The sequence below is a fragment of the Xenopus laevis genome, chromosome 9_10L (genome assembly GCF_017654675.1).
Source record: "Xenopus laevis strain J_2021 chromosome 9_10L, Xenopus_laevis_v10.1, whole genome shotgun sequence".
NCBI classification, from domain to species: Eukaryota; Metazoa; Chordata; class Amphibia; order Anura; family Pipidae; genus Xenopus; species Xenopus laevis.
This window is the reverse complement of record NC_054387.1, coordinates 129,987,812-130,059,900: the sequence shown is the minus strand read 5'-3', so window position 1 is coordinate 130,059,900 and position 72,089 is coordinate 129,987,812. Positions and strand designations below refer to the sequence as shown.

The following is a 72,089-nucleotide window of genomic DNA, read 5'->3' as shown; positions in this document are numbered from 1 at the left end:
AGTTACATAGTTAAATTGGGTTGAAAAAAGACAAAGTCCATCAAGTTCAACCCCTCCAAATGAAAACCCAGCATCCATACACACACCCCTCCCTACTTTTAATTAAAATTCTATATACCCATACCTATATTAACTATAGAGTTTAATATCACAATAGCCTTTAATATTATGTCTGTCCAAAAAATCATCCAAGCCATTCTTAAAGGCATTAACTGAATCAGCCATCACAACATCACCCGGCAGTGCATTCCACAACCTCACTGTCCTGACTGTGAAGAACCCTCTACGTTGCTTCAAATGAAAGTTCTTTTCTTCTAGTCTAAAGGGGAGGCCTCTGGTACGGTGATCCACTTTATGGGTAAAAAGGTCCCCTGCCATTTGTCTATAATGTCCTCTAATGTACTTGTAAGTGTAATCATGTCCCCTCGCAAGCGCCTTTTTTCCAGAGAAAACAACCCCAACCTTGACAGTCTAGCCTCATAATTTAAGTCTTCCGTCCCTCTAACCAATTTAGTTGCACGTCTCTGCACTCTCTCCAGCTCATTTATATCCCTCTTAAGGACTGGAGTCCAAAACTGAACTGCATACTCCAGATGAGGCCTTACCAGGGACCTATAAAGAGGCATAATTATGTTTTCATCCCTTGAGTTAATGCCCTTTTTTATGCAAGACAGAACTTTATTTGCTTTAGTAGCCACAGAATGACACTGCCCAGAATTAGACAACGTGTTATCTACAAAGACCCCTAGATCCTTTTCATTTAAGGAAACTCCCAACACATTGCCATTTAGTGTATAACTTGCATTTATATTATTTTTGCCAAAGTGCATAACCTTGCATTTATCAACATTGAACCTCATTTTCCAGTTTGCTGCCCAGTTTTCCAGTTTAGACAGATCACTTTGCAAAGTGGCAGCATCCTGCATGGAACCTATAGTTCTGCACAATTTAGTATCATCTGCAAAAATAGAAACAGTACTTTCAATGCCCACCTCCAGGTCATTAATAAACAAGTTGAAAAGCAAGGGACCTAGTACAGAGCCCTGCGGTACTCCACTAACAACACTGGTCCAATTAGAAAATGTTCCATTTACCACCACTCTTTGTAGTCTATCTTTTAGCCAGTTCGCTATCCAGGTACAAATACTATGTTCCAGGCCAACATTCCTTAATTTAACCAGTAACCTTTTGTGTGGCACTGTATCAAATGCTTTAGCAAAGTCTAAGTAAATCACATCCACTGCCATCCCAGAATCGAGGTCTCTACTTACATTCTCGTAAAAAGAAATTAAGTTAGTCTGGCAAGATCTATTACGTATAAAACCATGCTGGCACAAACTCATAGTATTATGATTTGATATGAAGTCCAGTATCTTATCCTTTATTAACCCTTCGAAAAGCTTTCCTAATACTGACGTCAGACTAACTGGCCTATAGTTTTGAGGCTGAGAACGGGATCCTTTTTTGAATAGAGGCACCACATTAGCAATTCGCCAGTCTCTTGGCACAATACCAGATCTCAATGAATCCTGAAAAATTAAGTAAAGAGGTTTGGCAATCACAGAGCTAAACTCGCTAATTACCCTGGGATGAATACCATCTGGCCCTGGACCTTTGTTAATCTTAACCTGTTCAAGTCTCTTTTGAATTTCTTCTTGTGTGAACCATGCATCATTAGTTGTATTACTAGAATTGGGAGTGTTAAGAAGGAAACCTTCACTTACTGGTTCTTCATTTGTGTAAACAGATGAAAAATACGAGTTCAGAATCTGCGCTTTTATTTTGTTTTCATCAACCAGCTGATCCCCCTCTGATAGTAAGGGTCCCACCCCTTCCTGCTTCATTTTTTTACTATTGACATATTTAAAAAATAATTTGGGATTTTTTTTACTGCTTGCTGCAATATCCTTTTCTATAGCAATTTTAGCTTGCCTTATAGCTTCTTTGCATGATTTATTGGCCTCCTTGTACCTTATAAATGTTTCGGCTGTACCAGCTAACTTGAAAGCCTTAAAAGCACGTCTTTTCTTACCCACCTCAACAGCAACGCTTCTATTGAACCAAAAAGGTTTTGCTTTGCAACGACGTTCCTTGCTTACAAGTGGAATATACTGACAAGTATATTTATTAAGCAGTATTTTAAAGACTTCCCATTTTTGTTCTGTGTTTAACCCTGTGAAAAGCATTTCCCACTTAATATGTTGCAGAGATGCCCTTATACTGTCAAAGTTTGCACGTCTGAAATTTAGTGTTTTAGTTACTCCCTTATAGAATTGCTTCTGCAACAGAATCTCAAAGGAGACCATGTTATGATCACTATTCCCTAAATGCTCACCCACACAAATGTTAGAGATGAGTTCAGTATTGTTAGTTATTACAAGGTCCAAAAGAGAGTTATTCCTAGTAGGTTCTTGAACGAGCTGGAATAAAAAGTTGTCATTCAGCATATTTACAAACCTACTAGCTTTTTCTGTCTTAGCAACCCCATTACCCCAGTCAATGTCTGGATAATTGAAGTCACCCATAGCAACAACTTGACCCAGCTGTGAAGCCGCTTGTATCTGCAAGAGTAGCTGGGCTTCATACTCGACACTTATACGAGGTGGTTTATAGCATACACCAATGATAATTCTTTTTGATACCTTTTGCCCAGTCGAAATCTCTACCCAGAGTGATTCTACACCCTCACCAGTGCCAGCTATTTTTATTTCTTTTTATTATAGGAACATAATGGAGCTGTGTGTGGTCCATGTTGTCCTTTAGAGATCTTCTGGTTACCAAGTAAAATTCATGACCGTGATGGCAAATATCATTTTAAGATGTGTGGAGTGAGGTGGTTTATAGATACAGTAATTGCGAACATTTCCACTTTATGGACCTGCTGTAGATAAAATAAGGAATAACAACAATAGACATGGATGTTGCCCCATCACCCACATGATATCTACCTTTCTCCACATCACGTTTTCCAGTCTTGACTGTCAGAGTCCAGAGTGACTGGAACTCAACACAATGGGGTTATGTGTTGCACACATAGAATGACAGTCACACACGAAGAGCTCCTCCTCCTCTGATACTGGGAGGATAGAACATCAGGCAATGTCCAGGTCCTGACTTCTTGAATTGATCTAGCAGGGACTTGGAAACTTCACAATGGATAATTACAAAAAAGCCAACCCATTCTCAGTATCAGTAATGCTTGATTCTCACTATTGTCCTCCCCACTTTCCTAAAAAGTTTTTTTCTGTTAAGGTTTGGTGATGAGTTGAGCACCACTACAAGGGTCGAGTTATTTGTTATGTAAAGAACCTACTGTAGGTCACAGTGAGGAGGAGGAGGAATGAGATGCTGAGACACATTCAGGCTCATTTATCAAAACTGGGCAGATTTGCCCATGGGCAGTTACCTATAGCAACCAATCAGTGATTAGCTTTTTAAAGCCAGCTGCAAGTATAACAATGAAAGCAGCAATCTGATTGGTTGCCATGGGTTATTGCCCATGGGCAAATTTGCCCAGTGTTGATAAATGACCCTCATTGTGTGCTACTGGGTCCCACAGGGTTACAGCCAGGCACCAGCAACTGTTACACACACAAAAACAAATAAATAAGGTTGGTTCTAGGGTATGAGCCAAAAGGCAGATGGAGAAAATGGAAAAAAACAAATGTATAATAAATACATTGGCATGTGGCTCCTTCCATACCTTTATTCACCAAGTTTATAACCCTACAACATTGGCAAAATGTTCATTTATTAGGTATGAACTGATGTGAATGCCAGTGTTGGTGCCAGTGCCAAATAATACAGCCATTGATCTGATGCCCCACAGTGACTGATATGTGGCAACCTTTCAGATAGAATGGCAAGTCAAGAGGAACAACCGTACAAGCTCTATACTGTAGATATGGTCTAAAGATATAACTCACCCGTTGGAGCTGGGACATATGGTCAAATGAAGGTAAATCTTGCATAGGGTCCAATACATTATGGGTAGGGAGAAAGTTAGTAATAAGGGAGAACATAATATGTTGCAAGATGTTAGAGGCTGCTGGTAGAAGATAGATTGAACAGTAGTTAGAGAGTGAGGTCAAATGAAGTCTTAGTTCAGAAGTGGTTAGACATACAGTAGGCTTGTTTGGCTCTGAAGCTACTGAAGAACTGAATACATGGGTAAGGGTTGGAGAAAGATCAGCAGCACAGTATTTAGGTAAAGAAGCAAGTCTAGGGTGGAAGGAAGAAGTTAACAGAGATGACAGGGGTAACTCAATTCACAGGATCAAAACAATAAAGGCAGGAAGAATGGGACTTGAGATGGAGGAAACAGTTTATGGGCAGAATTAAATTTGTTTGGTGAGGAAGCAGCAAGGTCCCGTGGAGAGTGTAGAAGGTGGGGCGATTGGTGAGGGATATAGAAGGGTACGGAGTATGGAGAACAAGCATCATGAATTTAATGTAGTTTATAAGTGTGCTACAGTAATTTTGCTTGGCCTTCGAGAGGCTCAACTGGAGGCATGGCATCAGAAAAGTATAGTGGATAAGCCAACCTATACACAGGATTTTTTTTACAAATACTCTCTGCAAATTGTGTATTGTGAATTTTGTTTGTACATTTAACCAGAGGTTTTGACCTTGAGCATTAGTGATGTCTGCTGTATTATACTAATTAGAGGAGAATATTAACCCACATGTCAGAATGATATAAAGGGATAAGGCTGGCTAGTAAATCCCATTCTCTGAAAAAAGCACAGGGCGAGTGACCGTCTCCTCACAGGTCTACAAATGTGGCTCCATCAGCCTTATCTGACCCACCAACTGGGTGCTGGAATTGGGCAAAGATCTCTTCAAACTCTGAAAAACAAGAGGATCTTCCATTGTCTGGTCAGCATAAGTCTCCTTATGTCTTTTACTCTCCTTGTTAAATTATCCATAGACTTCCAAGCAGCAATGTAGCAAATGTTAACCATATTTTCAGGTAAAGGGTTGACCCAACTTTGTCCTGCAGCTACTGTTAAAGGGATCCTGTCATCGGAAAACATGTTTTTTTCAAAACGCATCAGTTAATAGTGCTACTCCAGCAGAATTCTGCACTGAAATCCATTTCTCAAAAGAGCAAACAGATTTTTTTATATTCAATTTTGAAATCTGACATGGGGCTAGACATTTTGTCAATTTCCCAGGTGCTCCTGGTCATGTGACTGCACTTTAGGAGAGAAATGCTTTCTGGCAGGCTGCTGTTTTTCCTTCTCAATGTAACTGAATGTGTCTCAGTGGGACATGGGGTTTTTTTTTACTATTGAGAGCTGTTCTACCAGGCAGCTGTTATCTTGTGTTAGGGAGCTGCTATCTGGTTACCTTCCCATTGTTCTTTTGTTTGGCTGCTGGGGGGGAAAAGGGAGGGGGGTGATATCACTCCAACTTGCAGTACAGCAGTAAAGAGTGATTGAAGTTTATCAGAGCACAAGTCACATGACTCGGGGCAGCTGGGAAATTGACAATATGTCTAGCCCCATGTCAGACTTCAAAATTGACTATAAAAAAATCTGTTTGCTCTTTTGAGAAATGGATTTCAGCGCAAAATTCTGCTGGAACAGCACTATTAACCGATTCATTTTGAAAAAAATGTTTTTTTTCCCATGACAGTATCCCTTTAAAGGAGAAGGAAAGACTAAAACTAAGTAAGCCTTATCAGAAAGGTCTATATAAATACACCAGTAAACCATCAAAGTAATGCTGCTTTGAGTCCTCTGTCAAAAGAAACAGCATTTCTTTCCTTCTATTGTGTACTCATGGGCTTCTGTATCAGACTTCCTGTTTTCATCTTAAACCTCCTTGCCCCGGGCATGAGCATGCTCAGTTTGCTCCTCTCTCCCTCCCCCCTTCTCTGCTGTAATCTGAGCCCAGAGTTATGAGTGAGCAGGGACTCAGGCAGGAAGTGATGTCACACCAAGCAAATATGGCAGCTGCTATCCTAAACAAACAGAGAGAGTTTCTAGAGCTGTTACTCAGGTATGGTAAAGCATTCTGCAGAATAAATATAGTGTTTAGGTTGCACTATTGTGGCTAATCTATTGGCAATAAACTGCTTCGGTAGCTTTCCTTCTCCTTTAACTGATCAATCAATACTCCTAGTTTTTTTAGTTGTGTTAAAATATACCTGTGAATAATGTTACCCTACCCACATCTCTGTACGTTTTTATTCATAAGATCATTTTCCCAAAATTCTGATCTGAACTCTCCATGTGTATTTATGTAGAGCAAAGCCGAGGGAAGAGATGGCGAACTGGTATCACAGCCCCTGCTGGAGTGTTCATGCATTGCACAGGTCGGTATCACAGCCCCTGCTGGAGTGTTCATGCATTGCACAGGTCATTATCACAGCCCCTGCTGGAGTGTTCATGCATTGCACAGGTCATTATCACAGCCCCTGCTGGATTGTTCATGCATTGCACAGGTCATTATCACAGCCCCTGCTGGAGTGTTCATGCATTGCACAGGTCATTATCACAGCCCCTGCTGGAGTGTTCATGCATTGCACAGGTCATTATCACAGCCCCTGCTGGAGTGTTCATGCATTGCACAGGTCGGTATCACAGCCCCTGCTGGAGTGTTCATGCATTGCACAGGTCATTATCACAGCCCTGCTGGAGTGTTCATGCATTGCACAGGTCGGTATCACAGCCCCTGCTGGAGTGTTCATGCATTGCACAGGTCGGTATCACAGCCCCTGCTGGAGTGTTCATGCATTGCACAGGTCATTATCACAGCCCCTGCTGGAGTGTTCATGCATTGCACAGGTCATTATCACAGCCCCTGCTGGAGTGTTCATGCATTGCACAGGTCATTATCACAGCCCCTGCTGGAGTGTTCATGCATTGCACAGGTCGGTATCACAGCCCCTGCTGGAGTGTTCATGCATTGCACAGGTCATTATCACAGCCCCTGCTGGAGTGTTCATGCATTGCACAGGTCGGTATCACAGCCCCTGCTGGAGTGTTCATGCATTGCACAGGTCATTATCACAGCCCCTGCTGGAGTGTTCATGCATTGCACAGGTCATTATCACAGCCCCTGCTGGAGTGTTCATGCATTGCACAGGTCGGTATCACAGCCCCTGCTGGAGTGTTCATGCATTGCACAGGTCGGTATCACAGCCCCTGCTGGAGTGTTCATGCATTGCACAGGTCATTATCACAGCCCCTGCTGGAGTGTTCATGCATTGCACAGGTCATTATCACAGCCCCTGCTGGAGTGTTCATGCATTGCACAGGTCATTATCACAGCCCCTGCTGGAGTGTTCATGCATTGCACAGGTCGGTATCACAGCCCCTGCTGGAGTGTTCATGCATTGCACAGGTCATTATCACAGCCCCTGCTGGAGTGTTCATGCATTGCACAGGTCGGTATCACAGCCCCTGCTGGAGTGTTCATGCATTGCACAGGTCATTATCACAGCCCCTGCTGGAGTGTTCATGCATTGCACAGGTCGGTATCACAGCCCCTGCTGGAGTGTTCATGCATTGCACAGGTCATTATCACAGCCCCTGCTGGAGTGTTCATGCATTGCACAGGTCGGTATCACAGCCCCTGCTGGAGTGTTCATGCATTGCACAGGTCATTATCACAGCCCCTGCTGGAGTGTTCATGCATTGCACAGGTCATTATCACAGCCCCTGCTGGAGTGTTCATGCATTGCACAGGTCATTATCACAGCCCCTGCTGGAGTGTTCATGCATTGCACAGGTCGGTATCACAGCCCCTGCTGGAGTGTTCATGCATTGCACAGGTCATTATCACAGCCCCTGCTGGAGTGTTCATGCATTGCACAGGTCGGTATCACAGCCCCTGCTGGAGTGTTCATGCATTGCACAGGTCATTATCACAGCCCCTGCTGGAGTGTTCATGCATTGCACAGGTCGGTATCACAGCCCCTGCTGGAGTGTTCATGCATTGCACAGGCCGGTATCACAGCATACGAGTCGATTACATCCCTGATACTTGTTTCTCAATTCTTCACACTCATTATAAGTCACACAGCCTTTGTAGACATTGGCTTGGAAGGTAAAATACACATTTAATCATTAAGGACAGTTGTTTTAATTCATTTTAATCTCTTTAACACACAATACAGTACAACGGGTTCTGAGTTCTGGAAGTGGAATAAAGGAGTCAAAAATCTCTCCAAAGTAAGCCTATTAGAACATTATGTTTGGCTCCAACATGCCCTGAGCTGGGATTGAAAACAGGCCGTGGTATTTCAAGTACACAGAGACCAAAACAGCTCCCCACTAGCCCAATAAATAGTGAGTGTCTATGGCATCTTACAGCAGCCCCTCTCATTTGCCAGAACCCACAGATTGCCAGTCCACTTGAGGCACACAGGGCTTTCCAAATCTGCTGTATTTGTGTATATTTAATAAATCGCAATTCTAGTTTCTGATATTTTGTCTACATTATGAAAAATGCACATGATACAGATTGTCCCCCTATACACACACTCACAACAAAGGAATGTTATGGGAAAAGCCACTTGATATTTTTTGAACTCAGTAGTGTGGCTTTGTCTAACTTACCTCTATGTACCCTGGACACTACACAGTGAGTTGTTGTGCTGCTACAGGATGGGATTAATTCCAAAGAAACAACCATAGCCAGGAAAGCTGGAATAACAATTTAAGGCACTACCTGAATGAGAAAAGGCACAAATTCATGATTGATGGCAGGCTTGGTAAAGTACTAATACAGGCTAAAGTACAATGAGATTCCATAAAACTATGGCAGCATAGGTATTTCCCTGTACTAAGCACAATTCAGCAGAAACAGCCCCATAAGTTTGCTCATAGTCTGTACAGAGAGATCCCATAAAACTATGGCAGCATAGGTATTCCCTGTACTAAGCACAATTCAGCAGGAACAGTCCCCTAAGTTTGCTCATAGTCTGTACAGAGAGATCCCATAAAACTATGGCAGCATAGGTATTCCCCTGTACTAAGCACAATTCAGCAGGAACAGTCCCCTAAGTTTGCTCATAGTCTGTACAGAGAGATCCCATAAACTATGGCAGCATAGGTATTCCCCTGTACTAAGCACAATTCAGCAGGAACAGCCCCCTAAGTTTGCCCATAGTCTGTACAGAGAGATCCCATAAAACTATGGCAGCATAGGTATTCCCCTGTACTAAGCACAATTCAGCAGGAACAGTCCCCTAAGTTTGCTCATAGTCTGTACAGAGAGATCCCATAAAACTATGGCAGCATAGGTATTCCCTGTACTAAGCACAATTCAGCAGGAACAGTCCCCTAAGTTTGCTCATAGTCTGTACAGAGAGATCCCATAAAACTATGGCAGCATAGGTATTCCCTGTACTAAGCACAATCCAGAATGAACAGCCCCTAAGTTTGCTCATAGTCTGTACAGAGAGATCTCCTTAAACGTGCTTGTGTTACCAGGGACATTTACCCTTACCATGTGTTGTGGAGTTAAACTGATGGACCTTATATTGCGCCAACTCTGTGCCCTTTTGTAGCAGAGCGAACATGTTTTAACCACACCCATTTTTGGCCACATCCATTAAATATCATGTCCATTTTACAAAACTTGGCAGATTATAGAAAGTTTAAACAAGTAGCCTTTCTCTCACAAGTACTAATCCATGCCCTTATCCCATTTAGACTATTACAACTAATCTGTTCAGTCCCTGGTACAATCCCTATAAAGGCTGCATGCCAAGCAAAGGATAGCATATAAACTCCTTCTGCTAATATTCAATGTCCTTAACTCTTCTGTTCCTTACTGTATTTCTTCTCTTGTCTCACTGTATGTCTCTGCCCATCTCCTCCGCTCCTCTCACAGTGTCCTTCTCCCACCCTTCTCACCATTTCCAACTCCCCTCTCGAACCATTCTATCTCTCGTCTCCTTCCCTCTGAGATTCCATCCCTTAATTCCTTCCTCCATAGCAAATACTCTATCAGTCTCTTCAGAAAGAAACACTAGAACATTCAGTGCCGGGTCGATTTGGCCGGGCGCCCTAGGCAACCCCGGCCGACTACGTCGCCCCTCACTGTTCAACGCATGCGCAGAAGAGCAGAAGCGGCGAGGCCGCGCTAGTGCGAACGCACGCAAGCGGCAAAGCCGCGCAACTGCGCATGCTCGGAAGCAGCAATGCCGCGCCAGTGCGCATGCACGCTAGAGGGTATATGCCATTTCAAAATGCCAGCCAGTGCGCATGCGTGGAAGGGCGCGCACGCATTAAAAAACAACTAAGCTGCAGCCACAGCTTAAAGACACACGGGTCCGGACTAGGGGAAGGGCTCAGAAGAGGTACGTGCTTGGCGCCCCTCTGCCTTTGCGCCCTAGGCACTTGCCTCTTCTGCCTACCCCTAGTTCCGGCCCTGCGAACATTATCTAGTCCAGTCTTGGCACAATGTCCAAAACCTTCTAGTTATGTCAGTTTCCACTGACATATAAACTTACACACATAGTTGTCTGCCTGAATGACTACCGCCCTGTTGCACTAACCCCGGTCATCATGAAATGCTTCGAGAGACTTGTGATGGCACACATCAACAGCACCCTCCCCCTCTCACTGGACCCACTACAATTTGCATATCGGCCAAACAGGCCAACGGAGGATGCCATATCTTCTGTACTCCACCTCTCACTAACTCATCTGGACAAGAAAGACAGTTATGTGAGAATGCTGTTTATAGACTTTAGCTCAGCATTCAATACCATCATCCCTCAAAAGCTGAGTGGGAAACTAAGAGAGCTGGGATTGAGTACCTCTTTGTGCAATTGGATCTTGGACTGTCTGTCAGAGTGGCCTCAGTCTGTTCGTATCGGCGACAAGGTTTCCAGCACCATCAGATTGAGCACAAGAGCTCCTCAAGGATGTGTTCTCAGACTGTTGTTTCACACATTGCTGACACATGACTGCATAGCGAGACACAGCTCAAACCACATCATCAAGTTCGCCGATGGCACAACTGTTGTGGGGCTCATCAACCACAACGACAAGTGGGCGTACAGAGATGAGGTTCAGCAGCTGGCGGTCTGGTGCAGTGAGAACAACCTGTCACTGAATGTGGATAAAACGAAAGAGATGATCGTCGACTTCAGGAGAACTCTCCCTGCTCACACACCACTCGACATCAACGGCTCCACAGTAGAGACAGTAAAGAACACCAAATTCCTGGGAGTCCTCACCTGGACCACCAACACCGCCTCCATCACCAAAAAGGCTCAGCAGCGTCTTCACTTCCTAAGACGACTGAAACAGGCCAGCCTTCCGCCTCCCACCCTCACCGTGTTCTACAGGGGCACCATAGAGAGCGTCCTGACGAGCTGCATCTCCATCTGGTACAGTAGTGCCAGCTCTGCTGACCGGAAAAGTCTACAGCGGACTGTCAGAGCAGCGGAGCGGCTCTTCCATCACTGCAGGACATGTTCCACAAGCACTGTGTAAGAAAGGCCTCCTGCATTGCACTGGACTCCACACACCCCTCACCCGGACTGTTCACGCTGCTCCCATCCGGCAGACACTTTCGCAGTATTAAAGCCCGAACAACCAGGCTGCACGAAAGCTTTTTTCCGCAAGCGATCAGACTCCTCAACTCACTGCCTGCCCTCCCACTCCATTCCAGACACACCTGAACTGTGAACTTAACATTGTGAACTGTTAATTTATTTGCACAATTCTAAAGGTTTACACATGCATATATCCAATTACTGCCGATATATTGCACATTTCATGTTTACATATTTATTGTGTATTTTTAAGTGCCTTTTTGTGAAATGTATTAGCTGGAGCCACGTTGTCTCGTCTCACTGTATATTCGTATACTGCTGAGATGACAATAAAGTTTACTTTGACTTTGACTTTTGACTAAAGTGTTGGGCCCAATTGGATTAATCCATTGTATTTGGCCAAACTCAGATATCCTTCAGAGAAGTCATTGCTTTGACCCCATAGACAAGCCCTTCCAATACAACCAGGTTAGAGATGGCCAAGTACTATCAGGCACAATAGCATGTATGACTCTACTGGACTTTCCCAATACAGCAGAGTGGTAGACAAGCATTAAACCTTTTCAAGCAATTGCTGCAGGTCAGAGTGAGAAGGAGGAGTAGGAAGGCGATGCCAAAATCCATTGTGTTCTACTGGGTCCCACAGGGTTACGTAGAGGCACCGGCAACTGAAAAACAGAAAACCATTTCAGTTGCTTTGGGTTTATTGTATGAGCCAAGAGACATAAGGTCACGGAGGAAAACAATGATGGACTTTAATTGGAAAAAACAAAGGTATAAATGTGTAAATGAGAAGGGGAATAACTCACCTCTTTGTACAGGGACCAACCATCTTGTGTGTCTGTTGTATTTTCTACTGATCTTTTATAATTACAATTAAATCAACATCTTATTAAAGGGGAAATAATTCCAAATTCTTTATTATCATGTTTGCTGAGCAAAATAAACGTTACTTACACTATATGTATTGTTTCAATTTTGTTTCCTTCAGTCTTAGAATTAAGGTGCCCATACACCGAGAGATCCGCTCGTTTGGCGATGTTGTCAAACAAGCGGATCTCTCCCCGATATGCCCATCTTGAGGTGGGCAATATCGGACTGATCCGAACGTGGGCCCTAGGGCCCAACGATCGGATCCTAACGAATACCAATGGGCGCTCGGATCGCGGGACAGCATCAACGAATAGATGCGGCCGCGATCCGACGGGATTTTTTGTCCCATCCGATCGAGATCTGCCCGACTTTCGGCCAGATCTCGATCGGTGAAGCCCGTCAGGGGGCCCCATACACAGGCCAATAAGCTGCCAACACGGTCTGTCGGCAGCTTTTATCGGCCCGTGTATGGCCACCTTTATACTATAACAGCAAGCAGGTAGGAGCCTTTTTGTGGTCACTGTTATCAAGATAAATTTTGTATCACCCCAAAATCTTGTGTATGCACCAGAATGGGGAATGTAATGCCCATGCACAGTCAGTGTCGGACTGGGACACCAGGGGCCCACCCAAAAACTTAAGACCAGGGGCCCACCAAAAACCTTAGACCAGGGGCCCACTCTTAGTACTATTATTCTTTCTCTCCTCACTCAACCTCTATTCTCCTTGTCTCTTTTCTTTACATACTATAATCTATTATTTCATTTATTTAGCCTCTTTTTTCTCATAAAAATAGGGAATGGCCATGAAATAGGCCAAATGTTTAGTAGCATGAGGGACCACTGACGCATGGGCCCACCCTGAGATTTCCTGGTATCCCAGTGGGCCAGTCCAACACTGTGCACAGTGTCCTACATAATTATAGAGCATGAGGAGGGAAGGGGCAATGTGAGAGGCAAAGAGGTGGGGCATACAATATATGATTGACAGCTCAAATATTTTAATACCTTTATAACAGGTATGGATGTTTTAATGAAAAAAATAATTTGCGTTTTATGTTTAATTTGCAAAGGACTTTCATTGTGCAACTTTTTATGTGTAGGTGACAGGTTCACTTTAATAGTAGGATACAATGGTGGGAAATGTAGTTGGCAGCTTTATCGGATGTGAGAATACACTTCTGGGAACACAACCCCCGACAGATACAGTAGTGGATATATCTACACTAGCAGAAGGCACTTATTGTTAAGAGTATTGCTGGTAACTAAATGGACAGGAGCCAAAGTGTAACTAACTAAGAATAAACTAGTACAGACCTCTGCAGATGAGGGCAGGCAGTAAAACAAGTCCGTGAAACAGGCTGATGGTTAAGGGCAGGCAGTAGGCGAACATCATCCAAACAGTCGGAAGTTCAGGGCAGGCAGAAAACTAGCGGGGTGAGGAAACAGGCCAAGGTAAAACCGGAGAGTAAGAACCAGAGGGAATAGGGACAGGACAGGAACAGGGTCACCGGAACAGGATCAGGAAACAAGGACTTCAGGAACTTAGGCTTGAATTTGGCAGAATGGCCAATGAACCAGCATCGTGGGGATGGGAAACTAACTTAAATAGGCCTTTAATGGCCAATTGCCCCCAGCTGGACAGGGGTGTGGATCATGAAAGTCTGACATGGAGGCAGACTCAGAGATGATATGTCAAGTTACACTGACACACACTGTCTCCTGTAGCTCCAGCACGAGGAGCAGAGATAGAAATACCACATGTCCCTGCTTCAAACCCAGGGAGTTTCTGACACTTATCAAATATACATATCAGTAAATATTGCCCTTTTTCCACCATTTTGTGATATTTTCTGCAGCCCCCACTGATCAGCTGACATCAAATAATCTGAACAGGAAAAAGTAAAATACACAGTTTTGTCCATTTGGCTGATGTGACCCAGCATGTGTGTGTTTTCCTTTGGTTTGTGGGTGAGCCCAACGCTTCAGTGCAGTCATATGAAAAAGGTTTAATTTGTAGTTTTATTTATCATTGGCTGAGCTTTCAAAGATTGAAACAGTAGTATTTCAGCAGTGACATAAAGTTTATTGGATTAACAGAAAATATACAATATGCATCATAACAAAATTAGACAGGTGCATAAATTTGGACACCCAACAGAGATATTGAATCAATACTTAGTTGAGCTTCTTTTGCAAATGTAACAGTCTCTAGACGCCTCCTATAGCCTTTGATGAGTGTCTGGATTCTGGATGTGGCTATTTTTGACCATTCGTCCATACAAAATCTCTCCAGTTCAGTTAAATTTGATGGCTGCCGAGCATGGACAGTCTGCTTCAACTCATCCCATAGATTTTTCATGATATTCAAGTCTGGGAGACTGTGATGGCCATTCCAGAATATTGTACTTCTCCCTCTGCATAAATGTCTTTGTAGATTTCCAAGTGTGTGTAGGGTCATTCCCCCATATGTAATAAAAGGCAGTAAGTTTGCCCAGGAGCAGTAACCCATTACAACCAATAAGATGTCTGCTTTTAAACAGGTGACCACTTATTGGTACCTGCTGATTGGTTGCTATGAGTAACTGCTTGTGGGCAAATTTAGTGCCTTTTATTACATAATCCCTATTGTCTTATTGGAATATCTAAACCCTGCGTAAATTCAACTTTGTGACTGATGCTTGAACATTATCCTGAAGAATTTGTTGATATTGGGTTCAATTCATTCAACCCTCGACTTTAACAAGGACCCCAGTCCCTGAACTAGCCCCACAGCCCCACAGCATGGTGGAACCTCCACCAAATTTGACAATAGGTAGCAGGTACAAATACCTCAAATATCAAGCTGGCACTATTCCGGAAGCCCAAAAAAGTCTGATTTCTTCCACGAAGCAAAGTGCTTTTTGTTATGACCAAATAACTAAATTTTTGTCTCATCAGTCCAAAGCACATGTTCCAAAATGACTGTGTCTTGTCTAAATGAGCTTTTGCATACAACAAGCGACTGTGTTTGTGTGAGTTCAGAAAGGGCTTCTTTCTCACCCCCCTGCCATACACATGTTCTTTGTGCAAATTGCAAATTGTAGAACGATGTACAGATACACCATCCGCAGCAAGATATTCTTGGAGGTGATCTTTGGGTTGTCTGTAACCATTCTCACAATCCTCCGCATATGCTGCTCCTGTATTTTTCTTGGCCTGCCAAACCTGGGTTTTACAGCAACTGTGCCTGTGGCCTTCCATTTCCTGATTCCATTCCTTACAGTTGAAACTGACAGTTTGAACCTCTGAGGTAACTTTTTGTAGCCTTCCCCTAAACCATGATACTGAACAATCCTTGTTTTCAGATCTTTTGAGAGTTGCTTTGAGGATCCCATGCTGTCACTCTTCAGAGGAGAGTCAATCCAACCAATTTGATGTTGCCAGTAATCAGTATTGAGCAGTTACATTCATTCAAATTAGAAAAATTACAAGGTACCCAAATTTTGGCACAGCCAGTTTTACACATTTGATTTAATTTCATACAGCTGAATACTGCTTCACTAAAAATATTTGTTCAGAAAACACCTCAGTACCTCAGATGTTCCTGGGAAAGACATACAACTGTTATCTTTTTTGTTGAAAGTGGATTCAATTATTATGCAGGCTGAGAGGGGTTCCCAAACTTTTTCATATGACTGTTTAATGGCAGTTTTTCTTTTTGGGATAATCCATTGACAGTTACTAATAGAGACGTAGAGTAGTCATGAACAGGCATTATTTATATGACCCCTGACAATTATACTCAGGATGTTTTATCTTTTATCTAAAATGGAAGGATATATTAGATTCAAGATTTAAGAGACTTTGGTAGAAGAGCGGTTGACAGTAGTTAGAGAGGCATATTTATCAAAGAGTGAAGTTAATAGTGAAGTTCCGCCTCTAGAGTGAAATTCCGCCACTCTCCATTCATTTCTATGGGATTTTTATAGGCGTATTTATCAAAGGGTGAACTTTCACTTTCACTTCGCTTTATATAGCGAAACAACGCTAGCGCAACTTCGTATACTTACGATAACCCTGTGCGCAACTTCGCATTTTAGTGAATTTGCGGAGCGCTGGCGAAAATTCGCCTGGCGAAGTGCGGCGAAGAGCGGCGAAGTTGCGCCTGGCGCAACTTCGATTCTTAGTGAATTTGCCCCATAGTATGTTCCAGGATTTTAGGGACTAATGGTAAAAGGGAGATGAAATGGTAGTTAGATTGACATACAGTACAGTAGTAGCTTGTTTGAATGAAGAGGGGGACATTCCAGAATCTGGAGAAGAGTTGAATATATGGGTAAAAACTGGAGGAAATTCATCAGCACTGTAGTCATAGGATCAGAGAAAGAAGTGGACTTGAGAAGGAGGAAAGAGTTTGTAGATTGAATTTACTTTTTTGAGGAAGCCTGCAAGGCCATGTGGAGAGTCTAGATAGGGATATAGAATGGTACTGAGTATAAAAAACATTGTTAACAGTGTGCTACAGTAATTTTGCTTGGCCACAACTCAGACATGAGACACTCCAAAAAAATACAGTATATAAAAGTAAATTAATTGGCTACTGATAATATTGTCCCATCTGTGTGTGAATATGACAGAGACCTCAGATTGTAATCCCCACTGGGGACTATGTGGACTCACAGCCTACAGGGGGTTCTGTTTGGCAGTACAGTGGTTTTTATGCAAACAAAACTTGCTCCTACTTTGAGGCCACTGGGAGTAACATCTAGGGGGTTGGTAAGTAACGTTGCTTAAGAGCCACTGGTTTGGAATCACTGGTCTAGAGAGATGTGCAATATGTGGTATCATGCAAATATTTGGGATAGGCTGACACAGACCGGACCACACTCCATTAATATATGCAGTTAAAAAAGTATTTCTTTAGACAAAAAACATCTTAAAAAAATACACCTTACACGTTTCATAATCATAGGATAATCAACATATGTATTGAAAAAAATACTTCATACTTAAATGAAAAAAAGACCAATGAGAAGCACTTCCCAAGCAGCCAATTCCAAAGTGGACAATTAAGAAGAACCAATTGGAATTATGCTTAGGACAGTGAGCAACACAAGCATGAAACATGGTCCTGGGTGGTACAAAATTATTGTGATAGTCTATTTGGTAGTCCCTATGTGGACTGGCAGCCTGCAGGAGGTGTATATACAACCAAAACTTGCCTCCAAGCCTGGAATCCGTATATAAGCACCTGCTTTGAGGCCACTGGGAACAACATCTAGGGGTTGGTGAGTAACTTGTTGCTCAAGAGCCACTGGTTGGGCATCACTGGTCTTGAGAGATGACCAATATATGGTATGTCTTGATTTGAGCGCTCAATTTCCCGTAGGTTGGGTGGCCAGCATGGCAGGTAGCCCCAATGGGGTATGACATCGGGTTTATTACAAGCATTCCTAAGTGGGCCATTGTTAATGGATTCATTCAAAAGTTGTTTGCACAAATATGGTTTGCATATATTAATAAAGCTTTGGCCTTTAAATCTCATACAGTCTTTGTCCTTAATCATGGGGTATTTTGGGGTGTTTAAGTGCTGTGAGATCAAGTATGGAGAGTCGTGATGGGGGAATAAATTCGCCTGGCACTAATTCGCGGCAAATTCCCACAAATAAATTTGCAAATCTCCCGCGAAAATTCACCGGTGAAAATTCGCCGGCGGCAATTTCCGATTTTCAGGATTTTTTCGTGAAAAGGTTCGAATTGCTCGATTTTTTCATGAAAAGGTTCTAATTGCTTGATTTTTTTGTGAAAACATTCGAATTGCTAGACTTTTTAGTGAAAACGTTTCGAATTGCTCTATTTTTTCTGGAAAACGTTTGAATTTCATGAATTTTTTGTGAACTCTCCGATTTCACGAATTTTCGCCGTTTTGCGGGAAATTCGCAAAGAGATTCGCCCATCACTAATGAAGAGTACAATGTCCCCCCTTGCCAAAATCAACTTTACACCATTCACAGAAATCTGCTCTCCTTGTTCTATCTGCAGTAGACTGAACTGGTTTTCCTTTTTTGGGATTTTTCTTTTTTGTGCAGGGCAACCGAAGCTTTCTCAATCTACCTTGGATTTCTGGTGATATTTATGAATGGAATTGCACCTGTGCCATCCTACTATGAATTCTGAGGGTATTTATACATGGAATTTCGCCTGTGCCATCCTACTATCAATTCTGGGGGTATTTATACATGAAATTGCCAATGTGTCATCTTGATATAGGTTCTGGGGGTGTTTATACATTGAATTGCCATTCTGCTATAAATTCTGGGGGTATTTATAAGTGAAGTTGCAGTTATGCTGTGAATTCTGGGGGATTTATAAATTAAGTTGCCATTCTGCTCTGAGTTCTAGGGGTATTTATACATGGAATTTCTACTGTACCATCCTGCTTTCTGTGTGGGGTATACAGAAAATACAGGGTTAAAGATCTTAATACAAAGTTAATCCAGAAAATGGTCCAATTGCATCTTGGAGTCAGGAAGAAATTTTTTGAAGCAAACTGGAGAAGCTTTGAAAGGGGCTGTTCTCCTTCCTTTGTATCAGCTAGAAGTTAGACAGGTTTTACTTAGGCCAAAAGGCTAGACGTGTCTTTTTTCAAACTAAATTACTGGTGTGCCAGTGCCCTCTGCTTCTTACTATATAATGTTCTTTATAGTGATTGTGGTGCCTTCTCTATATTATGTTCTTGGGAGATCTGTACCTACTGCTCCTTTGTTTGTCTTTTGAGTATCTCACAGTCTCTGCATATAATGTACTTTAGGTGCCAGAATCTTTGTCCCCATAATGTGCTTGTAGTGCAGCATTCACAGCTCTCAGTTAAAATTGTACATGTGGTGTTAATACCGCCTGCCTGCAGTGCCAGAATTTAAGCAAATTTTGCCCCCACTGCTATGGTTTTGCTGAAAATTCAGTGAAAGGACACAGGAAAGTGGGTGGGGTCCAAAGGGAGTGGCCAAAAGAGGGCGTAGGATATGGAGATGATTATGGAGATGGATATGGAGAAGGATATGGTGATGATTATGGAGAAGGATATGGAGATGATTATGGAGATGGAGATGATTATGGAGAAGGATATGGTGATGATTATGGAGAAGGATATGGAGATGGATATGAAGGAGAAGGATAAGGAGATAGTTATGTAGAAGGATATAGAAAAGGATTATGAAAACACTGGTTTCTGGTTTTCCAACCCCTTTAATTGTATAAATGTGAGCGCTGTTTGGGGATGGGCAGTGTTCAGTTTACTTTACTGGTCCCTTAGCGTAAAAAAGTCATTGTCCGCCCTCTTCCCCCTCCCTCTCTAACAGATTTCTTCTTTATTTCTTCCTGTTGAAGCCACACTGTGCGAAGAGGAAACCAACCCAACTGCTGTCACTGGAAAGTCACCTCAAGGCTCTCGGGAACTCGAGAGAGAAAGAGCCAAAAGAGCCCAAAGAGTCCAAGCTAAGTTTTTTCTCATGTCTCTATAGGGTTTATTCACTATTCACTGCACTCACACTTATTCAGAACAAAGCCTTTTATTTGGAGGACGGAAGGGACGACAGAGGGTTTAGCGGGTTCCACCACAAACTGTCGGACTGTTCAGGAATTGCACATGTCTTTATTGCAACACACAAATGAGCTCTGGTCCTTGATCCTCGTTCGGATCCATTCGCACAGATCAAAAATGGCGCAGCCCTTAGTGATATCTGTTTGGGACAGGAAATTTCTCTTTAAATAAATATGGACATTATGGCAACGACACACGGAGCTAATTCAAACACTTTAAGGGGAATGTCAACCCAAAAAATACTTTTTTGCCTAATGAAAGAAAACATAATTCCTTGAATATACATTCATTATAAAAGTTATATTGTATATGTATTGAAAGCAGTGTCTGTCTTTCTATTCTCTGCACTGGTGGTTCAGACTGTTGGTACAATGAAAGACAAGGCAGTCAATGAACAGACCTGTCTTTGCTGCTAGGCGACTAAGACTTTTGCAAGGCTATAATAAATTGAGTGGTCTCATTACCCTAACTGGTAGCTATACCCCTATCATATACTCCGGATGAGACCTTAATCTTCAGGGGTTGAGCATGTAAAGGTAGCGTGTTGTGCAACTGTAACTCAATACAAGGCACAATAATGGATGCCAGTGGTTCTTGAACAATAACTGAACAGATTTATTAGAACATTCTATATCGCACAGCGATATAGAAGGCAGCCATGTTGAAACAGTCAATACATACTCACAATGCAGACCAATGCTTCCCGTTAGTGGTGCTTGAGAGGGGAATTTCAGTCTACCCAGAGTTTCTCCTGTTTCCTCTGGTGACACCTCTTATGGGAAACCCAGGGGGTCTATCCAGGGTTGGACTGGGCTAACAGGACACTGGGTAAAAACCTGGTGGGCCCTGGCTCTCGTGGGGCCTGTCAGCTCAGACCTTTCTCCCTGTCACCATTGCCCTGAACCTTTTCATGGCCTGGTCACGAGCTAGCGAAGGGGCTTTGCGGTATGGGCAGGAGGTCGGTGGGGCTGCTGCAGGGGCCCACCACCGACCCCCGGCCCATACCGCAAAGTCCCTCTGCTCGTTCATGACCAGGCCATAAGAAGGTGCAGGGCAGTGGTGACCCTGGATCTATCTAAGTCTCTATACCCTGTCTCTGGTTCCCTGACTAGGCAACAATGCCTTGAGATCTAATCCCTTCTATCACTCCTCGGTGGAGCCAAAGCTGCTGAATATAGGTAGCCCTAGAGAGACTTTTACAGGACCCTTTACTGGTGCTGACTAGTGATGACATCCACCAGTGGCTCTAATCCACTTAGGAGAGGTTCAGGCAAACAACCCTGGCTAAAGCCCCCTGGGCCCACATGGCTTAGGCAATATATATTATAGCACAGCTCCACCTAGCGGCCAAGCCTGGGATAGCTAGAGGTCAGGAAATGGGGCATTACTCCTTCCCTAAAGGTGGCCATACACGTAGAGATCAGCTTGTTTTGCACTCTCTCCCCGATATGCCCACATTGAGGTGGGCCATATAAGGCTGATCCAATAGTGGGCCCTAGGTCCCAGTGATTGAATCATAATGTAACCAATATGGGCGAACAGATTGCGGGACTGCATCAACGAATAGTTGCGGCCACACTCCGACGGGATTTTTAACCCTGCCCGATATCGGTCAGGGAAGCACGACGGACGACCCCATGCACGGGCCGATAAACTGCCGACTCGGTCTGGCTTTAGACTATGGCCAGCTTTAGACTAGGAGTCCTTCTTGTGCCCAACCTGTTGGGCAATACAAAGGAAGTGGGGATACAAACTGACAATATGTCTAGCCCCATGTCAGATTTCAAAATTAAATATAAAAAAATCTGATTGCTCTTTTGAGAAATAGATTTCAGTGCAGAATTCTGCTGGAGCAGCTTTATTAAAAACATTTTTGAAAAAAACTTGTTTTCCCATGACAGTATCCCTTTAAAGTTGACCAGACCCATTTATTTGTCAAATGGCTAAATGCCATCAAATGTTGCAGATTTTAGGTCAATGATCAAATCAGAGAGGGATCACTGCAGATCTATCAATGGCCTGATACAATCCTTGCACAATTGGATGAATCCATTACATCTGGCCAAGCTGATAAATCCTTCAGGGAAGTCATTGTTCTGACCCCATAGTCAAGCCAGTTCAATACCGACCAGGTTAGATACAGCCAAGTAATGTCAGGCACCATAGAATATGGTGCTCCATGTTTAGTTGTTTTTGATGTTTTAATATGATGGAATAAAAATATTTTTAACTAAAAAGTCTGCTTATGAAAGTTTTTGAGAAGTTTGATATACCTCGGTTTGGTCACTAGAGGTCTATAGCACGCCACAAATTGACATACATAGCTCTGTATCCAAGGTCTTTGTATGTACCATAGAATATATGACCCTATTGTACTTTTTCTACTGCAGCAGGAAAATGGACAAGCATTAAACCTTTTTATATGGTAGGGGTCCCCAACCTTTTTTTATCCATGAGCCATGTTCAAATATAAAGAGTTGGGGGGCAACACAAGCATGAAAGAAATCCCTGGGGTGCAAAATAAGGTTGTGATTGGCAATTTGGTAGCCCCTATGTGGACTGGCAGCCTACAAGAGGTTCTGTTTGGCAGTACAACTGTTTTTATGCAAACAAAACTTGCCAAAAATAAACACCTGCTTTGAGGCCAAGAGACACAAGGTCACGGAGGAAAACAATGATGAAATCAGTGGTACAGGCTGATACATTAGATAGGTATAAGAAGGGTTTGGGTGGTGTTTAGCAAGTGAGGGAATACAGGGATATGGGAAATAGCTCATAGTACAAGTTGATCCAGGGACTGGTCCCATTGCCATTTTGGAGTCAGGAAGGAATTTTTTCCCCTCTGAGGCTTCAAATTGGTTTTTTTGCCTTCTTCTGTGTCAACTAGCAGTGACCATATACAGCCAATAAAAGAAGCCCACAGATGATGTCAGCAGCTTATTGACCAATGTATGGAACCCTCCAAGGGGCCTCCATGACCGATATCTAGGGAAGGTTTAAAAATACAGTTGGAGCAAGAAATGCATTGGCTCATTAATGTGGTCCTCGCCCTGACAGCCTGTCTGCACTGCACTCTGATCTGGACCAAAGGCCAAACAATTGGATCAGCCCAATATATCCCATCCTAGGCTTTTCTTCCACCTCCCAGCCAATTGGATTGCTCCACTGCCTGTAACTGGACTGATGATGTCACAGGCTGGCAGAGTCAAACTGGGGTACCCCAGGCTCCCCCACACCCCTCTGGGACCCCATGCTGCCTGCTCACCCAACACCAGGTCTTCCCCCATGCACACAACTTAAACTTACTTTTACCATGCTCAGGGGAGAGAGAGCAGTAGGGGAGTGATGGTGGATTGGGTCTGGGTTGGCTTTATTCCTGGTGTCCCAGTCTGACCCTGCAGGCCAAGGCAGCTCAGGCACAGTAGCTGGATAGTCTGAAGTAAATGCAGGCAGAACAGGGGGAGAGTTCTTGGACCCCCCTACAGAATGTATATTGGAAAGTTGCTTAGAATTATATTTTTTATGCAAAAAACTATTTTTGGGTGGTCGACCCATTTAATATAAGGGGCCTCACAGGGGCCTGTGCCTCATAGTTGCTGAGAAAAGTGAGGCCTCTATTATGTATCTCTGCTCATTACTATTCAGATATGCAGCAAATGGATGTCAAATATCTCCTGTATTGTAGAGGGAATCCTATAGAATACTATTTAGGGGTTCCACCTTGTCTTTTTTAGACTGTGGTTCCAAGAAAGACAGAGATCAGTGGTTGATGGTAGAGATGGTTGCCCCAACCTGAAACTGCATATGTTAAAGACAAATGTCATCAATATCTATCTATATATATATATATATATGCTGCTCCTAGTTTCCCAAGGCAGTGGTGTGGTTGTTACATGATGACTTTCCCTTACCGTTGCAGTTGGATCCATGATAAAGCCTTGCAATCTCTTTTTCATGAACACAAAGTATGTCCCTTCCTGTGCCGACTACTACAACTTCATACCACCTTGTCTCCCAACATCTCACCTGCATCTAAACCTCTCTCTCCTCTCTTGCTGAAGTCTCTCTCCTGGCACCCGGTCAAATAGCCAAATGGAGCACAAACTACAAATTGTCATCCAGTGAGTCAAAGCCCTAAATTCCTCTGTTCCTTCCACCATATCTGCCCTCATGTCTCGCACCACCCTCCATACTGTCTATTCAGTTCACCAGAAGACATGGTGCTCATTTCTAAAATCATTCTCCCTTAACCAAACTTTACTCAGTTGTTGCTGGACAACAGATCCCAGAATAATGTAACATATAATGAAGGTCGAGGCATGCTGGGAGCTGTAGTCCACCAGAACCAGGCGCTGTTATGTACACAAGGAAAGTGTCACTGCTGGGCTCACAACAAATATAACCTTAGACTGTCACCTCTTAATAATTACCATTTTTACCACTTTATGACCAGAATTGGTTATTATGAAATAAGAAAAATTATAAAAAAAAACACAAACAAATATAATAATGAATCCTTCAATATATGTCCTCTGTGTATATAATAATATACAAGAACTTAGAGCAGCTTCACACTGGGGCCCACCGGCCGCTGCCTTAGGGGCCCCCACACCACCAGGCCTGGATTTGTGGGAGGCCACGAAGGCCTGGGACTAGGCCAGCAAATTTTTAGGGGCGCCATGCCACCCAGCTTTAACCTAAGGAGCACTTGGGATATGAACTCCTGTATGCGTAATACCCAGTGTTCTGGTGCACCTGCTCGGGGGAGGGTTTCTCTTGCGAGGGTGCCAGGCGCTAGGACCCAGTGGCCTAGGGGTGCCCAAGCCTGAAATCTGGGCCTGCACACCACCCCCTGGGCCCCCCAGCCACAAAGTACCATCTGGCCTCCCAGCCGCAACCTCCCTCTGGTCCCCCCATCACAGCCGTAAATCCCCTCTGGCCCCCCTGTGCTTACCTATTGCTTCACACACCAAAAACCAGGGCCAGGGAGTGAGGTAGGGAGAGTGGATCTAGGCCGTCAGCCCAGTCCAACCCTGACTGCCACTTTTTCCACAGGCACAGACACCCCAGAACCCTTCACAATAGCATTTCAATAAATTCCAATAAAGGTGTAAAGTTTCTCCACAGGACAAAGAATCTGGGGCCCTTAAAGGGCTCAAACTGATCAATAGGTGATAGAGGAGAAGGGACTTTTGCTGGAAAGGGATTAACAGATTTTACTTCCATCTCAAAAATATTTACACTTAACTCTAAAACTGAAAATCTTTACTGAATATGTAATGGAAAGTTGCTTGGAATTATATTTTTGGGTGGTTGACTTCTTAATTATAGGGGGCCCCAAAGTGAACCATGTCAGACTCTGCTTGATGAGTGACAGCTGCTGAAGTGACCTTCAGGATGGGGGCGGTGATGGTGTCAGAGCAGAGGCAGGCCTGTTCTTTTGAGGGGAACTGGGCAACAGAGTGGGAAGGGAGGAATTTATAGGGTATTATAAATTCACCAGCAAGTACATTGCCAGAACAACTGGCCCTAGTTGTTAATTTACTGGTAAATTTAGGGCCAGTCAGATATATCAGTGCAGGAGGCAGGCCAAAGGCTGGACATTCCAGGGATCACATGACACAAGCTGGGAATGATGGGAACTACAACATTAAGCCATCCACAGTTCATCTATATTCTGAGTGGACACCACAGGGTCACCTGACAGAAACTAGGCATGATGGGAACTCCAATAAGGACCTGTTCACTGCTGTTATATAAACTAATAGTGATTGGATGCCACAGGGGTCACATGACAAACATTGGGAATGATGAGAGGGCTTAGCCAAAACCCATGGGACCTGCTGCATTATCCATCATTTTGGTGAGTTTGTTCTAACACATGTTAGAGGCCCAATAGCACTGTGTAATGAGTGAAGCAGCTGATGGTGTGTTGCCTGTAATGTGACTGTATCCTGCTTTGAATAAGATGTTTATAACATTGGGATGATACAAAAAAGTAAATATGAGCGGAGAGAAAATCCCTCAGACACACAAGATCCCTTGTTATTTGTGTTTCACCTCAAGTAGGTAAGTTGTTCCTCTCCTCCATATTTACTGCTTGCTGCTGCCTCAGCTCTACCTCTAGCCCTGCTTCTTCTTTATAAAGGCCACATATCACTCACTTTGGGGCATATTGATCTAAGGCTGGAAATTCTGGGGTCAACTTCAACATTGGAGTCCACTGGGCTTTGGAAATAGGGGGTCAAGAGGGTGACTTCTCCTATTCTCTTTGTTCCCTTGTTTTACCTTTTTATTTAAAGTTCTCTCCCTCCTTTCCCTGCTGCCTCTGGGCTCATCCCCTATACCCAAGGTAATTCATTTGTGTTTGTGTAACAGTTGCCGGTGCCTGACTGTAACCCTGGGGACCCAGTAGCACACAATGCGTCTCAGCATCACCTTCATCCTCCTCCTCGTCCTAACTGTGACCTGCAGTAAGTTCCTTGCATTACTAAAGGCTGAGTCACTCTTAACAGGGTATAAAAGACAAGGCAAATTGGAGAGGCTTCAGATGGGGGTTTTGCCTTCCTCTGGATCAACTGGCAGTTAGGCAGGTTAAAATAGTTGAAAGGTTGAACTTGATGGACTTTTTTCAACCTAACTTACTATGTTCCTATGAAATCCAGCTGACCAGGAATCCTTTAAGTTTGGGCTTAGTTCTATAACATGCAGAGCCAGGGCTCACGCTGGGCAGGAGAAGCTGGAGAAAGATGGCAGCTGCCCACCTTCTGTAGAACTTCCCCATGTGCTTTTTAAAGAAAGGGAGTGCAGCCCAGGGCAAAAGAGATAAGCAATTAAGGTCACTGAGGGGCATCTGAGAAACTGCCTTACCCTGTGACTGAGCCTTTTCTTGACCTTGAGTTTCTATTCCATCATGCCATGAGGGCAGTTCTTCAACCTAACTCTTGTAGTTATAGAGGCAACATTAACTTCAGTCTTCATGTCTAGTGGGATTCAGCCCTTTCTTTCCAAGCTCAGGTTATATATAATAATGATCTAACAAAAGCCAGTCAATAGCTCCAGCGCAATTACCACCTCATATATTTAGACTTAATTCTGTCGTACCTTCCAATATATATATATGATTTTGCTTGAAAAACCACCATTCGATTGCTAGTGGGTGACCCATATAACATGTAGGGGCCCATAGGGGTTAATCTGTCCCTATGGCTTTAAGGCCCCTCCCTTTTCTTAATGTAATTGGCCAAGAGGTGTAATGACAACTTCCTGCCACACTGCTATATAGTGTGTGTAAGGAGTGGCCTCTTCCTCTTTGGCCTCCAGATGGTGATCCAGCTGGATGTGCCATGGGGGGCCTGGGTACAGCAAGGCCCAGAAAGGCCCATGTGCTTTGGAGAAGAAGTCAGGGACCAGGAAACCCCGTGAATGAGGATTAGCGAGAACAGGGTAGATTTGTAATAGTCTCTCTAGGAGAGAAAGGCAGAGAGGCAAAAGAGAAAGAGCAGTTGAAGCTCCAACAAGGATTTGCAGCGGGAGCAGCTTCCCAGAGACTCTGTGTTGCCTCCAGTGCAGGGACCTCAGTGAGGAGGGATATTAGGTAGCAGGTGGCTACCTCATCTGTATACATGAGTAAACCTGGGGACATTGTCTTTGACTAATAAACAGTTTCTTGCACCATAAGAACCTTGTGGCGTCCAATCATTTTTATGCACAGTAGCCTGAGTGTTGTAGTTGCAATACACCTTAAAGGAATAGCAGCTTCTACTTAGCGAAGGCCCCAATCCTGAGTCCAAATGTAACCATGATCTGCTCACTAGCTGGAAAGCTGTGGTCTGGATAGCCCAGATTGGTGTTACAAACATAATAAGTGAGCTCAGGCTTCATCCCACCATATAATATTTATAGTAAATATGAGACAGACCTATAGCCCCTATAATAATAACTAAGGATCTACATGTACCCTGCACCCCTAATATCTCTATTCCAAATAGTGAAATACTACAACATAGTTATAAAATTGTTGTACCTTTCATGACCCTGCAAATTGGACCCTGTAAACAAAGGAGAACAGATCTGAATAATTCCTGAAATCATTTGCCTCTTACTATAAATGTTATCCAAAATATTATCCAAAAGAATAATGTGCATTATGCAGTCTTATCTGTAGTCTCTATACCGTGCCCTTCACCGTTTTCTTATTGAAAGCTCTTCTTTCTCATTCAGGCAGTGCCCTGCGGTGTCATCATGAGGCTTTTGGATTGAGAAAGCCCACAGCTTGTCCTGAAAGTCAAAGTAACTGCTTGTCCTATGAGTTTAATAAAGGTAAGGTCATAAAATAATAAAAATACTGTTTATTAATCCATATTAAAAAGTATCAAAAAGTCCCCACATGGCCTAACGCATTTCATGCTTACCTAGCACTTAGTCATAGGCAATTTCCAATATGTCACATCCTTTCTAGTGCTTAAATACCATCCTTAATAGACCCTCCCAACATTAAAACCAATCACTATCTAACACATATGTTGTAAATAACATCAATTAGAGCCTGGGCCATTGGCTCATTCACTTAGAAACACTTGGTGGCACATTTACTAAGGGTCGAAGTGAATTTTCGAATAAAGTTCTGTCTTGTATAAAAAAGGGCATTAACTCAAGGGATGAAAACATAATTCTGCCTCTTTATAGGTCCCTGGTGAGGCCTCATCTGGAGTATGGGGGCAGTTTTGGACTCCAGTCCTTAAGAAGGATATAAATGAGCTGGAGAGAGTGCAGAGACTAAGTGCAACTAAACTGGTTAGAGTTAAATTTTATGAGGGGGATCTGTTTTCTCATAAAATGGATCAATGCACAAGAGGCCAACCCTTCAGACTAGAAGAAAAGAACTTTCATTTAAAGGAACAGAGTAGGGGGTTCTTCACAGTCAGGACAGTGAGAGTGGGGAATGCACTGCCGGGTGATGTTGTGATGGCTGATTCAGTTAATGACTATTAGAGGGGCTTGGATGATTTCTTGAACAAGGCTACTGTTATCTTAAGATCTACAGTTAGTTAGTAAGTTGTTGGTATATCTTGTTGTATATGTGGGTGTATGGATAGGTGGGTTAAAGTGTGTGCGTATATATGTGCACTAGAGTTCACTTGGAGGGGTTGTAGTCTATGTAGTTGGTTCTAATGGTTGTGTAACCCTAAGGGGTTACACAACCTGTGTAAAATAGTCCATGGCAGGTGGCAATGCTACAGTGTTCCTGGTCTATGACACTGGTCTAGAGGGAATACGCCTATACGAAAACTCAGTAATGATGTACCTGGAACTTCCACCACTCTGTCTCTGCAGGAGGTGACTAGATAGATGAATACTGACATCTTCAGGGTCCTTAATAAGTTCTTCGTAATAACGCTCCTGTTGACTGATGAATTCTATGACTGGCATACTTTGTGAGTGGTGTTCTCTATGACTGCTATACTCTATGGCTGGTATACGCTATGACTGGTAAACTCTATGACTAGTGTATTCTATGTCTGGTGTACTCTATGACTAGTATACTCTATGACTGGTATACTCTATGACTGGTATAGTCTATAACTAGTATACTCTATGACTGGTATACTCTATGACTGGTATACTCTATGAGTGGCATAGTCTATAACTAGTATATGCTATGACTGGTATACTCTATGACTTGTATACTCTATGACTGGTATACTCTATGAATAGTATACTCTATGACTGGTATACTCTATGACTGGTATACTCTATGACTGGTATAGTCTATAACTAGTATACGCTTTGACTGGTATACTCTATGACTTGTATACTCTATGACTGGTATACTCTATGACTTGTATACTCTATGACTGGTATACTCTATGACTTGTATACTCTATGACTGGAATATTCTAATACCCTGTGTATTTATTATTATAACTAGCTTTAACCATTTTTTTCTCTTACAGTCGTCCCTTATATGAGGATGTTTAAAACCTTAAAAGACCCAGTAACAGATGTATGCTCATTGAAAGGTCTGTTTGCTGCCATTCTAGTACCAGTTTTTTGAATTTTAACAACTTGTACTCTGTGATTACTACACAATGCCATGGATATCAAGCCGTTTTTTTGTTGGGGTAAAGAGTAGGGCTGCACATGCTCTTGCAAAATCCTGATATCAAATATTCTGTTGACTGAATTCAATTGGTCAACCATTCGACAAATTGACAGGAGGTGTCACTGTATCAATAGTTCATGTATCTAAAACCCCCTTTCTATGGACAGTATAAAGGTTCAACATACCCTGTCTCTCAGGAAAATACGGGGTCTTCCATAGTTTAAGATTAAATGAGTACTGCCTCTTGGGGTTACTACAGGTGGCCATTGGGAGACAATTAAAGACCCCAGGGGAATCCACTCTTAAATCTTAGCTAGGATTAGCCAGCTTGTGTTATAGGTGTGGGTCATGGTAGCCAAGCAGCCCAAAGCTCCAACAAAAGTTTAGTGCGTTAGTTCCCTGTTATACACAGGTACTGTAGATGCCTGGCAACCCAGCATAGAGGACTCACTAATATGGAGGAGGTTTCTCTATAAAGAGGATCCCGATTCTACATAAAGTTTCCATCAATAGACTTAATTGTGTCAGACCAAAGATGCTTCACTTCTTTGTTAAAGGTTCTACTGAATTATTTCTTATTGTATTGCCCTATTATTATTTGACTCACACAACATAGTGACTTGTTACATTTCAGTTGCTGCATAAATAAATATAGCGCAAATGAATTCCTGGCGCACATTAATCTGCATCTTGTAAACACATTGATCATTTTGGTGCTCTTCTCACTTCAAACAGAGGTCCCAGATAATCCGTGCTTTATAAAGTTTAGTAAGCTGATTCTTCAAATACATTTTTTTTTTCTACTGCAAAAAAACATTTTGGCAATTTGGCACCCAAAACAGCAAACCATCTCCAGTCAGAGACACCCTCTTTATTTATCCAGTGCTACCTATATATGCAGTGCTGTTCACAAGATACTCAACAGAGCTTGCAATCTAAGTGGGTGGGCAATGTCTGGGAGCAAATATGAGGACAATTAAAATACTGTGGGGGTTATTTATTTAAGTCTGAATGCCAAAAACTAAAAAAAAAAGCATCTCAGACCGGCCGAGGTTGTATATAAGTCAATTGGAGAAGTCCCAAAGATATCCGGATCTGTGCTGGGTTTTCAGACAAAAATCCAAAAACAAATTTGTGAAAAATCCAGATTTTACAGATTTTTAGAATTTTCAGCCCGAAAACTGAAAAATGAGGATGATCCAAATTTTTCACAAAAATTTTTCCCGCAGAGGAAATTTTCGGAAAAATCTATTGATAAATAAGGGGAAATAACCCGTGAGGATTTGGTCGGAATAGATTTAACAAATAAATTAGATAAATTAGGATTTTGATAAATAACCCCCTAAGTGTGTTCCAAGGTCCTAAGAAGAGAATGAAACAGCTGGGGTTTGTTAATAAAAATACCTTCTTTTCATCCTCCAATACAGTGGCCTTTAAGGGCTGTGCTACGGATTCTATGTGTGATCAGGCCAAAAACAAGACTGAAGGTGAAGGTCCATTCCGGTGTTGCCAAACAGACTTCTGCAATGAGTGATGAGCAGTTGATGTGGTGCCTCTGCTTCTACCTCTGAATCACTTCTTTCTGAAGAAATACGAATGCAGATGTTATTTATGGACAAATTTACCAACATTTCAAATCTTAAAGAACTTTCTACCCTTCATTTACTAATTGCCCTGACTACTGTTGGGAAAGTGCTGAAACATTTATCAATGTAGATGTCGGCTCAGTAGAAAGTATTTATGCAATAAAACTTCATTCTGTGCTCAGCAGAACCATTGCACTCTAAAGTTGCCAATACTCGCACCGATATATAAGCTACCGAATCATCTCAGAGTTATTGGCCCTGTATGTAGGGTCCTCCCATATTATATACGACTGTCTGAAATATGGCTACATATTGGTTAAGCAGGTTTTGGCAAGGTTTGCGTAATCAGATTGACAGGGTTTGGGTCAAAATCATCAGACCAGCCCAAATGGCCCTAAACATGGGTGGACAAATCCAGCAAAGATCTGCTTGTTTAGCAGACGCACCAATGAGCAAACATTCATCTATTGTCATCTAAGTGAATGTAAAATAAATGAGAAAGCTATTTTAAGCACTTTTGCAATGTAATTCTTTATTTATTTTTTTCTTAGACTCCAAGACATTAAAGCAGTGATCCCCAACCAGTAGCTCGTGAGCAACATGTTGCTCCCCAATCCCTTGGATGTTGCTCCCAGTGGCTTCAAAGCAGGTGCTTATTTTTCAATTCCAGGCTTGGAGGAAAGTTTTGGTTGCATAAAAAACAGTTGCATTGCCAAATAGAGCTTTCTGTAGGCTTCTAGTTCACATAGGAGCTACCAAATAGCCAATCACAGCACTTTGTTGGCATCCTCAGGAACTATTTTCATGTTTATGTTGCTCCCCAACCCTTCTTACATTTGAATGTGGCTCACGGGTGAAAAAGGTTGGAGATCCCTGCATTAAAGGATACATGTACTGTAAATAGGAATGAATTTTGTTCCAACATAACCACCTGCTGGTCATTTTCTGACCATTCTGATCACTAAGTAGTCAAGGAAATTGTCAGGAGAAAGAAAGAGGCTGCTCTGATGTTCTTCTGTTTAGGAAAAGAATTATAAACCTTTCTCACATCTTTCCTAAGCAGAAGAACATCAGAGCAGCCTCTTTCTTTCTCCTGACAACTTCCTTGACTACTTAGTGTTTAGAAGGCTCTTAAAATGACCAGCAGGTGGTGCTGTTGGAAAAAAAATCATTCCTATTAACAGAACATGTATTCTTAAAAATCTTGGAATCTAAAACAAACAAATAATGAATGAACATTGCAAAAGGGCTTAGAATTAATTTTATATTCACTTATTTTTAAAGTATAAGTAAACCTTAAAACTGTGTGAAGTTAAAATTAAAGAAGGGACTATTTCAAGCACTTTTGCAATGTACAGTCATTGTTTATTTTGTTTTTATTAAAATATATTAAGGCACACATGTACTGTTAATATGAATTAATTTTGTTACAACAGCAGCACCTGCTGGTCAGTTTCCCACCAGTCTGACCATCAAGTAGTCAAGGAAGTTGTCAGGAGAAAGAAAGAGGCTGCTCTGATGTTCTTCTGCTTAGGAAAGATTTGAGAAAGGTTTCTATTTTTTATTCCTAAGCAGAAGAACTCAGAGCAGCCTCTTTCTCTCTCCTGACAACTTCCTTGACTACTTGGTGGTCAGACTGGTGGGAAACTGACCAGCAGGTGCTGCTGTTGTAACAAAATTAATTCATATTAACAGTACATGTATCCTTTAATATCTTAGAATCTAAAACAAATAAATAATAAATGGACATTGTAGAAGTGCTTAGAATTAATTTTATATCCACTTATTTTGAAGGTTTACTTATCGTTTAATGCCCTTTTCCAGTTGTTCATCCCCAGTTGTTTAGTGCATAAAAGAAACTTCTCAGAACCCGGGCCTGCGGGAAGTGGAGCTGAAACCATACAGCAGACCACACCCCCCCAGGTCTCCCCTTTCCCCTGCCTTCCCTTTGCCTGCAGGTGTGACTGTATGGGACTTACACCACTGAATAGAAGAAAATAGGGCAGAAGTGGGGGGAGGATGAAGAAAAATGAAGAGAGGACAAATGGGGGCATTATATGGAGATAAACATAGCAAACAGAGAAGTAATGAAGGGAGATAAAAGGGTTTCATAGAGACAAACACGTAGAGAATCCAAGAGAAAGTAGGAGAGAGAGTGGATCAGAGTGAAGGACAGTGGATGATTATGGGAGGAGCTGAGAGGAGGGGTAGAATGCAGAAATGAAAGTGTTTAGAATTATGCCGGCCACAGACGCAAAGATCCAATCATATGAATCCTCGATTCGTACGATTTTTGGACCGTGTGTGGAGAGTCCCAACACTTTGCGTCCCATGGAGATCAGCGTTTGGTCGATCGGACAGGTTAAAAGATTTCTGTCGGCTGCCGATAATATCTCTGCAGTGGGAGACTGTCACCAGCTTTGGTCGGACATAACTTTCGTACGATTGCTGTCAGGGGCAGAACATCGGCTCATCTGTTCTTTTACTACTTTATTTGATCTGAATGGTTAGTGGCAGGTCGGGACTCGGGAGATGGGGAAGTGCGATCATTCGAGGATGGAACGATCGGATCTCTGCATCTATGGCCAGCTTTAGACCCAGAAACGGTGTCACTACCAGACAATGCACTTGGAAGCCCTTAAAAGGATCACTCCACCAAAAGCCTTTTGCATTATTCTAAGCAACTTTCCATTACAAATTCATTTGCAAAGATAGTGTCTGTTGAACAGCCCTGGATTCACATGGGGCATTTATTTATATATTGAAACTGACAAACGGAGCCCATGTTTGCACAATTGAGTGATAACTTAGAGGTTTTATCTACCATCTTTGTTCTTCACTGTTGTCCAAACCTCAAAGAAGGTTGCAGCGAGGTATGGAGACTGGAATATTGTAACCTTGCTTTTCACTATCTCAAGCCCCCAACCTTATCCTTACTGAGGATTCCAAAGGAAAGATGGTAACTCTCATGTACCCCAGGGAAACACTATTCTGGTAGGTAGGTTCCATATGGGGAAACAGTGCCATCATCATTAGATAGAGGGTAGAACCTTAAACAGACTGCACCCTCAGTCTAATCATTTTGGTCACTATTCTAAAAACCTGATGAAATAAAAAATAAATAATTGGTGTTATGTTTTGGTAGCCGAGGATGAGTAGAGTATAACAGTGCTTTATTAGCAGGTTCATGCAGCCATTACACAACAGTAACTTCCAACTCTATCACATCACATCACAGCTATATAGAAAGTACTATGTATTCACAGTATAACCATTGTGTACAGTGACACCTACAGGCCATTTGTATAAACACCACAATTGGCATTTAGGAATGCAGTGCAAAGGGAACATTGTGGCTTCTCCTCCTGTTTTCTTTGTTCCCTTCATTTTCTTTTTCCATTTAAAGTTCCTTTCCCTCCTTTATCAAAGGCTGGAAATTCTGGGGTCAACTCCAACACTGGCCTCCACTGGGCTTGAGAAATAGGTGGCCAAGAAGGTGGCTTCGCTTCATGTTTTCTTTGTTCCCTTCATTATTTTTTTGCAATTAAAGTTCCTTTCCCTCCTTTATCAAAGGCTGGAAATTCTGGGGTCAACTCCAACACTGGCCTCCAGTGGACTTGTGAAAAAAGGGGCCAAAAAGGTGGCTTCTGCTCCTGTTTTCTTTGTTCCCTTTATTTTCTCTTTTCATTTATAGTTTCTTTCCCCTCCGCTATCAAAGGCTGGAAATTCTGGGGTCAACTCCAACACTGGCCTCCACTTGGCTTGAGAAATAAAGGCTCAATATGGTGGTGTCTCCTCCTGTTGTCTTTGTTGGCTGTTTCCTTATTATTCACTCACTGGAGCAATGAGGTCGGCTGAGATTGTACTGACTAGTGATATAGAAAACATGATCTGCACCTTGTGTCTCATACTCTCTTCTCTTTTAGATTATAAACTCTAATGAGCATTGCCCTCTCTACCTCAGATTGAGAAGAAACCATGATAATCTGCTCCTGGAACCATTTCCTCACTCCCCTTAGACTCACGGTGCCCTTCAACCCCTATAACGGAAATATAGCCTTGTAGGTGGTACCATTGTTTGTATTCCTCAGTAGTGAATATGAAGATTAGGGTTTGGTATGTGAATAAACATAGTGTAATGTTATTTAATGTTTTAATATACATTGACTCAACAAATATTGGTTGACATATAAAATTAAATTAAATCATTAATGATCTACATGCATTTTTTCAGAAACAATTGTAAAAGAGCCACCCTATGTTGCTTAATTCAGGTGTAAGGAAATTTAAGGTAATGAAAAAAAAACTATAAATGCTACAAGTGAAGCAGTAATCAGAAAGGCAAACATAGAATATGTGGAACTGATTGCTTCACAGGCAAAGACTAATCCCAACATTTTTCAGATGCAAAAAGTATATCGGCAGGTTAGGTTGAGAGGCAGAGGCAGGTTGAGAGTGTGGCTCCATTAAAAATGGAGCTGCTTTGGTTACAAGGAAATAAGTAAATGTGCTGCATCAGTTCTTTTCCTCATTGTATCCCATAGAGGAGTCAGAGTTACACGAACAGTTCTGTAAAGGTACAAATGGTTTAGATCACTGTCAGTGGCTGATACACTTAAGTCTCACAGGGGTGATATACGTCTGGAAGCATCAGCTTTCTAAACAAAGGTGTTTTGGTGTTGGTAATGTTGGTTCATGGGTACGTGGATAGGAAACTGGCTTAAGCATTGTGTACAGAGGGTGATTGTCAATAGTACATTCTCTTTTTTAACGTAGGGTTCTTAGTGGGGTCCCTCAAGGTTCTATATTGGGTACACTTTAATTTTCCATTAATGACTTAGGGGGGTATTTTAAGTAATGTATCTGAGTTTGTGGATGACACAAAACTATCCAGGACAATTAATTTAATACACAATGTGACATCCTTGCAGGGGGATCTGGACAATCTGGTAGACTGAGCAACTAAGTGGCAGATGCTATGCTGTTATAGTTTATGGTATCATATGTACAGACTATGCACAGACACAGCAAGAAATATCTGTTGAATTATGTTTAATACAGGGGAATATTTGTCCCTGCATTATGGTTTCTCTCTCTATTCGTATGTGCAAACTCCCAGTAATATCAGTCCAATAGTTGATGCCACTGGCTCATAATACCACCCGTCTTTGGGTTTCATGTTATTTTTACATTATTGGATGTATTATCCCCAAAACAACACAGGTACTTTAAGTTTAAGTGCCTTTAAGTGTTATTATTCGTGTGCACATGTTAGAGGTCAAACTGCACTTTGTAATGTAATGAATGAGTGAAGCAGCTGATGGTGTGTAGGATGTAATGTGACCGTATCCTGCTTTGAATAAGAACAATGGGATGATGCAGCAAAGTAAATATAAGCGGAGAGAAAATCCCTCAGACACACAAGATCCCTTGTTACTTGTGTCTCACTTCAAGCAGGTAAGTTGTTCCTCTCCTCCATATTTACTGCTTGCTGCTGCCTCAGCTCTACCTCTAGCCCTGCTTCTTTTTCATAAAGGCCACATATCACTCACTTTGGGACATATTTATCCAAGGCTGGAAATTCCGGGGTCAACTCCAACACTGGCCTCCACTGGGCTGGGAAATAGGGGTCAAGATAGGGACTTTTCCTCCTATTTTTCCTTATTTTCATTTTCCTCCCTTCCCTGCTGCCTCTTGGCTCATCCCCTAAACCCAAGGTAATTCATTATTGTGTTTGTGTGACAGTTACTAGTGCCTGGCTGTAACCCTGTGGGACCCAGTAGCACACAATGCGTCTCAGCATCACCTTCATCCTCCTCCTCCTCTTTGTGACCTCCAGTAAGTTCCTTACATTACTAAAGGTTCAGCCCCAATAACAGGGGATACGTAAAACTTAAAAATAAGTGAATGTAAAATTAATGGGGGGGCTATTCTAAGCACCTTTGCAATGTACATTCATTATTTATTTTGTTTTTATTCCAAGATATTAAGGGATACATGTATTTCCCACCAGTCTGACCAGCAAGCAGTCAAGGAAGTTGTCAGGAGAGAGAAAGAGGCTACTCTGATGTTCTACTGCTTAGGAAAGATTAGAAAGGTTTATCATTTTATTCCTAAGCAGAAGAACGTCAAATGCCAGCTTCCGACTTCCGGGTTCTTTTTTTATAGACGCTGCGCCTGCTCGCCCCGCCCCTTTTGTGACATCATCGGTGGGGCAGGGAGGGGCGGTGCGGGTCTATAAAAGGAACCAGGAAGTAGGGCTCTGGCGGGCGCAGGTGGAGGGAGGGCGAGTGGTGGGCGGGTGCGGGTCGGGGAAATCCCAACCCTCGCATCACTATTATATAGAGTGCTGTACCCATGACTGAGGGGGCCTGTTTTCTTATATAGTATAATATAGTATAGTAATATAATTTTTTTCTCAACAAACCCTGTTCAAGTACTCGATCTACGAAAATTGCCAGCAAAGCAAATAAAAACTTACAGTTAAGTGAGACTGTTTCCTTAACTTTTCACTCACTTGAGGTCAGCTGACTGGCTAGTTATGGGGTTAGAAAACAAAATATGGTCTGCGCCATTTGTCTCATATCCCATAACTCTAGATTTTAAGCTCTAATGAGAAGAAACCATGATAGTTTGCCTTTGACTTGCAGGAACCATTTCCCCACCCAACTTAGGTTGGCAGAGTCATTCAAACCCTCCCTCACTTTTCAGTCTAGTTCCTCTGCTTCTAGAGAATTTGGGCAGCACCCACCATGGAAAGCTGAGGGACCCAGAATCCAACATGGAGAGATGACTAAGCAATTAGATGACTAACCTAGGAGCTTCCCAATGAAACAAGTCACAATCAAGACAACTGCCTAACTGTAGAGCACACAAGAGGAGATTCCTAAACCGGACACAAGACAATGAGCCATATTATGTCCTTTATGCAGTAAAGGGCGAGGGTATATTATATAGTTTATTGTGCACATGGAATATAAAGTTATTAGACTGGTGTTGCTACTGAAGCATCTTCATGGGGCATGGATGAGGAATTCATAAAAAGACTTGGACCCCAGAGCGTTATTTATCCTATTTAGAATCAGCTGTAATAGACAACATATCATTTATTTTTACTGGTTTTGGGTGAAGATGAGAACACAGAATCCAAACTATGGTCTGAATCTGTTTTTTTTCTTTAAAAGAAGTAAAAGTTATGTGGTTAGACGTTTGAGGAGCAACATGTCACAGTTTAATGACAATAATTGCCAAATTAGTACACAACAAAATAGACAGGAAATACCACCTCCAATGCCCCAATATAGACTGTGGGTTGATGTCACTGCCAATGGATAATACTTGTAGTGATGGCCAATATTCCAACCAGCAGTTACTCCTGACTCTCAGCTGACAATGGTGTGACGAAGGGTGAGTGGCAATGCACAAGAAATTATCACTTGAACCTGCCAACTGCCACATTTTCCCTTGGTGGTCTTCATGGTCTTTACCGAATTGTGCTTGCAGGAGGATTCCTATCTATACTATCTCTGTACAGACAATAAGCAAACTTAGGGGCTTTTCCTGCTGAATTGTGCTTAGTACAGGGGAATACCTATGCTGTCATAGTTTTATGGGATCTCTCTGTACAGACTATGAGCAATCTTAGGGGCTGTTCCTGCTGAATTGTGCTTAGTACAGAGGAATACCTATGCTGCCATAGTTTTATGGGATCTCTCTGTACAGACTATGAGCAAACTTAGGGGCTGTTCCTACTGAATTGTGCTTTGTACAGGGAATACCTATGCTGCCATAGTTTTATGGGATCTCTCTTTACAAACTATGAGCAAACTTAGGGGACTGTTCCTGCTGAATTGTGCTTAGTACAGGGGAATAACCTTGCTGCCATAGATTTATGGGATCTCTCTGTACAGACTATGAGCAAATTTAGGGGCTGTTCCTGCTGAATTGTGCTTAGTACAGGGGAATACCTATGCTGCCATAGTTTTATGGGATCTCTCTGTACAGAATATGAGCAAACTTAGGGGCTGTTCCTGGTGAATTGTGCTTAGTACAGGGAATACCTATGCTGCCGTAGTTTTATGGGATCTCTCTGTACAGAATATGAGCAAACTTAGGGGACGGTTCCTGGTGAATTGTGCTTAGTACAGGGAATACCTATGCTGCGATAGATTTATGAGATCTCTCTGTACAGACTATGAGCAAACTTAGGGGACTGGTCCTGCTAAATTGTGCTTAGTACAGGGGAATACCTATGCTGCCATAGTTTTATGGGATATCTCTGTACAGACTATGAGCAAACTTAGGGGCTGTTCCTGCTGAATTGTGCTTAGTACAGGGGAATACCTATGCTGCCACAGTTTTATGGGATCTCTCTGTACAGGCAATGAGCAAACTAAGAGGGCTGTTCCTGCTGAATTGTGCTTAGTACAGGGAATACCTATGCTTCCATAGTTGTTGTATGTACTTCGGTTGGTGTATGTGTATATAAGAGCCCTTAGAGGCCCAGTAGTGGGTGTAATATGTACTTTATTTCTGCACTTTACTAACAGCCCTTGTGCGAATGGAAGCAGCTGATGTTGTGCCGACTGCAATGTGATTCTATAGGATGTTTATAATAATAATAAGATTAGGGAGACAGCAGGATAAATATAAGTGGTACAAAAATCCCACAGACAGACAAGATGTTATATCTGCCACATATCAAACAGGTACCGTATATACTCGAGTTTTTCAGCATCCAAAATGTGCTGAAAAAGTCTACCTCGGCTTATACTCGGGTCAGCGGGCAGTAGCTGAGATTGCAGTCACTTTTAATCATTCCTATACCAACAGTTCACTTGGGGAGAGACTGCAATATCCCACAATGCCCTCTGTTGGTTATATGAAAGAATAACAGTGACTGCAATATCGCACAGCGCCCCCTGTTGGTTATATGAAGGATTAACAGTGATGGCAATATCACACAGCACCCTCTGTTGGTTATATGAAAGATTAACAGTGATGGCAATATCAAACAGCACCCTCTGCACATGGTAGTGGGACAGTGGGACAATGCACACAGTAATCCGTTTGGCAATTCTCTGTCACCATCAACTTTGCAAAGAAGTCCGGTTGATCGCTGGGGGGGTCGCTTTGGCAGAATGTGCGCTGCTGGGAGACAGGGTTGTAGTTGTGTCTAGGCTTATACTAGAGTCAATAAGTTTTCCCAGTTTTTATAGGTAAAATCAGGTACCTCGGCTTATACTCGGGTCGGCTTATACTCGAGTATATACGGTAAGTTTTTTCTCCAGCTTTCATTGTTTCCTCTATTTTCTAACTTTAATTAAATGTTCCAGCTTTTCCCTCCTGCTCAAGGTAATTCATTTGTGTTTGTGTAACAGTTGCCAGTGCCTGACTGTAACCCTGTGGGACCCAGTAGCACACAATGCGTCTCAGCATCACCTTCATCCTCCTCCTCCTCACTGTGACCTGCAGTAAGTTCATTACATTATTCAAGGTTTGGCTCCTAGAACTGAGTTTGATCCTTTGTCACCAAGTCATTAGGTGACAGTTCTTGTACCCAACACTCGTAGCTGAAGTTATAGATGAAACATTACTTGCAGTGTGTGTCTCATGTCTGGTCACCCTTCTCCCCAAATTTACCTTTCATATGAATAATGATTATAATGGCAGCCATTGACCTCTATATGAAGAAGTTTCAGGCAGTGTCTCCTGTAAGGAACTAGGGGAACATAAGTTCTCACATTCACAGACCACTTGCACTTGTACTGTTCCTGGTTAATAAATCCCGCATGAGTCTATGACCGATGTTGCTCTCTAACGACTGTTTGGCTACGGGGAGGGGGGGCTACAATATTCCTTCCTCTCCAGTTGCCCCTCCTGAATACAGTGCTGCCAAAAATGAGTGCACAGACCTGCTGCAATTTTTTTTAAAAACATTGTGGATTGCACCCACTTTTTGCACTTTGCATCCTGATAAATTCATAACATTCACATCTCTACTTTCTTTTTCAGTCAGTGCCCTGCTTTGTTATGTTCAACAAATTGGACGGAGCATAAAGATGGAATGTAATGAGTCTGAAACCAACTGCTATTCAATTACGGAAACAGGCGGTAAGTTACACAATCCCAGTCTGTTGTATCTTCTGTACCTGTCATGGAATTAGCTGGTAGGAAAATGTCCATCTCTTTTGTATCTTCTGTACCTGTCATGGGTTTGGCTGGTGGGACAATGTCCATCTCTATTGTATCTTCTGTGTACCTGTCATGGGTTTGGCTGGTAGGACAATGTCCATCTCTATTGTAAAGCTGTTTGGTGGGGGTTGAACCCTTTTGAGCTCATCTCTCTGAGAGAGGATTTGCTAATTACAGTACATACAGTAGCCTATTGCAACCAATCCAGCTCCTTACCATAGCTTGCATGGCAACTTGAGGGCCACTTCAGTTTCAAGATGAAGTCCCCCCTCATCATTAGTTCTTCTCCAGCTGACTACACTTTTTCTAGGTGAGAGCCCAGATTTCCATTTTATTTTGGGGTGTGGCCCCAATGGTGCAGTGAAAGACCTAAGATTTAAAGTGCCACCATATTCTAGAAATATACATTGTACTGACTATTATTTTTTCCACATAGTTGTCGACAAGGGATGCGCAACTGATGATCTGTGCAACAAAGTTCTGAACTCAAAAAATTGCTGTAAGACCTACTTGTGCAACAAGTGAGCACACCAATTGGCTGCAGTGCCTCCAGCTGAAATGCATCATTCTAAAGAAAGTGCAGATATCTCCTGATCATCTCCAGATATTGTGTTCATCCTTCTATTGTACAGCACTGCAGCACATGTTGACGCTTTTTAGCATTATAATAAAATGAAAGCATAATAATACATTATTGGCAGGACTTTTCTTGGTGAGGACTTCACCAGCGCTTAGTTCAATCATTTGTGGATGTTGGATGACTCCATCGTGACAATCATGTCTGCTCCCACTAAAATAAACACAATTATGCTTATGGAACTCCATTAAACCTTGCACTTTTCTTAGAGAGTTAATTGTACCACACATCACTGAGAGGATAATATTCAGGGAAACAATAGGGTTGGGATCTCACAGAGCAGGGGTCCTGGGTTTGATTCTAACCAAAACACAATCAGAATGGGGGTTTGGGTTTTTCTCCTCCAGCCAGAAATATATTGATCAGTTCATTGGTAAATCCTGGTAAAATTGCCCTATATGCGAGTGCATGACTGCAATAAGAACTATAGATTGTGAGCTCCACTGAGTAAGGGACAGATGCAAAATATGTTCTCAGTGGGTCACCCATCCTAATGTAGCCATATACATTGAGTTGAAGAAGCTTACCTTATAACTACTGCCCACATGAGTGCGCAAGGCAGGAGTGCAGATATAGCTAAAGCTGATTGGCTGTGTAGAACCTGTTCATTTTCTGTAACAAAATCTAAGAAAAGTTAAAAGAGGATAATATCATGATACATGCCCACGGTGCTTTCCAACAAGATAACTGCAGATATTCTTGGCCTTAAAGGAGAAGGAACGGTTAAAACTAAGTAAGCTTTATCAGAAAGGTCTATATAAATACACCAGTAAACCCTCAAAATAATGCTGCTCTGAGTCCTCTGTCAAAATAAACCACATTTCTTTCCTTCTATTGTGTACTCATGGGCTTCTGTATCAGACTTCCTGTTTTCAGCTTAAACCTTCAGGGCTAGGGCTTGAGCATGCTCAGTTTGCTCCTCTCCCCTTCTCCCTCCCTCCTCCCCTCCCTGTTGTAATCTGATCTGAGAGCTATGAGTGAGCAGGGAGAAACTCAGGCAGGAAGTGATGACACATCAAGCTAATAGGGCAGCTGCTATCCTAAACAGACAAATACAGTGTCTAGCTCTGTTTACTTAGGTATGGTAAAGCATTCTAAATAATAAAAATGGCGTTCTAACTTGCACTGTTGTGGCTAATCTATTGGTAATAAACTGCCTTGGTAGCTTTCCTTCTCCTTTAAAAAAGATGTAAGAAAAAGATGTAAACCTTTCATATAACACAACTGTTGCTTGTACAACTATTGATACTTTCCCTAAATTGTGATTACAAAAAAAAATATATAGGAGCAAGAAAGAGCCTTTTTAGGCTATAATTAGAATAGTGTTTTTCACCAATGTTTTCAACAAAATGTGGATGGAATATTTTGCTGGGATTGTGGGATATGTTGTCTGTGATGGTTATGTGTCATTTCCACTATCTTAAATATATGGCAGCAATCCCTAAGGTTGTCCATGTGGATGTCTTGGGAAGTATCTAGCATGTGAGCAGTCCAAAACTGTACAGAAGTTAGCCCAAATCTAAGTGTTCAATTTACCCCTACGCTATGCAATCTATCCTTCAGCCAGTTCTATGTCCAGGTTCCGCTATAGGATCTGTTATCCGGAAACCTATTGTCCAGAAAGCTCCAAATTACGAAAAGGCCATCTCCTATAGACTCCATTTTATCCAAATAATCCAAATTTTGAAAAATGAATTCCCTTTTCTGTGTAATAATAAAACAGTTGCTTGTACTTGATCCCAACTAAGATATAATTAATCCTTATTGGAAGCAAAACCAGCCTATTGGGTTTATTTAATGTGTACATGATTTTCTAGGAGACTCTAGGTATAAAGATCCAAATTATGGCCTCCTCTGGGCTTGATAAATAGGGGGTCAAAAAGGTGGCTTATCCTCCTGTTTTCTTTGTTCCCTTTATTTTCCTTTTTCCTTTAAAATTCATTTTCCTCCTTTATCAAAGGCTGGACATTCTGGGGTCAACTCCAACACTGGCCTCCACTTTGCTTGGGAAATATGGGGTCAAGAACGTGGCTTCTCCTCCTGTTTTCTTTGTTCCCTTTATTTTCCTTTTTCATTTAAAGTTCCTTTCCCTTCATTATCAAAGGCTGGAAATTCTGGGGTCAACTCCAACACTGGCCTCCAGTGGGCTTGTGAAAAGAGGGGTCAAGAAGGTGGCTTCTCCTCCTGTTTTCTTTGTTCCCTTCATTTTCTTTATCATTAAAAGTTCTTTTACCTCTTTTATCAAAGGCTGGAAATTCTGGGGTCAAGTCCATCATTGGCCTTCACTGGGCTTGAGAAATAGGGGGTCAAGAAGGTGGCGTCTCCTCCTGTTTTCTTTGTTCCCTTTATTTTCCATTTTCATTTAAAGTTCCTTTCCCTTCTTTATCAAAGGCTGGAAATTCTGTGGTCAAGTCCAGGGGATCAAGGGGGGACTTTTCCTCCTACCATCTTTTATTCTTTTATTTTCTCTTTTTATTTAAAGTTCATGCCCCTTCACCCTCCTTTCCATGCTGCCTCTTGGCTCATCCCCTAAACCCAAAATAATTAATTTGTTTTTAACAGTTGCAGGGGGCCTGGCTGTAACATTGTGGGACCCAGTAGCACACAATGCGTCTCAGCATCACCTTCCTCCTCCTCCTCCTCCTCCTCCTCCTCACTGTGACCTGCAGTAAGTTCCTTACATTACTAAAGGCTCAGCCTCTCTAACAGTCAACAAAACATAAAAAGTGTCCAGGTTCTGTAGTTCACTCCCCTCTGCCGGTTAAAAGATCCGTTCTCCTTCGGATAAGCAATGAAAGATATGTATAGATAAACCAGCGCTGATAGCTCGGGGTAAATGAGAGACAAAAAATGAAAACAATATATAGTGTAGTATTTCCTTATTAGATATAGGACACCCTTGTGTGTACTATAGGTTAATAGTGTCTCTTCACCTGTGGGGTTAAATTACCCTACAACCATTTACCAGCATAGAATTACTCCACCGCCTCTGTTGACAAATATTTATACTCACAGACATTTGAAATTTTTGCTTGCATTAAGGATATTTGCTGCAGCTGTTCCACTCGTAGTAGCATCTGGCTCAATGTTCTATTCTTGGTGCCCTCCTCTGAGGAACTTTGTTTATTCCAGGAGTAGGTCTTCCTCACCGGGCTGATAGCAGCGTTTAGCGGCACTCACACTCCACCCTTCCCGCACACTCAGCTCTGTATAGTTCACACCCGTGACCCTACCTCGCAGCCGGAAGCGCAGCTACAGTTTCCACCTCCCTCCCGCCATTCCTGACTGACGTAGCCAGTAGCCAATGGTTAAGCGAACAGTGTTTCTCAGGCACCCCCTGCATGAGGTCAGGTTGGAATATACATATATATATATATATATATATATATATATATATATATATATATATATATATATATATAAAATGAACTGGCCAATATCACCAGCTCAATAAAGACCTTCTATCTAAAGATAAGTAGTGATATTTGGCCTGGGAACTGGGGTGAATCCCGTTAACTTTGGCTCATTTTGACAGGCGGTGAGATTATAGAGACTAGGGGGCAAATTCACTAAGATGCAAAGTTGCGGCAGGCGCAACTTCGCCGCACTTCGCCGCACTTCGCCAGGCGTAGTTTCGCCAGGGCTCCGCAAATTCACTAAAATCCGAAGTTGCGCACAGGGGTAGCGTAAGGTTGCGCTAGCGTTGATTCGCTATATAAAGCGAAGTTACGCTAGCGAAGGCTAATTTGCATACGGCGCGAAATTCAAATTTCAATGGAGGAACACGTATCTGCACTACAAATGCCTAGAAAACCTTCAAATCAGCAAATAAAAATTTTATTTTGCCCTACACATGTGCCCACTGTCTAGGTAAGTTGCCATGAGTCAGGAAATGTAGGGGAGAAGGAGGGGAGCCCCAAAAAATTTTCGATCTTTTTCAGCCTATCACCCATCATGTAGAAAACACGCCAGCGTTTTTTGGGACTTAAAAAAAAATTGACTTTTTTTGAAACAATCCCTATCTACTCTATTGCGCTTCGCCAGGTCTGAGGTGGCGAAGGAAGTCTAGCGTAAAAGGTAGCGTTCAGTACACTGCGCAAGTTAGTGAATTTGCGTAGTTACGTCGCTAGCGAAAATTCGCCTGGCGTAAGGTTGCGAAGTAACACTAGCGAAACTACGCCAGCGTTCGTTAGTGAATTTGCGCATTAGCGAAAATGCCAAACGCTAGCGGCTTAGTGAATTTGCCCCCAGGAGACTACAAGGAAATCAAACGTAACACTTAATTCTGTCTGACCAGCAGGTGGCGATGTTGGAACAAAATTCTTCTCATATTAACAGTACATGTATCCTTTAATATCTTGGAATAAAAACAAAATAAATAACGAATGTACATCGCAAAAGTGCATAGAATAGCACATTAATTTAATTTGCTTATTTTTAAGTTTTACTTATCCTTTAACTTAAAGGTGAACCACCCCCTTTAAGGCTGCTCCTATGTTCAATCAAGTTCTATTTAACAAATTTGGGATATGTAACATCATTTAGGCAAACATAGCAGTTAATTAGTTAGTAGTATTCTACTTCAGATAAACTCACATTAAAAAAAACTTAACTTTTGGCTTATTTATTAACAAATCCAGATGAAAAGTCCCTCCAAATTATGAGTTTACAAGCTCAAAAAAAAAAAAATATATATATATATATATATATATATATATATATATATATATATATATATATAACAAACAAGGGAAAGTTGTGCTCACCACTATTTTTTAAAACCATTAGGCGGGGGTGCAATGAGGCTGTGACCACAAAATACATATAGTCAAATACAAGAGTCCTCTGCACTCAACCCATTATCAATATATTTAAGACAGCGACATTTTGTGCATACTGCTACTAAAAAATGCCTTACCCTTTAAACAAAACAGGGATTGTTTGTCCATATATTGCAATATATTTAAGCTGGCCAACTACGTCATGTATAATGTATAAATGTATAATGAAGCAATAGAATTCTTAATGAATCAGATAAAATTGAGCATAGGACTGGCCAGATATGGGATGACTTTGACGTATTTAATTATTTAAATCTTTAAAATCTAAATTAGAGGGTAATTTACAGACATAAATAGGAGGCCCATTTAAATACTCTTTGTGTGTGTTCCATGGTCCTAAAACCGGATAAATAGTTGTGATCTGTTATAAAAATACCTTTTTTTTCCTCCTGTACAGTGGCCAGTGGGAGAAAAAACGCACGTCAAAAAAAATGTTGACGACCAATAGACTTTAATGCGTTTCGGCAAATTTTCGCTGGCTGCAAATGTTCGGCGAAACGAGTCAAATTCGCCCATCCCTACTGTTTATCACTTAACTCTGTTGAAGTCCATGAGAAAAAAAAAATCTCGTCCATGAGTTTTCACTTGATAAGGCAGGAGATAACTTTTTCTCAATGACTTGAACCTGGTCCAAACTTACCAAAAGTGTAAATTGCAGGGAATCTTTAAAAATTCTCCACAATTCTGATTTTAACACATTTACTAACTGCCCTGGCTTTCCCTTATTGTCAAGCAAATCAGACAATGATCTGGCAACCTCACCAGTGAGCGGATCTATTCACTTATGGCCACTTAATGCTGTTTCCAAATCGTTATCGCATATTGCAAGCGATTCAGAAATTGCTCAATCTGATATGATTGGTATTGTTTGGACAAATCTGTAATATTGTAAATTAGACATAATTAAATAAACACTGGGGAGTGAGGCTGTTTCCTTATTATTCACTCACTGGAGCAATCAGGTCGGCTGAAATTGTACTGACTAGTGATGGGCACCTTGTGTCTCTTTTCTCTTTTAGATTGTAAACTCTAATGAGCATTGCCCTCTCTACCTCAGATTGAGAAGAAACCATGATAATCTGCTCCTGGAATCATTTCCTCACTCCCCTTAGGCTCACAGTGTCATTCAACCCCTATAACGGAAATATAGCCTTGTAGATGGTACCATTGTTTGTATTCCTCAGTAGTGAATATGCAGATTAAAGTTTGGTATGTGAAGGAACATAATATGATGTTATTAAATGTTTGTAGCAAAAAGCAAACATACATTGACTCAACAAAGATTGATTGACATTTAAAATTACATTAAACCATTAACGATCTACATGTATGAAACAATTGTTAAAGAGCCACCCTATGTGGCCTAATTCAGGTGTAAGGAAATTAATAGGAATAGAAAAAAAACTATAAATGCTACAAGTGAAGCAGAAATCAGAAAGGCAAACATAGAAAATGAGGAACTGATTGCTTCACAGGCAAAGACTAATCCCAACATTTTGCAGTAGCAAAAAGTATATCGGCAGTAAAAAAAAGAGGCAGGTTGAGAGTGTGGCTCCATTAAAAATTGAGCTGCTTTGGTTACAAGGCAATAAGTAATCCTCAATGTATCCAATAGAGGAGTCAGAGTTACAGGACCAGCTCTGTAAAGGTACAAATGGTTTAGATCACTGTCAGTGGCTGATACACTTAAGTCTCACAGGGGTGATTTACGTCTGGTAAATTATCTTATATTGTACCACATTGTTGTTTTGTGGAGATAAGAAAGTTAAATCTTAGATAGGTGGCACCTTCCCACATGTCTGCATCCAGGTGTGGAATCAGCGGAGCCCACTTATCGTGTACAGTTGCGAATGGGGCAGGTAAGCATGCACTAACCATTGCATAGAGAGAATATTTTTAGGGATCCCAGAGAAAGACCTCATAGAGGAGTATACCTCTGATTTGATACACCAAATTGTGCCCTAAAGGCATGTCGTCTTTGTAGATATGTAAACATCTGGATGCCATGCTGTTGATGGTTCAAAGAAGGGAAGCAGATCCTTCATATTCCAAAACCCAATCATTGACCAATATTTAGCTGGTGTGAATCCAATGTTTAAATGGAGATCACAAGTTCAGCCTGGCAATTATGGGCCTGTGAATCTGACAGTGGGCAGGGTAACTGAAATCTAATGTTTTTTTTATAATAAAGTTAGAAAGTTGCCGTTCAGTAGATGTCATCTGTTTGGATTCTTCCAAAATGTTCGATACAATGCTGATACAAAGCATCAGCTTTCTAAACTAAGGTGTTTTAGTGTTGGAAATGTTGGTTCATGGGTACATGGATAGGAAACTGGCTAAAACATTGTACAGAGGGTGATTGTCAATAGTACATTCTCTTTTTTAACGTAGGGTTCTTAGTGGGGTATAGTGGGGTTCTATGTTGGGTACACTTTAATTTTCCATTCATGACTTGGGGGGGGTATTGTAAGTAATGTATCTGAGTTTGTGGATGACACAAAACTATCCAGGACAATTAATTTAATACACAATGTGACATCCTTGCAGGGGGATCTGGACAATCTGGTAGACTGGGCAACTAAGTGGCAGATGCCATGCTGTTATAGTTTTATGGTATCATATGTACAGACTATGCACAGACACAGCAAGAAATATCTGTTGAATTATGTTTAATACAGGGGGAATATTTGTCCCAGCATTATGGTTTCTCTCTCTGTTCGGATGTGCAAACTCCCAGTAATATCAGTCCAATAGTTGATGCCACTGGCTCATAATACCACCTGTCTTTGGGTTTCATGTTGGTCATTATTGGATGTATTATCCCCAAAACAACACAAGTACTTCTGCCTTTAAGTGTTATTATTCGTGTGCACATGTTAGAGGTCAAACTGCCCTTTGTAATGTAATGAGTGAAGCAGCTGATGGTGTGTAGGATGTAATGTGACCGTATCCTGCTTTGAATAAGAACAATGAGATGATGCAGCAAAGTAAATATAAGCGGAGAGAAAATCCCTCAGACACACAAGATCCCTTGTTACTTGTGTCTCACCTCAAGTAGGTAAGTTGTTCCTCTCCTCCATATTTACTGCTTGCTGCTGCCTCAGCTCTACCTCTAGCCCTGCTTCATCTTCATAAAGGCCACATATCACTCACTTTGGGACATATTTATCCAAGGCTGGAAATTCCAGGGTCAACTCCAACACTGGCCTCCACTGGGCTGGGAAATAGGGGTCAAGATAGGGACTTTTCCTCCTATTTTTCCTTATTTTCCTCCCTTCCCTGCTGCCTCTTGGCTCATCCCCTAAACCCAAGGTAATTCAATATTGTGTTTGTGTGACAGTTACTAGTGCCTGGCTGTAACCCTGTGGGACCCAGTAGCACACAATGCGTCTCAGCATCACCTTCATCCTCCTCCTCCTCTTTGTGACCTCCAGTAAGTTCTTTACATTACTAAAGGTTCAGCCCCAATAACAGGGGATAAAGTAAAACTTAAAAATAAGTGAATGTAAAATTAATGGGGGGGGGGGGCTATTCTAAACACCTTTGCAATGTACATTCATTATTTATTTTGTTTTTATTCCAAGATATTAAGGGATACATATACTGTTAATATGAATGAATTTTGTTACAACAGCTCCACCTGCCGGTCAGTTTCCCACCAGTCTGACCAGCAAGTAGTCAAGGAAGTTGTCAGGAGAAAGAAAGAGGCTGCTCTGATGTTCTTCTGCTTAGGAAAGATTAGAAAGGTTTATCATTTTATTCCTAAGCAGAAGAACATCAAATGCCAGCTTCCAACTTCCGGGTTCTTTTTTTATAGACGCTGCGCCTGCTCGCCCCGCCCCTTTTGTGACATCATCGGTGGGGCGGGGAGGGGCGGTGCGGGTCTATAAAAGGAAGTAGGGCTCGGGCGGGCGCAGGTGGAGGGAGGGCGAGTGGTGGGCGGGTGCGGGTCGGGGAAATCCCAACCCTCGCATCACTATTATATAGAGTGCTGTACCCATGACTGAGGGGGCCCTGTTTTCTTATATAGTATAATATAGTATAGTAATATAATTTTTTTCTCAACTAACCCTGTTCAAGTACTCCATCTACGAAAATTGCCAGCAAAGCAAATAAAAACTTACAGTTAAGTGAGACTGTTTCCTTAACTTTTCACTCACTTGAGGTCAGCTGACTGGCTAGTTATGGGGTTGGAAAACAAAAAATGATCTGCGCCATGTGTCTCATATCCCATAACTCTAGATTTTAAGCTCTAATGAGAAGAAACTATGATAGTTTGCCTTTGACTTGCAGGAACCATTTCCCCACCCACCTTAGTCTTGCAGAGTCATTCAATCCCAACCTCACTTTCAGTCTAGTTCCTCTGCTTCTAGACAATTTGGGCAGCACCCACCATGGAAAGCTGAGGGACCCAGAATCCAACATGGAGAGATGACTAAGCAATTAGATGACTAACCTAGGAGCTTCCCAATGAAACAAGTCACAATCAAGACAACTGCCTAACTGTAGAGCACACAAGAGGAGATTCCTAAACCGGACACAAGACAATGAGCCATATAATGTCCTTTATGTAAAGGGCGAGGGTATATTATATCGTTTATTGTGCACATGGAATATAAAGTTATTAGACTGGTGTTGCTACTGAAGCATCTTCATGGGGCATGGATGAGGAATTCATAAAAAGACTTGGACCCCAGAGCGTTATTTATCCTATTTAGAACCAGCTGTAATAGACAACATATCATTTATTTTTACAGGTTTTGGGTGAAGATGAGAACACAGAATCCAAACTATGGTCTGAATCAGTTTTTTTCTTTAAAAGAAGTAAAAGTTATGTGGTTAGACGTTTGAGGAGCAACATGTCACAGTTTAATGACAATAATTGCCAAATTAGTACACAACAAAATAGACAGAAAATACCACCTCCAATGCCCCAATATAGACTGTGGGTTGATGTCACTGCCAATGGATAATACTTGTAGTGATGGCCAATATTCCAACCAGCAGTTACTCCTGACTCTCAACTGACAATGGTGTGACGAAGGGTGAGTTGCAATGCACAAGAAATTATCACTTGAACCTGCCAACTGCCACATTTTCCCTTGGTGGTCTTCATGGTCTTTACAGAATTGTGCTTGCAGGAGGATTCCTATCTATACTATCTCTGTACCTATGCTGCCATAGTTTTATGGGATCTCTCTATACAGACTATGAGCAAACTTAGGGGCTGTTCCTGCTGAATTGTGCTTAGTACAGGGGAATACCTATGCTGCCATAGTTTTATGGGATCTCTCTGTACAGACTATGAGCAAACTTAGGGACTGTTCCTGCTGAATTGTGCTTAGTACAGGGGAATACCTATGCTGCCATAGTTTTATGGGATCTCTCTGTACAGACTATGAGCAAACTTAGGGGCTGTTCCTGCTGAATTGTGCTTAATACAGAGAATACCTATGCTGCCATAGTTGTTGTACGTACTTCCGTTGGTGTATGTGTATATAAGAGCCCTTAGAGGCCCAGTAGTGGGTGTAATATGTACTTTATGTCTGCACTTTACTAACAGTCCTTGTGCGAATGGAAGCAGCTGATCTTGTGCCGACTGCAATGTGATTCTATAGGATGTTTATAATAATAAGATTAGGGAGACAGCAGGATAAATATAAGTGGTACAAAAATCCCACAGACAGACAAGATCCTTTGTTATTTCTCCCACATATCAAACAGGTAAGTCATTTCTCCTGTTTTCATTGTTTCCTCTATTTTCTCACTTTAATTAAATGTTCCAGCTTTTCCCTCCTGCCTCTTGGCTCATCCCCTAAACTCAAGGTAATTCATTATTTTGTTTGTGTGACAGTTACTAGTGCCTGACTGTAACCCTGTGGGACCCAGTAGCACACAATGCGTCTCAGCATCACCTTCATCCTCCTCCTCCTCCTCACTGTGACCTGCAGTAAGTTCATTACATTATTCAAGGTTTGGCCCCTAGAACTGAGTTTGATCCTTTGTCACCCAGTCATTAGGTGACAGTTCTTGTACCCAACACTCGTAGCTGAAGTTATAGATGAAACATTACTTGCAGTGTTTGACTCATGTCTGGTCACCCTTCTCCCCAAATTTACCTTTCATATGAATAATGATTATAATGGCAGCCATTGACCTCTATATAAAGAAGTTTCAGGCAGTGTCTCCTGTAAAGAACTAGGGGAACATAAGTACTCACATTCACAGACCACTTGCACTTGTACTGTTCCTGGTTAATAAATCCAGCATGAGTCTATGACCGATGTTGCTCTCTAACATCTGTTTGGCTACGGGGAGGGGGGGCTACAATATTCCTTCCTCTCTAGTTGCCCCTCCTGGATACAGTGCTGCCAAAAATGAGTGCACAGACCTGCTGCAATTTTTTTAAAAACATTGTGGACTGCACCCACTTTTTGCACTTTGCATCCTGATAAATTCATAACATTGACATTTCTACTTTCTTTTTCAGTCAGCGCCCTACGTTGTTATCTTAAACAAAATACACAGACCACAGAGACGGAATGTACTGGGGGTGAAACCCAGTGCTTCTCAGTTACGTTGAATACCCGTAAGTTACACAATGCCAGTCTGTTGTATCTTCTGTACCTGTCATGGGTTTAGCTGGTAGGAAAATGTCCATCTATTTTGTATCTTCTGTACCTGTCATGGGTTTGGCTGGTGGGACAATGTCCATCTCTATTGTAAAGGTGTTGTGCTCATCTCTCTGAGAGAGGATTTGCTCATTAAAGCACATACAGTAGCCTATTGCAACCAATCCAGCTCCTTCCCATAGCTTGCATAGCAACTTGAGGGCCACTTCAGTTTCAAGATGAAGTCCCCCCCTCATCATCAGTGCTTCTCTAGCTACACCTTTTCTAAGTGAGAGCCCAGGTTTCCATTTTATTTTGGGGTGTGGCCCCAGTCGTGCAATTAAAGACCTAATATCTCAAGTGCCACCATATTCTAGAAATATACATTGTACTGACTATTATTTTTCCCACACAGTCTACAAGGGATGCGCAACTGATACTCGGTGTGACGAAATGCTGAGCTCGAAAATTGGCCGTGACAAATCTTGCTGTGAAACCAACTTGTGCAACAAGTGAGCACACCAATTGGCTGCAGTGCCTTGGCTGAAATGCATCATTCTAAAGAAAGTGCAGATATCTCCTGATCATCTCCAGATATTGTGTTCATCCTTCTATTGTACAGCACTGCGGCACATGTTGGGCTTTTTAGCATTATAATAAAATGAAAGCATAATAATACATTGTTGGCAGGACTTTTCTTGGTGAGGACTTCACCAGCGCTTAGTTCAATCATTTGTGGATGTTGGATGACTCCATCGTGACAATCATGGCTGCTCCAACTAAAATAAACACAATTATGCTTATGGAACTCCATTAAACCTTGCACTTTTCTTAGAGAGTTAATTCTATCACACATCACTGAGAGGATACTATTCAGGGAAACAATAGTGTTGGGATCTCACAGAGCAGGGGTCCAGGGATTGATCCTCACAAAAACACAATCAGAATGGGGGTTTGGGCTTCTTTTCTCCTCCAGCCAGAAACATATTGATCAGTTTATTGGTAAATCCTGGTAAAATTGCCCTATATGCGAGTGCATGACTGCAATAGGAACTATAGATTGTGAGCTCCACTGAGTAAGGGACAGATGCAAAATATGTTCTCGGTGGGTCACCCATCCTAATGTAGCCATTTACATTGAGTTGAAGAAGCCTACCATCATTTATAACTACTGCCCACATGAGTGCGCAAGGCAGGAGTACAGACATGGCTAAAGCTGATTGGCTGTGTAGAACCTGTTCATTTTCTGTCACAAAATCTAAGAAAAGTTAAAAGAGGATAATATCATGATACATGCCCACGGTGCTTTCCAACAAGATAACTGCAGATATTCTTGGCCTTAAAGGAGAAGGAACGGTTAAAATTAAGTAAGCTTTATCAGAAAGGTCTATATAAATACACCAGTAAACTCTCAAAGTAATTCTGCTCTGTCAAAAGAAACAGCACATTTCTTTCCTTCTATTGTGTAATCATGGGCTTCTGTATCAGACTTCCTGTTTTCAGCTTAAACCTTCAGGGCTAGGGCTTGAGCATGCTCAGTTTGTTCCTCTTCCCCCCTCCCTCCTCCCGTCCCTGTTGTAATCTGAGCTGAGAGCTATGAGTGAGCAGGGAGAAACTCAGGCAGGAAGTGATGTCACATCAAGCTAATATAGCAGCTGCTATCCTAAACAAACAAATACAGTGTCTAGAGTTGTTTACTTAGGTATGGTAAAGCATTCTAAATAATAAAAATGGCGTTCTAACTTGCACTGTTGTGGCCAATCTATTAGCAATAAACTACCTTGTTGCTTGTAGAACTACTGATACTTTCCCTAAATTGTGATTACAAAAAAAATATAGGAGCAAGAAAGAGCCTTTTTAGATTTTTTAGGTAATATTTGGATGGAATATTTTGCTAGGATTGTTTATGTTGTCTGTGATGGTTATGTGTCATTTCCACTATCTTAAATATATGGCAGCAATCCCTAAGGTTGTCCATGTGGACCTCTTGGGAAGTATGTAGCATGTGGGCGGTCCAAAACTGTACAGAAGTTAGCCCAAATCTAAGGGGCATATTTATCAAAGGTCGAAGTTCGAAGTTCAAAAAACTTCGAACTGCAAATTCAAAAAGACCAACCGAATGGAGGTCAAAGTTTTATGGAGTCGAAGTCGCTTAATTTGGCCTACTTCGAATCATACAATCGCACTTCGATCTACTTCAATGCCTCCATACAGGTTCTAGGAGGTCCCCCATAGGCTAAAGCAGCACTTTGGCAGCTTTTAGGTGGCGAATGGTCGAAGTCGAAGTTTTAAAGAGACAGTACTTAAAAAAAATGTGATCTTCGAATTTCGAAGTTTTTTCAAATTCAAATCAAAGTTGGACTATTCCCCTCAGTTCTAGTGCCCAACTTTGAAATTCAAAGTTTTTTACTTCGAAAATTCACTTTGACCTTTGATAAATCTGCCCCTAAGTGTTCCATTTACCCCTAGTCTATGCAATCTATCCTTCAGCCAGTTCTATGTCCAGGTACAGGTATGGGATCTGTTATCCGGAAACCTGTTGTCCAGAAAGCTCCAAATTACGGAAAGGCTGTCTCCCATAGACTTCATTTTATCTAAATAATCCAAATTTTAAAAAATTATTTCCTTTTTCTCTGTAATAATAAAACAGTAGCCTGTACTTGATCCCAACTAAGATATAATTAATCCTTATAGGAAGCAAAACCAGCCTATTGGGTTTATTTCATGTTTACATGATTTTCTAGTAGACTTAAGGTATGAAGATCCAAATTATTGAAAGAACCATTATCCATAAAACCCCAGGTCACGCGGATTCTTGATAACAGGTCTCATACCTGTACAAATATTTATTATTACCTTGCTGCATATGGCACTGGCCCCACTTTTAGAAGACCGTGTGTGTGAAAATGTCCTTTATTAACATAATTCCTTTGAGTACAAGGCTTACAGGCAACACTGTTCTTCCTTTGGTATTCCTAGAGGTTCTGCTGCACATACATGGTCCAACAGGACTGATATTGTCTAATGACTTATTGGCCTGCAGTATATTGACCTGGTTATAGGACTAGAAATATATGGAACCCAGAACTGATATATGAATATCAAATGACTTTGTTGGTTTGGTTATAGGACAATAAAAAAAAATGGCACCACCAACTGATATATATGGAAATCAAATGGTTTTGTTGACATGGTTATAGGATCATAATAAATATGGCACCCCAATTGAATGGCTTTGATGGCCTGGGTATAGGACCATAAAAATATGACAACACTGAGTGGTATACGGACATCAAATGGTTTTGTTGGAAAATCCCAATGGATGAGGACGGCATACTGTGGACGGGCACCTCTATTAGCAGCAGGTCTGGACTGAGAATTAAAATAGGCCCTGGCATTTCAGGTACACAGAGGCCCAATCAGCCCACATAGAGGCCCAAACAGCCCCCACCAGCCCACTAAATACTGACTTTCTATGGGACCTTATTGCAGCCCCTCTGGCATCTGCCAGAACCCACAGATTGCCAGTCCGGGCCTGATTGGCAGGTCTGCTCAGGCTCCTAATGTGATCTGGTATTTAGTGCTTAGTACAGTGTAATACCTATGCCACCATAGTTTTATGGGATCTCTCTGTACAGACTATGAGCAAACTTAGGGGACTGTTCCTGCTGAATTGTGCTTAGTACAGGGAATACCTATGCTGCCATAGTTTTATGGGATCTCTCTGTACAGACTATGAGCAAACTTAGGGGACTGTTCCTGCTGAATTGTGCTTAGTACAGAGGAATACCTATACTGCCATAGTTTTATAGGATCTCTCTGTACAGACTATGAGCAAACTTAGGGGCTGTTCCTGCTGAATTGTGCTCAGTACAGGGAATACCTATGCTGCCATAGTTTTATGGGATCTCTCTGTACAGACTGTGAACAAACTTAGGGTTTGTTCCTGCTGAATTGTGCTTAGTACAGGGAATACCTATGCTGCCATAGTTTTATGGGATCTCTCTGTACAGACTTTGAGCAAACTTAGGGGGCTGTTCCTGCTGAATTGTGCTTAGTACAGGGGAATACCTATGCTGCCATAGTTTTATGGGATCTCTCTGTACAGACTATGAGCAAACTTAGGGGTCTGTTCCTGCTGAATTGTGCTTAATACAGAGGAATACCTATGCTGCCATAGTTTTATGGGATCTCTCTGTACAGACCATGAGCAAACTTAGGGGACTGTACCTGCTGAATTGTGCTTAGTACAGTGAATACCTATGCTGCCATAGTTTTATGGGATCTCTCTGTACAGACTTTGAGCAAACTTAGGGGGCTGTTCCTGCTGAATTGTGCTTAGTACAGGGAATACCTATGCTGCCATAGTTTTATTGGATCTCTCTGTACAGACTATGAGCAAACTTAGGGACTGTTCCTGCTGAATTGTGCTTAGTACAGGGAATACCTATGCTGCCATAGTTTTATGGGATCTCTCTGTACAGACCATGAGCAAACTTAGGGGACTGTTCCTGCTGAATTGTGCTTAGTACAGTGAATACCTATGCTGCCATAGTTTTATGGGATCTCTCTGTACAGACTTTGAGCAAACTTAGGGGGCTGTTCCTGCTGAATTGTGCTTAGTACAGGGGAATACCTATGCTGCCATAGTTTTATGGGATCTCTCTGTACAGACTATGAGCAAACTTAGGGGTCTGTTCCTGCTGAATTGTGCTTAGTACAGAGGAATACCTATGCTGCCATAGATTTATGGGATCTCTCTGTACAGACTATGAGCAAACTTAGGGGACTGTTCCTGCTGAATTGTGCTTAGTACAGGGAATACCTATGCTGCCATAGTTTTATGGGATCTCTCTGTACAGACCATGAGCAAACTTAGGGGACTGTTCCTGCTGAATTGTGCTTAGTACAGTGAATACCTATGCTGCCATAGTTTTATGGGATCTCTCTGTACAGACTTTGAGCAAACTTAGGGGGCTGTTCCTGCTGAATTGTGCTTAGTACAGAGGAATACCTATGCTGCCATAGTTTTATGGGATCTCTCTGTACAGACTATGAGCAAACTTAGGGACTGTTCCTGCTGAATTGTGCTTAGTACAGGGGAATACCTATGCTGCCATAGTTTTATGGGATCTCTCTGTACAGACCATGAGCAAACTTAGGGGACTGTTCCTGCTGAATTGTGCTTAGTACAGTGAATACCTATGCTGCCATAGTTTTATGGGATCTCTCTGTACAGACTTTGAGCAAACTTAGGGGGCTGTTCCTGTTGAATTGTGCTTAGTACAGGGGAATACCTATGCTGCCATAGTTTTATGGGATCTCTCTGTACAGACTATGAGCAAACATAGGGACTGTTCCTGCTGAATTGTGCTTAGTACAGGGAATACCTATGCTGCCATAGTTTTATGGGATCTCTCTGTACAGACCATGAGCAAACTTAGGGGACTGTTCCTGCTGAATTGTGCTTAGTACAGTGAATACCTATGCTGCCATAGTTTTATGGGATCTCTCTGTACAGACTTTGAGCAAACTTAGGGGGCTGTTCCTGCTGAATTGTGCTTAGTACAGGGAATACCTATGCTGCCATAGTTTTATGGGATCTCTCTGTACAGACTTTGAGCAAACTTAGGGGGCTGTTCCTGCTGAATTGTGCTTAGTACAGGGAATACCTATGCTGCCATAGTTTTATGGGATCTCTCTGTACAGACTATGAGCAAACGTAGGGGCTGTTCCTGCTGAATTGTGCTTAGTACAGAGGAATACCTATGCTGCCATAGTTTTATGGGATCTCTCTGTACAGACTATGAGCAAACATAGGGACTGTTCCTGCTGAATTGTGCTTAGTACAGGGAATACCTATGCTGCCATAGTTTTATGGGATTTCTCTGTACAGACCATGAGCAAACTTAGGGGACTGTTCCTGCTGAATTGTGCTTAGTACAGTGAATACCTATGCTGCCATAGTTTTATGGGATCTCTCTGTACAGACTTTGAGCAAACTTAGGGGGCTGTTCCTGCTGAATTGTGCTTAGTACAGGGAATACCTATGCTGCCATAGTTTTATGGGATCTCTCTGTACAGACTTTGAGCAAACTTAGGGGGCTGTTCCTGCTGAATTGTGCTTAGTACAGGGAATACCTATGCTGCCATAGTTTTATGGGATCTCTCTGTACAGACTATGAGCAAACGTAGGGGCTGTTCCTGCTGAATTGTGCTTAGTACAGAGGAATACCTATGCTGCCATAGTTTTATGGGATCTCTCTGTACAGACTATGAGCAAACATAGGGACTGTTCCTGCTGAATTGTGCTTAGTACAGGGAATACCTATGCTGCCATAGTTTTATGGGATTTCTCTGTACAGACCATGAGCAAACTTAGGGGACTGTTCCTGCTGAATTGTGCTTAGTACAGTGAATACCTATGCTGCCATAGTTTTATGGGATCTCTCTGTACAGACTTTGAGCAAACTTAGGGGGCTGTTCCTGCTGAATTGTGCTTAGTACAGGGAATACCTATGCTGCCATAGTTTTATGGGATCTCTCTGTACAGACTTTGAGCAAACTTAGGGGGCTGTTCCTGCTGAATTGTGCTTAGTACAGGGAATACCTATGCTGCCATAGTTTTATGGGATCTCTCTGTACAGACTATGAGCAAACGTAGGGGCTGTTCCTGCTGAATTGTGCTTAGTACAGAGGAATACCTATGCTGCCATAGTTTTATGGGATCTCTCTGTACAGACTATGAGCAAACATAGGGACTGTTCCTGCTGAATTGTGCTTAGTACAGGGAATACCTATGCTGCCATAGTTTTATGGGATCTCTCTGTACAGACCATGAGCAAACTTAGGGGACTGTTCCTGCTGAATTGTGCTTAGTACAGTGAATACCTATGCTGCCATAGTTTTATGGGATCTCTCTGTACAGACTTTGAGCAAACTTAGGGGGCTGTTCCTGCTGAATTGTGCTTAGTACAGGGAATACCTATGCTGCCATAGTTTTATGGGATCTCTCTGTACAGACTTTGAGCAAACTTAGGGGGCTGTTCCTGCTGAATTGTGCTTAGTACAGGGAATACCTATGCTGCCATAGTTTTATGGGATCTCTCTGTACAGACTATGAGCAAACGTAGGGGCTGTTCCTGCTGAATTGTGCTTAGTACAGAGGAATACCTATGCTGCCATAGATTTATGGGATCTCTCTGTACAGACTATGAGCAAACTTAGGGGTCTGTTCCTGCTGAATTGTGCTTAGTACAGGGAATACCTATGCTGCCATAGTTTTATGGGATCTCTCTGTACAGACTATGAGCAAACGTAGGGGCTGTTCCTGCTGAATTGTGCTTAGTACAGAGGAATACCTATGCTGCCATAGATTTATGGGATCTCTCTGTACAGACTATGAGCAAACTTAGGGGTCTGTTCCTGCTGAATTGTGCTTAGTACAGAGGAATACCTATGCTGCCATAGATTTATGGGATCTCTCTGTACAGACTATGAGCAAACTTAGGGGACTGTTCCTGCTGAATTGTGCTTAGTACAGGGGAGTTTACCCTGTCCTGACTTATCTTTGTGGTGTCCCAGGATCTAGAAATAAAATAGGCAGCTAATTTATCGGACAAATCCACCATCTATTTTTTCCAATTTCTATTAACTACCTTATGGATTATGACTACTTGATATTTTAACCCACCCTTAACTATGGCCCTTTCTTATACTCCTTTTTAATTAGATAATAAATTATCAAGTCTATTCACCCTAATTTATTGCACTGCACTTTATCTAATAATTAATTGCAAGCAAGTTGTGAAATACCAATTGATATACAGGTATCTTAGTCTGGGTAGAAAATGAATCAATTCATATTTAATTAATTAACTCATTTTTTAATGAATTGGTGGGGTGTTGTTAATTTGGAATAAGTAGCGACAACTAAGTCTTATCGTATCTACTTACAATAATCAATTCACGTTAACGGATCACTACAAGCTTTTTAGAACAATCAGCTGATCAGAATATTAGTTGCACTAGCACTTTAGTTCAATTTGCACAGCACTTTAATTCGATTTCTAGTCCTCAAAATGTATACAGGTACCGCTCAGCACCTTATTAGTTTAGAAAGCTTTTTAGTCCTTTTTAACTTGATAACTATATATTAATAGTAATCGGTGGGGTTTCCTTCTCTGGTCAATTTGTTACAAAACTATACAGGTCAATAATTTTAATCCAGAATGTGACATCCTTGCAGGGGGCTTTGGACAAACTGGTAGACTGGGCAACCAAGTGTCAGATGTAAGGCTGCTACAGTTTTGTGGTATCTCTATGTACAGACTAAGTTTGGGTGGGCAAGCTCCCAGTATTATCAGCCCAATAGTTGGTGCCACTGGCTCATTATAACACCCCACTTTGGGTTTCATATTAGGTCATTATTGATGTATTATCTGCTTCTTCTTTATAAAGGCCACATATCACTCACTTTGGGGCATATTAATCTAAGGCTGGAAATTCCGGTGGTCAACTCCAACATTGGCCTCCACTGGGCTTTGGGGTCAAGAGAGTGACTTCTCCTCCTGTTTTCCTTGTTTCCTTATTTTCCTTTTCCTCCCTTCTCTGCTGCCTCTTGACTCATCCCCTAAACCCAAAATAATTCATTAGTGTGTTTGTGTAACAGTTGCCGGTGCCTGGCTGTAACCTTTTGGGACCCAGTAGAACACAATGCGTAAGTTTCTTATATTACTTCAGCCCTCTAACAGGCTTTAAAGGATAAGTAAACCTTAAAATAAGTGAATATAAAATGAATGAGGGCGCTATTATACTTTTGCAATGTACATTCATTATTTATTTTTATTCCAAGATATTAAAGGGGACCTGTCACCCTAAGAAATAATTCCAAATAATTTTTTATCATGCTAGTTGAGCAAAATAAAATTTACACTACATTTACTATTTAAATTGTGTTTTCTTCAGTCTTGGAATCACACAATCACAGCAAGCAGGCAGGAGCTATTTTGTGGACACTGTTATTAAGACAAGTTGTGTATCACCCAAAAATCTTGTGTATCCGCCCGAATGGGGGACCTAATGCCCATACACATTGTCCTATACAATTAGTGAGTGTGAGGCAGTAGCGTTCGTTGAGGGGGGCGAGCCCTGGTGCGTGATGCGCAGCCGGGCCCCGCCCCCCTCCGCACGGCCGCATTTGGCCGAGTTTTCAATGGCGAACGGACTGCCGGGGGGCCCTGAGGGGGTGCGGGCCCTGGCCCGCTCGCACCCCCTGCTCCCACGGTAGTTCTGCAACTGGTGTGAGGAGGGAAAGGGGGAATGTGGGGAGAGCAGTGACATGTAGGAAGTGCTGAATGGAAAGTGAAAGTAATTGTCTGCCCCACCTCTATGCCTCAGGCATAGAGACGGGGCAGGTAATATTTGATTGACAGCTCAGATATTCAAAACACCTTTATAACAGGTATGGGTGCTTTAATGAAAAAAACAATATGGGTTCCATGTTTAATTTGCAAACGATTTTTGTTATACAGTTTTTTATGTCTAGGTGACAGGTCCACTTTAAGGGATACATGTGCTGTTAATATAAATACATTTTGTTACAACAGCGCCACCTGCTGGTCATTTTCCCACCAGTCTGACCACCAAGTAGTCAAGGAAGTTGTCAGGAGAAAGAAACAGGCTGCTCTGATGTTCTTCTGCTTAGGAAAGATTTGAGAAATGTTTCTAATTTTATGTTCCTAAGCAAAAGTCATGTCAAGTCAAGTAGTTATTTATTACCATTTGTACCTGGAGTACATAGGAATTTCTTTTGCAGCACAGTGCAATGAGACACATATTGATGTTTACAATATATGTGGGATACAGAGATACAGAGTATTAGATTAATAAATAGTAAATGTAAAGTGCAGTGAGTGCAGTGTAGACCATTTCATTTGTTCAGCGCCGATTCTGGGGCTGCTGCCGCCTGAGGCAGCAGCCCAGATGCCGCCCCCCTCCTCTCCCGCTCCACGCTTAAAAATTAGCGCCGGAGCGGGTTTCAGGGGGCAGTATCGCTAGTGCATTGAGCGCTAGAGCGCTCTTTGCACTAGCGGAGCTGAATTTCCGGGCTTTTTCCGGGCTTTTTGCCGCCCCTTGTAACTGGCCGCTCGCTGCCGCCTGAGGCAAGGGTTTCACCTTGCCCCATGGCATAAGCGGCCTTGCGTTTGTTGGGTCTAGATGATTGGTTGGGATAGGTGATTCCTCAAGGTTTCTTCTTTCTTATCCGTAGGACTCATTCACAGTTAGTCTGAAAGCTCTTGGAAAGAAGCTACTGAAGAACATCAGAGCAGCCTCTTTCTTTCTCCTGACAACTTCCTTGACTACTTGCTTGTCAGACTAGTGGGAAACTGACCAGCAGGTGGCGCTGTTGTTTTTTATGTTAACAGTACGTGTCCTTTAACATCTTGGAATTTTAAAAAATTTAATAATGAAGATACATTGCAAAAGTGCATAGAATAGCAACTTCATCAATTTTACATTCAATTATTTTAAAGGTTTACTTATCCTTTAAAGGGCAAGGAAAGCCAGCTGCCCAGAAATCCCCTGCATGAGATCAGGTTGGTTCCATACTGCTCACGTGCCAAGCCTGACCTCACACAGGGCATCTATGAGAAGCTGGGGAAAGATGGGAGCGACCTACCCTGCAGAGAACTGCCCCATGCCAGTGTGTATGTGCTCTATGCAGTCTTACCTGCACTTAGTATACCGTGCCCTTCTCCAGTCCCTGACCCACTGCTCTTCTTTCTCATTCAGCCACCGCCCTGTATTGTTATCATCAGCTTTTTGGATTGAGAAGACCCGCGGCCTGTTCCGAAAGTAAAACCCACTGCTTCTCGTATGAGAATAAGATATGTAAGTGAGACAAAGACCCTGCTGGAACTTCTATGTGTACTACAACACATTTATAGGGCACATAGGTTAAAGGAGGCACTTGCACCACAGAGCTTACAATCTAAGAGGTTGGGCAACTTACAGGAACAAATTGCAAGCTGAATAAAACACTGTACCTGTTCCAAGAGTCTTAAAAACGATTAAAACGTTGTTATGTCTTACTTAAAATGTTTTTTTTCTCCTACCGTTCCCTTAAAGACTCTGTGTTAGCATTGAAGAAAGAATGCAGGAGCTTACGCTTTACTCCAGTGCTGCCAAACAGACTTCTGCAACCTGTAATGAGCGGTCGCGGCCGTGTCTCTCTGGAGGACTCTCGCTTCTACCACGAAAAACAAATACAGATTTTATTTAGGGACACATTTACCAAAAGTGCAAACTGCAGGGAATCTTAAATGATTACCCAAATTCAGATATTAGAGCATTTACTAACTGCAATTTACACAATCCATATATAAGTATTCATGCATATCAAACCACATGGCTCCACCTGTCTGCATACCTCGTGTCAGCCACTCCCTCCTGATGCGTTTCGTGCCATTGGGTGCTTCATCAGAGGAAGCACCCAATGAAGCACCCAATGGCGCGAAACGCATCAGGATTGTGTGATCTAATTGTCTCAGGTCAATTTACACAAATAAATGTTTGAAGTGAGTCATTGTGCATGTTTCTAATTTTGAGCAAATTAGCATTTTTTCGGACCCTTGCACAGTGCTCACTAGCTGATAATAATAACCCACATTTACTAACTGCCCTGACTTTTCCTTGTTTTGGACAAATTGGGCAAAGTTCTGCTTGTTTTCAGAAAATCTCACAAATGAACCTACGCATTTGTCTCTGGCCATCTAATGCCCTTTCCAGATCATTAATCCCAGATTCTGCAAGAGATTCACAAATTGTTACATCTGAAATGATTGGTATTGTTTTTACTAAGTGGTATATTATGTATAATATATATAATGTATATTATGTATAATATAAATAATGTATTATGTATATTAGACACAGCAAATAAAAACTTATGGTAAAGTAAAGCTATTTTCTTACTTATTCACTCACTGGAGCCAGTGGTGGAACTACTGGGGGTGTAGGGGGTGCGATTGCACCAGGGTCCGCACCTCCTCAGGCCCACCAGCGGTTCACGCAAAATGTTCACACTTTTTTCCTTTCCCGCCCCTAATTTACATATGCAAATGAGGATTCAGTTCAGTATTCGGGCCGAGTCTTTCACAAAGGATTCGGGGATTCGGCTAAATCCAGATAGTGGCTTCGGTGCATAGATAATATGACCATGCAGATAATACAATTGTTCATGTTTCTCAAATGGGGATTTGTATTTGTATATGGTTTGGTATTTGATGAACCACAATATTATTAACTCATTTAATGTTTTTTGCAAAAAAAAAAAAAAGCAAGCATACATTGCGTCAAAAAAGACTAAAAACAAAAATTTCAAATGTCAAGGCAAAAAATTCAAAAAAGCTAATTTGTGCCCCCCTAGGATAACTATTTCAACAGGTGAATTGGGACAGGAGGTTTGCAGATGACAGAACAAAAATAGTGGTCATTTGAAATTCTATTAAATAATCCTTAAGGAGCAAACATAAAATTGTTAAGAATTACCCTACGTGGCTTCACTAGGTATAAGGAAATGAATAGGAATGAAGACAAAGGCACTTAAATATTACCAGTCATGGGAGGGCATTTGTATCTTTTAGGACCTATAAGTACTACAATAAATGCTGTAAAGCAGAAATAAGGAAGGCAAAAATAAAAAAAAGAGGAACGGATTGCTTCACATGCAAAGACTAATCCCTAACACTGAATACGGTACTCTTAAATTATGCTTAAATATTTAAGCACAATTAATATGTACAAGGCCCCGGGTCCGGATGGAGTGTATCCTCGAGGACTTAGTTCAGTGTTAGCCAAGCCACATTTTCTGACTTTTGCTCTTTTTTGTTTTGCTTTTATTTTCACCCTAATTTAAAGTTCATGTATCTTTTCCTTCCCTTCGCTACTGCCTCTTGGCTCATCTCCTAAACCCAAGGTTATTATGTAACTACGGTTATTACATAACTAAAGGATCAGTCCCTATAAAGGACAAGGGAAGCCAGCTGCCCAGGCTTCCATGTATGAAGTCATGTTAGTTCTGTACTGCTCATGTGCCAAGCCTGGGCTTATATAGTTGTGATATGAGTGCCAGTCTCATACCCAAGTCATAACCTCATACCCTCCTAGTCCTTTTCGTTCATCCATCTAAAGAAATTTGGAGATTCTCTTTACTGGAGACTTTGCCTAAAAAACACCATCTAAATCCTAGTGACATAATAGGTGAGCCCAGGCTTCATCGCAACTGACAATATTTATAGTTAAATGGGTTGCTTAACTTTACATTAACTTTATGAATGACTAATTCTTTTGAAATGGTCTTAATTTTTTTTTATAGTTTTTTGAATTATCTGCCTTCTTTTTCTGACTCATCGGTTTTCGAATGGGGGGGTCACTGACTCTGTCTAATATCCAAAACATCTGTAAGGCTACAAATGTAATGTTACAACTGCCCAACTGTAGGGCACACAGGAGGAGATTGCACCCTGATCCCAAGAAGCATTTCACAGACACGAGACAATGAGCCATAACAAAGGGCGAGGGTATATTATATAGTTTATTGAGCACATGGAATATAAAGTTATTAGACTGGTGTTGCTACTGAAGCATCTTCATGGGGCATGGATGAGGAATTCATAAAAAGACTTGGACCCCAGAGCATTATTTATCCTATTTAAAACCAGCTGTAGTAGACTTTTTTTTTTACAGGTTTTGGGTGAAGAGGAGAACACAGAATCCAAATAATGGTCTGAATCTGTTTTTTTTCTTTCAAAGAAGTAAAAGTTATGTGGTTAGAAGTTTGAGGAGCAACATGTCACAGTTTAATGACAATAATTGCCAAATTAGTACACAACAAAATAGACAGGAAATACCACCTCCAATGCCCCAATATAGACTGTGGGTTGATGTCACTGCCAATGGATAATACTTGTAGTGATGGCCAATATTCCAACCAGCAGTTACTCCTGACTCTCAACTGACAATGGTGTGACGAAGGGTGAGTGGCAATGCATAAGAAATTATCACTTGAACCTGCCAACTGCCACATTTTCCCTTGGTGGTCTTCATGGTCTTTACCGAATTGTGCTTGCAGGAGGATTCCTATCTATACTATCTCTGTACCTATGCTGCCATAGTTTTATGGGATCTCTCTATACAGACTATGAGCAAACTTAGGGGCTGTTCCTGCTGAATTGTGCTTAGTACAGGGAATACCTATGCTGCCATTGTTTTATGGGATCTCTCTGTACAGACTATGAACAAACTTAGGGGCTGTTCCTGCTGAATTGTGCTTAGTACAGGGGAATACCTATGCTGCCATAGTTTTATGGGATCTCTCTGTACAGACTATGAGCAAACTTAGGGGCTGTTCCTGCTGAATTGTGCTTAATACAGAGAATACCTATGCTGCCATAGTTGTTGTATGTACTTCCGTTGGTGTATGTCTATATAAGAGCCCTTAGAGGCCCAGTAGTGGGTGTAATATGTACTTTATTTCTGCACTTTACTAACAGTCCTTGTGCGCATGGAAGCAGCTGATGTTGTGCCGACTGCAATGTGATTCTATCCTGCTTATAATAGGATGTTTATAGCAGTATAAATATAAGTGGTACAAAAATCCCACAGACAGACAAGATCCTTTGTTATTTCTCCCACATATCAAACAGGTAAGTAATTTCTCCTGTTTTCATTGTTTCCTCTATTTTCTCACTTTAACTAAATGTGTCCAGCTTTTCCCTCCTGCCTCTTGACTCTAAACTCAAGGTAATTCATTTGTTTGTGTAAAAGTTGCCGGTGCCTGACTGTAACCCTGTGGGACCCAGTAGCACACAATGCGTCTCAGCATCACCTTCATCCTCCTCCTCCTCCTCACTGTGACCTGCAGTAAGTTCATTACATTATTCAAGGTTTGGCCCCTAGAACTGAGTTTGATTATTATTTAGTCACCCAGTCATTAGGTGACATTTCTTGAACCCAAGATTTGTAACTGAAGTTGATGAGACATTACCTGTGTCTCATGTCTGGTCACCCTTCTCCCCAAATTTACCTTTCATATGAATAATGATTATAATGGCAGCCATTGACCTCTATATGAAGAAGTTTCAGGCAGTGTCTCCTGTAAGGAACTAGTGGAACATAAGTGCTCACATTCACAGACCACTTGCACTTGTACTGTTCCTGGTTAATAAATCCAGCATGAGTCTATGACCGATGTTACTCTCTAACGACTGTTTGGCTACGGGGAGGGGGGCTACAATATTCCTTCCACGGTTGCCCCCATGAATATAGTGCTGACAAAAAGGAATGCACAGACCTGCTGAAATGTTTAAAAAAACATTGTGGATTGCACCTATTTTTTGCACTTTGCATCCTGAGCTGCACTTGATAAATTCATAACATTCACATCTCTTCTTTCTTTTTTAGGCAGTGCCCTCCATTGTTATCTTAAGATAAATAGAAAGAACAACCCCACGGAATGTACTGGGGGTACTACTCGTTTATGGTCCATGCCCGTAAGTTACCAAACCCAATCTGTTGTATCTTCTGTACCTGTCATGGGTTTCGGTGGTAGGACAATGTCCATCTCTATTGTATCTTCTGTACCTGTCATGGGTTTCGGTGGTAGGACAATGTCCATCTCTATTGTATCTTCTGTACCTGTCATGGGTTTCGGTGGTAGGACAATGTCCATCTCTATTGTATCTTCTGTACCTGTCATGGGTTTCGGTGGTAGGACAATGTCCATCTCTATTGTATCCTCTGTACCTAATTAGGATTATGAACACTACTAGGGAAATGCAGTAAATCTTTCAGGTCTCAAAGTGAAGAACTCACCAGTTTAGAGAAGGGGTCCAGGTACACCAGAAATGTACAAAAAAGTATAGAGATTTAAATATATATTATACAATTTAAATCTAGGGACAGATTAAATATTTAATATTCATAGAAATATGCACAGCAACTATAGTAAATATACCCTATAATAATATTATTTTCCAGTCAATCTATAGATGTAAGGTCGTTGTGCATGTTTCTAGGATAACAGCAAAGGATTTTTTAGAAATAACACGTCACGTCATATTCATTATTCATACCTAACGGAAATTAGGTTGTGTCATAGTGCACTTGAATAATTGAAAAGTCTGCCTGGAAGATTGGTCCTTGGAAGTGCCTGCTCAATTTCGCTATACGGTTATCTTCTGTACCTGTCATGGGTTTGGCTGGTAGGACAATGTCCATCTCTACTGTATCTTCTGTACCTGTCATGGGTTTGGCTGGTGGGACAATGTCCATCTCTATTGTATCTTCTGTACCTGTCATGGGTTTAGCTGGTAGGACAATGTCCATCTCTATTGTATCTTCTGTACCTGTCATGGGTTTGGCTGGTGGGACAATGTCCATCTCTACTGTATCTTCTGTACCTGTCATGGGTTTGGCTGGTGGGACAATGTCCATCTCTACTGTATCTTCTGTACCTGTCATGGGTTTGGCTGGTGGGACAATGTCCATCTCTATTGTATCTTCTGTACCTGTCATGGGTTTAGCTGGTAGGACAATGTCCATCTCTATTGTATCTTCTGTACCTGTCATGGGTTTGGCTGGTGGGACAATGTCCATCTCTATTGTATCTTCTGTACCTGTCATGGGTTTGGCTGGTGGGACAATGTCCATCTCTATTGTATCTTCTGCACCTGTTATCATGGGTGTCCGCAGAAGGGGGCAGTTGCTCCACTGACTTTTCGAGCTAGTTCCTAGGAATTGTTTGTAAATTTAATTCCCAAAGATACAAAAAGTTTTTCACACTTCCCACCCCAAGGCAAATCTTAATCAGGTTATGTTCTGCATTGTCATAAATAGATTCACCTTCGATGGGATACTACCCTATGTGACATTAGCTTACTTCCCCCCCCACCCTGGAAAATTTTCTGCTGGCACTCATATCTGTTATTGGTTTGACTGGGAGGGCAACATCCATCTCAGTTGTATCTTCTGTGCCTGTTATGGGTTAGGCTGGTAGAGCAACATCCATCTCAGTTGTAGGGGTGTGTGGTGAAGCACTTTGGTGCTCATCTCTCTGAGAGACGATCCGCTAATTACAGCACATAGCCTTTTGCAACCAATCCAGCTTCTTCCCATAGCTTACATAGCAATTTGAGGGCCACTTCAGTTTCAAGATGAAGACCCTCTCATCAGGGGATTAGTTCTCCTCTAGCTGGTTTAACTTTTTCTAGGTGAGAGCCCAGATATCCATTTTATTTTGGGATGTTGCCCCAGTTGTGAGTGAAAGACCTTCGATTTCAAGTGCCACCATGTTCTAGAAATATACATTGTACTGATTATTATTTTTCCCACACAGTTGTCATCAAGGGCTACGCAACTGATTTGCTGTGTAAAAATATCCAGAAATCGAATATTGCCAGTGTAAAATATTGCTGTAACACCTACTTGTGCAACAAGTGAGCACACCAATTGGCTGCAGTGCCTCCAGCTGAAATGCATCATTCTAAAGAAAGTGCAGATATCTCCTGATCATCTCCAGATATTGTGTTCATCCATCTATTGTACAGCACTGCGGCACATGTTGATGCTTTTTAGCATTATAATAAAATGAAAGCATAATAATACATTGTTGGCAGGACTTTTCTTGGTGAAGACTTCACCAGCGCTTAGTTCAATCATTTGTGGATGTTGGATGACTCCATCGCAACAATCATGGCTGCTCCAACTAAAATAAACACAATTATGCCTAGAGAACTTCATTAAAACTTTTCTTTTGAATAGAGAGAGTTAATTGTATCACAAATCACTGAGAGTGTAATATTCTGGGAAACAATAGTGTTGGGATCTTACAGACCAGGGGTCTTGGGTTTGATTCTAAACAAAACAGAGAATCAGAATAGGCTTTTTTCCTCCAGCCAGAAATATATTGATCAGTTCATTGGTAAATCCTGGTAAAATTGCCCTATATGCGAGTGCATGACTGTAATAGGAACTATAGATTGTGAGCTCCACTGAGTAAGGGACAGATGCAAAATATGTTCTCAGTGGGTCGCCCATCCTAATGTAGCCATATACATTGAGTTGAAGAAGCCTAC

At 41.8% G+C, this 72,089-nt stretch overlaps 3 long non-coding RNA genes across 4 annotated transcripts; all 3 read left to right on the top strand.

Annotated features, from left to right (window-relative positions):
• The first annotated feature begins 40,359 nt into the window (after nt 1-40,359).
• On the top strand, nt 40,360-71,618 carry LOC121398365. Of its 2 annotated transcripts, none has more exons than XR_005964279.1 (4): nt 40,360-40,377; nt 41,050-41,142; nt 69,418-69,506; nt 71,351-71,618. It is a non-coding gene; the product is annotated as an uncharacterized LOC121398365 (long non-coding RNA). The 2 variants fall into 2 exon arrangements; XR_005964278.1 differs by lacking the exons at nt 40,360-40,377; nt 41,050-41,142 and adding exons at nt 68,551-68,660; nt 68,782-68,877.
• Nucleotides 41,684-42,552, top strand: LOC121398372. Its single transcript, XR_005964290.1, has 2 exons — nt 41,684-41,782; nt 42,300-42,552. It is a non-coding gene; the product is annotated as an uncharacterized LOC121398372 (long non-coding RNA).
• On the top strand, nt 53,829-54,630 carry LOC121398371. The gene is made up of 2 exons (XR_005964289.1): nt 53,829-53,930; nt 54,368-54,630. It is a non-coding gene; the product is annotated as an uncharacterized LOC121398371 (long non-coding RNA).
• Nucleotides 71,619-72,089: the final 471 nt, after the last annotated feature.